Raw genomic sequence first — 72,089 nt, 5'->3', positions numbered from 1 at the left:
GGGCTTCAGGGGAGGGACTTGGGTGTGTGTGTGTGTAAATCATGAGAAGATGACCAGAAAAGTATAAACAAGGGTCATTTAGTATGATTTGTTATGCAGATTTAAGTCATTGCCTTCGTCATGGATGAATTGTTAAGGGTTCTCCTCTTTCTGTTATGGGAGAAGACATATTTACAAATGGAAAATCCCTTTACAAAAAGAAAACTTGTGTCCTGTTTTTAGAGCTTTTCCTGCATCTGCTGATTCTCAATGGCCTTTATCTCAAAATAAATGCCAAAGAGGTGTATTTGGAATAGAATAGCATATTCCAGTACCCCTCAGTATGATATATAAATATGAATATGATTTTATAATTGAATCTGGTTACGTATCTTCATCATCTAAAAGACTCATTATAATTGCATTTATACTTAATTCCCCCCCTTTCTATCAGTAAGTTGCTTAAAAGTTCTACCACATTAAGTCTTTTCATTAAGTTAGGTGAAACAGCACTGGACTCTCAAGTGCTGCATTGTTTAATTATATCTCCTAAAATTCTAAATTAAAACCTGTCTCCTTCTGAAATGTGATTCTATTTTCTCAATACCCTATATGTTATATTCCACTAACATAAGTTTAAATATATATCAGACTAGGGATAATTTTTAGATAACTGCCCTTAACTCAAATTTATCTCCCAGAGAGATATACTAATTTTTTTATTCTATCAATTTGTATCCATTCCATTGTTTGTATATACAAGACCAATTTTATAATGTGTATATACATATATATAGTATATAAATATATATTATGAGACACTTTTTTAGTGTAGAGTTTTATCACATAAACAAGAGTTTTCTATAAGCAGATATCACTTTTCAGTTGTTACTCATCTGAAAAAATTATGAAATAAGTGTTACTTATCCACAAAACATTACCATTTTTTAACAACCCATAGTTTGTAATAGTGAACAAGTATTTACTGAACAATCTCTAGGAATCATCATTTACTAGGAATTTGAGGTGACTTTCTCAAATCAATGTATGGTTTGTGCTGACTAATAACTCAGTTCTCAGCCCTGAAGTAAATGTTTCTGTTTTCTAAATTGATCATTGGCATTTGAAATAACTTTGTTGTTATTAACTTTCTCCCTTAGATTAACATCCCTGTCATTATTTTTCTAAAACAGAACTAAACTAAGTCCTCTTTGAAAGGCCAAAATCTAATGTCTACATGATTAGACTTAAAGTCATATTCAGTTTAACTACTCTATTCTAATTCTAATGAAAGACCTCTTTGGATTTGTTTGTTTGTTTGTTTTTAACCCATGCAGTAACAGCAGGTGGTTAAGTACAAAATAGTTTTAGATCTTCTACCACCAATGTTATTTAATAAGAATTAAGAAAAATTAAGAGACAAATTCCAGAAATATTGTCAATAAGATGTATATAAACACCTAGAAATTTTAAGTCAAATGTTATAACTATCATTTCAAATTAACAGTGAAGCTTATAAGAAAATTAGGGAAATATCCTAGGATTATAAATAGAAAAAAAATGTTGAAAATCACAGCACTAAATCTGGTGGGAAGACTGATGGTCTGTGTCAGTCTGGGTCATCTTTGGACTTCTGCAAGATGGAAGTTTGGAATCAAGATTCCCTACAAAAATTCCAGACTCCCCCTCAATTCTTCTAAGTGCTCACTCTCAGTAAAAACCAAAATTAATAAAAAAGGAAAGAAGGAAGGAAGAAAGAAAGAAAGAAAGAAAAAGAAAGGAAGATGACAAGGAAGTTGTCACTCTTGGCCTGGGTTCATAAAGGAAAAAGAAGTCTCAACTAGGATGCCATAATCAGAGATTCAGCTTAAGAATCAGAATAAGGATTCAGACTTAGAATTTAGGTAATCTACATAGTCAAGAAATTCCCCCAAGACAGTAACACCCCCGCCCCACCGCCGCCAAAAAAAAGTTCCAATCTGGTGATAGCTCAAAGGCACTTAGCAGAAACAAAGACAAAATGCTTTGAAGAAACAGGCCCTCAATGCAAACTTCAAGAATTCCAATAAATAAAGTTCCACTTAAGAAGAGTACACATTCTTTTAGTCCCAGACACTGTGCTTGATATTGGGGATGTACAGTAAACAAAGCAGTCCACAAATCAGTCCTCATGGAATATACTGGCCTTTTATTTTAAAATAATTAATCTAGATTTTGTGTCCAAAATTGATTGGGGAGAATCAAAATAAGAGGATAAATTAATCAGGGTCTGTTGTAATAATCCAAAAAAGAGAAGACAGTGGCAGGACCAGATTAGAGATAGTGAAATTTTAGAAAATATTTTGAATATAGAGACAGTAGGATATCCCTCCTCTGTTGAGCATGGGACACCAGAAAAAGAGAGAAATTCTTTAAAGATGAAGTCAAGATTTTTGACTTGAACAAAAAGTCACAAAGCATTAAGTCACAATTAACTTGAGATTGGAGGAAAGGGAGAAAAGTAGATTTAAGAGGAATAAAACTGAATTTCAGAAATATGTATTACATTTCAGATGCTGAGTGTTATGCAAGTAAATATGTTGAATGAGCATTTGGATATGCGAATTTAGAACTAGGTGAAGAGGTACAGGCTGGAGATGGAAATTTGGAGACATCAGTGTATGAATGATATTTAAAGTCTGAACACGACCATCTGGGAAGTAAATAAAGGTACGTAAAAGACTCAGCCTGATAAGTAGTCAGGAAAGTGGGAAAAAGATCAGATTTTGGAGAATTGTAGGGAAGAGGAATTGATCAACTACAGCTAATCCTGCTGTAAGCCAAATAAAAATGAGGACTGAGAACAAATCATTGGATTTAGCAATGTGAAAGTAATTGATGACCTTCGTAAGAGCTGCTTCTTTAGACTTCTGGGGGAGAAAGCCTTATCATAATATAATCTAAAGAAAATTGAAGACAAAATAAGAAATTAAATGTAGACAAATGTTTAAAAACTTTTACCAAAAAGAGAGAAATGGGACAGTAGTTGAAGAGAATTATGGGTCAAAGAGACCCTTTCTTATAATGAGATAAATTATAGAATACTTCTATGTTGATAGAAATGATTTTATAGTTAAAGAAAAACTGATTAATCCATAGGAAATGGAGCAATTACTAGGGCCATATTCTTAAGTAGGCAGAGAAAATGGGCTCAATTGAACAAGTAGAAAGGTTGGTCTTAGCTAAGAGCATGTACAATGGAACCATATTGTGAGGAGAGAGGGCCAAAGCATGTGGACTCAAACATAGGTAAGTTTCCATATATAATGGGGAAGCTTGTGAAAAATGTCTGATTAATTACATTTTTATAGTGAAATAGAATGCAAAGTCACTAGCTAAACTGAAAATAGATTGGTGGGGGGCAGGGGTTGTTGAAAGTTTGGAAAGAAAAGAGACTATATAAAATAGTTGTCTAGAATTATGAATGGATGTGGGGAAAATGTTGGAAATCTCTCTGGACCCACTTGAGATTAGTGGCCATGCTTTATAGTGAGACCATGTAACACGGTTGTGTGTTTGGGATTTTTTTGTTTGTTTGTTTGGTTTTGTTCTGTTTTGGGGTGTTTTGTTTTAGTTTTAGTTGTTTTTTTTTTTTTTTTTTTTTTTTGCCAGCCATATTTAGCTGTGTGGCATAAGTATGGAATACGTAGACAGTAAACTTAATCAAAACTAGAGGTTTTCTAGGCAAGTGTAACTAAAAAGCAAGAAGAAACAAGATAGATGAGGGTATGTACAAGGGAGTGAAAAGTGGTTATCATATCATGATATACCGTAATTTAAAGCTGGGTAAGCAAAATGAATTTATGAGGGTGATAAAGAAGAGTAAAAAGTTATGAAATCAATTTATTTAGGTCCTGATGACACTGTATGATTTTAGGAATTAGTATAATAAGGCAGTGAGTTGGAAATTCAGAAGGTGATAGATTTAGAACAGGATGATTGAAATTGAGATTATGAAATTCTTGTAGCCACTAGTAATGGTGAAATTTGATGTATAGTCATTAGATGAGGTTGGGTGAAGTATGAAATCAGTGCAGAAGAGGAAGTCAAAAAATAAGAGTACAGAATATTGGAAGAATCATCTATGGGAATAATGAAATCATCAAGAACAGCAACAGGAACAATGATGGAGGGAGTAACAGAGTCACAAAAGTTAAATTTTGTGGAGGAAAGGGAAATTATAGCAGTAGATAACAACAAAAATGAACGTACTGGGTGTACCATTTACAGAAAAATATAGGACACCCAGTTTAATTTTAATTTCAAATAAACAAAATATATTTGGGGGGATATAATTATATTGAAACTATTCATTTATCTGAAATTCAAATTTAACTTGGCATCTTGTATTTAGTCTTCATCTGGCAAACTTAACTGGGTGGTATAATTTTATGTACAATTCAAAGTTTGAGGGTTCTAGGGAAAAGAAAGCACGAATGATATGTAAGCAGCCTTAAGGATCAATGAAGACAATTTCCCCCTTTCTGGACCAATACTACAATGAATTTGTGAGTAAACATTAAGAATCAATTTTCAATTAGAGCAAGACAGTAAAGAGATCCTTCAAAGAAGAATCTGATGATGTAGCATATTTGGGGAATGACAAATCATGAGCTCTAGAGATCAAAGTGGAAGGGTTTAAAGGGTTGAAAGAGACGTAAGATGAGGTTAATAATAAAGGGGTTGGCTTGAGCAAAATGGAGATTTGAATCCAGGGAATGACCTTAGAGTCCTGTGTTTCTTGTGGTGATGGATACAAGCAAGGTTATAGATAACAGTGATATTATTCCTGTGGGTTTCAAAGAGTTAGCGAGAGTTGAGGGGGAGAAGGGGAGAGGGAAAATTCTTCCTGGAGTGTCATCAAATTCTACTGGGTGTCATCTCTTCTCCTCTGGTAATGTGGAAACTGGAGAGAAGGTGGAGTCCTTGAGCTTTAGCTCTTGGTGGAGGAAGGGGTGATCCAAATGAACTCATGGAACGGAAAAGCAAGATGGCCAGCTCTGTCCCCAGGAACCAGCCTACCCTGCATAATAAAAAATTAGGATTGATTCTCCAATAATTTTGGATAATTGAACAGCTTACTAGCAATTCTTAATGACTAATGTGATTGTTGAGATACATTAAATTAATGAGAGGTTAACTGTCTCCTTCCGGACTGGAATGTAAGGTCCATGAGGGCCGTGGTTACATCTGATTTGCTCAACAATTTTTCCTTAATCACTAGAACAATGCCTGGCCCTTAGTTTGTAATGGTTAAATAACTATTTAATGAATTCAGTCAATGAAGGAACCAACTGAACTATCCAAAAAAATGTTTTTTAATTACAAGATATGAGAAGAGATGCAGGTTTTGAGACTGTACCAGAAAGAACAAGTAAAAATGAAAAAAGTAGAGACAAATTTATCAGCAAAAGTTTTAAAAAGAAAATCTAACAGAAAAGACTAAACTGAAGATTAAACACCGTTGAATAAATGAGTTAGTAACTTGGTAGATAAACCTAAAGAAATTAAATAGTATGTAGAACAGAGAGATGAATCATTGGAAAACACAGAGGTGAGATTGAGAGGCAAGAAGTATTAAAATTTCCAAATCACATAAAATAGATACTTCAGAGGAAGAAAATATGAAAAAGAAGCAATATCTAAATACACAATGGTTGACTTTTTTAAAAAATTGGTAAAAGATAAATCTTCAGACTAAGGAAGAAGATGGGATCCTGAGAAATATAGGAGAAATTTATTACACATTATACACATGGTAATAAAACTGCAAAATACTAAAAGAAAAAAAGAATACATTTTAAAAGTAACCAGAAATAAAGAGAATAAGCAAAAAATCATTACCGCCAAAGAAAAGGTAGCAATAATGACCACTGTCAAAGAATCAGGAAAATGCAAATTAAAATGAGATACAATTTACACACACTATACTGGGAAAATTAAAGTGTGACAATTTCAAGTTAAAAATAGAATGTAAAGAAGTTGAATTTTTAAAATATAAATGACTAAAATTTCTTTTGAGAGTAATCTGAGAGTAATTTGATCTTATTTGATCTTATAACTCAGCACATCCACATCTAGGTATACACTAATTAATAACATTTCATGCACATGTACACAAAATTTGTGAACACAAATATTTTTCTTGCAGGACCATTATTCTAAGGCGAAATGGGAAACATCCTAAATGCCCACTAACATGAGAAAGGATAAATTAATATGAAAATATTCATGCAATGGAATTATGTGCAATTACATGCAGTTAAAATGCATGAACTGGAGCTACATTTATAAAAACTTAAAAACTCAAAAACATCATATGCATTTATATATATATTTATAGATGCAGTACTTGCCTATATATATGCAATATTAGATCATTTATATAAAGCATTTAGACATACAAAAAAGATTACTTTTTTTTTCTAAATATGCATGTGGTATGTAGTATAGACATTTGGTATAGTGTAAGAACATCCACAGGAATGATTCAGGATAGTAGTTACCTGAGGAGACAGAGAGGGGAGAAGAGGGAAGGATTCACAGGGAATATCACTCTGTAAGGATTTTTGTGGGAGAAAATCTGAAGCAAGCATGGCAAAATATTGAGTCAGCAAAACAGGCTGGTGAATGATATTGATGATTGTTGTATTATTCCCTATAGTTTCTTAATGCTTGAAAACGGTTATAACTTTGGCTTAAATTCTTCATTATGAAAATAAAAATAATGTCAACCATTTTCATGAATTGTATGCATCAATCTTTTGACTTTTTATTTCTCTTCCATTTACAGTTCCTAGACTATGAGAAAGGCTTTTTAGTCTGTGGACTATCAAGAGTTCAGTTACATTAAATGTTATTAGATGGTAAAAGTTACTCTCCTTTAACATCTCACAAACCATGACCTGTCTCTCCTCCATTTTTTAGAGGGTAATGTAGTTTAATAAACATAGGTAAGCTCATCAGACTATTTTTTGTGTTGACTTAATCAATATATCGTAGAACTTAAAAACCCTGGCAATTCTTAATGCTGGATTCCCCTTTGAAAGTATCTACTTTAAAAATCTAGGTTTGGGTCAGAATACATATTAAGGTTAAGAGGTAATCCAGGTACTGGCCTAAGGGCAAGAGATTACTTTATGGCATGTGACAATTTCGAGCCTATTTTGCACAAAGGTTTGATGGTTCAGACTTCACCCTATGATACACAGCATGCTTTTAATTTAGGATGGTTAGAGTTTAGTGGTGCTAGCAACATGACCTTTGCCTAGTTTCTTGAGAAACAAAACAAAACATAACAGAGAAACAAAGCTGTTTTAAAGAAGTGTTCAAGTTCCAAGCTTATAGATCCCAGACAGATGGGGAATCTCTATGACTGTTTCCAGAGGGTGACTCTTGAGGCAATTAAAGCCGATGACAATGAAGAATGAAATAGAGGGATTACAATAGTGACAGGTAAAACGATCTTCCCAGAGAGACCTGCCATATCTCTAGCACGGAATCACATTATTTAGTTACAAAAAAGCCTTTGTCATCAATAATTCATAAACAAAACAACTTTCCCTCCACTATTCTCTTTTCCTACTTTTTTCTTTTTTCAGTTTCTCCCTGAATAATCTTCATTTATCTCATCATTCTATGTCCTTAAAACAGACTGTTACATAATTTAAACATATTACATAAATTCTTGTAGACACAGACATACTTACTCTAAAATTTATATGGAAAAACACATGCCCTAGAAGAACAGAAACCGTCTTGATAAAGAAGAATAAAGTGAGAGAAATCATTCTATACACCTAATCTCAAGGCCTCCTGTAAGCTACAGTAATCAAGACAGTGTGACACTGGCACAGGGGTAGCCACATAGATCAGTGAAACAAAATAGAGAAACTATAAATAGACTAGCACAAATATGACCAACTGATTTTTGACAAATGGGCAAGAAACAATTCAATGGTGGAAGGACCAATTTTTAACAAATTGTACTGTAATAATTGGATTTCTGTATACGCAGAAAATAATTAGTAACCTTAACATTATAGCTTATACAAAAATTAACTCAATATTAATCACGGACTTAAGTGTAACATGTAAAATATAAAACTTTAGGGGAAAAAAAAGAAAATCTTCAGGATCTAGGGCTAGCCAAAATGTTTAAATGTTTTGAGACTAGAAATACTAGAAAATATTGACAAATCAGATTTTATTAAATTAAATAATTTTGCTCTTAAGAAAAAGAATGACAAAGCAAGCTACAAACAGATAATATCTGCAAGCCACATGTTCAATAAGGGACTAATATATGAAGAACTCTCAAAATTCAACATTAAAAATTAAAAAAAGTAATTCAAGTACAAACTGGGCAAAAGAAAAAGGCACGAACAGACATTTCGCTAGAGAGAATACTGTACACAGATAGCAAATAAGCACATGATAAATGGTTCAAAATCATTAGCCATTACAGAAATACAAATTAAAACCACAATGAAATATCACTAGATACCTCTCAGATGACTATAATGAAAAACAGTGACAACAAAATGCTTATGAAGATGCAGAGAAACTGGATCAACCATACAATCCTGGTGGGAATGTAAAATGGTACAGTCATTCTGGAAAACAGTATGTCAGTTTCTTATAAAACTAAATATGCAATTACTATATGACCCAGCAATTATACTCTTGGGCATTTATCCCAGAGAAATGGAAATTTATGCAAATACAAAAAGCTGTACTGTCTGTAATAGCCAAAAACTAGAAAGATTACATATTTCCTCCAATGGGTGAATGGTTAAAGAAACTGTCATCTATCTAGTCCATGGAATAGTACTCAGCAGTAAAAAGGAACAAATTACTGATACGTGAAACAACTTGGATCTATCTCTGAGGGATTATGCTGAGTGAAAAAAAAAGCCAGTCCCCAGAGTTTACATACTCTAGGAATTCATTTATGTTATAGTTTTGAAATGATAAAATTATAGAATTGTAGAACAGATTAGTGATTGCCAAGGGCTAATCACAAGGGAGAGGGTGGGTGGAGGGGGATGTGTGGTTTTAAAAGAGTTAACAGAAGAGATTCTATTGCGATGGAACTGTTCTGTGTCTTGACTGTGGTGATGGTTACAGAACTTACACGTGAGATAAAACTGCATAGAACTAAATACACACATACAAACACAAATAAATACAAGTAAAACTGGGAAAATCCAAAAAAGACCAGTAGATTTTATCAATGTTAACATTTTTGTTGTGGTATTATACTATAATTCGCAAGATGTATTATTGAAAGAAACTGGGTAAAAGGTATACAGAATCTCTCTATATTATTTATATGTGAGTTTACAGTGATCTCAAAAAGTTAAAAAATAAAAAAGCATGTCTGATGCTATAATTATAAAAAAGTCATTTTTCTTTCATAACTGAAAGTTGCCAACACTGGGACATATTATGGCAACTACTTGAGATGGTTCAAAATATTTCCTTATGTCACTCACTTCTATTGGGGTCAAGTATAGTAACAGTAGAATCATTGTGAATTTGCTCAGTGATAGATAGCTAGGATCTGACTGTGCTGACAACTTTGAAATAAACTTGAGGCAGAATACTGTGGTTCTTTTGAGAAGAAAATCTGTGCAAACCCAAGCAATAGTGTTCAAATTTAGGTGTGCTACCTGCAACTTTTGAGAGTGAAAGGGAGTTGATGAAAGAGAAATTAGAATTGATGAAAGTTGCTAGGGGCTGTCCAAAAGTCAAGACTATTTGATTAGTTATAAACAAGTCACTGAGACTGCTCCTTTCCCACTTCCAATTCAGAAAGGAGCTAAAGTAGCTCCAAAAAACAAAGTTGCTTTTGTGACTACTGCACCAGTGATCACTCCAAAGCTATCGGTCATCTGTCCATAAAATGAGCAGATGTCTTCCACAGGAAGACAAGAATTACATATTTATGTGACGGGAGTCAACTTTCATGTAAAAGGATCCAAAGATCATTGCCCAAATAGATTCTGATGCAAACTGTGAGACTGACAAGGGCACTGCGTTTGGTTTCAATACCCAGTGATGGCTTTCCAGGTACTCCAATACTTCCACTGATTTCAGTGCATTCACAGGAGGATCAAAATGCCTGCTGGTTTCAGTTAAGGTAATGAAGACGCATTTACATGTAGTTTTATATATGACTTCATGTCAGTGTTTTTAGAGCATATACTGTGTATGAGGACTGGAATTTATGGTATGCTTGGACTTACTCTTATAACTATTTCATGATAGAGAGCTGAAGTTCATTTGTAATTGCTACCTTACATTTAAAACAATGTTCTTTGATGAACTTATGTTTACCAGGGGGGAAGGGTAGGGGGAAGGGATAGTTAGGCAGTTTGGGATTGACATGTACACATTGTCATATTTTAAATGGATAACCAGCAAGGACCTACTATATAGCACAGGGAACTCTGCTCAATGTTATGTGGCAGCCTGGATGGGAAGGGAGTTTGGGGGAGAATGGATATATGTATATGTATGGCTGAGTCCCTTTGCTGTGCACCCGAAACTATCACAACATTGTTAATTGCCTATACTCCAATATAAAATAAAAAGTTAAAAAAAAGTAAAAAAGGAACAGTCTCTAGGACCTTATGAAGTAGCCAAAGACCTTGTTCCTCCTCACACATTTCTTAACTATCTTTGACTTCCGGGTGCCTACTAATATTCCTTGATGGCAAAATGGAAAACAAAATTCTCTTAGGATACCAAAAAAGCCAAAATGTTCTTTGTTCTGACTTTATTTATAAAAGAAATGGTTTAGGGTCCTTCTTTAACAAAGAAAATGCCATCACTTTTTAGTTTCTTATAGGATCCTTAAGTAATTGTCCATCAAATAAGTCAGTGATGATCCTTTTTCAGAAAAACCTGTTGTTTCCAGCTTTAGCATGCACATTTGCAAATAATCAATTTCTACTTAAATTTAATTGAATGAGAACTAAACAAGTGGGCTCTATTTTTTAATATATTTGCTATACTTTGGGTATGTCACATGAACTTTTTTTTTAATCTGAAATCATGCAAATGTCTTTCTTTAAAATACCAGAGATTTTACTCTCCTATAAAATTTGCGTTGTTAGGAATATATAGCATAAAAAGAACCAAATGTTATTAAGGTTTTTAAGCTGTCAATTAAATTCTGCACACTACACTTATTCTGTTCCCATTTGCTAACAAGGAAAAGTGCAAAGTCAAACATGTTCTTACAAAAAGCACTATAAGCTGCATGTAAATGAGCCCACTTCTCCTGAGGATCTATCTTCAATTTGATGGTACATTTAAGTGCTTGCTTTCATTTAGAAGAGACTGAAATATACATATAGGAATTGAGAGCAGTGAAAATGCCACTTATCCAAGATTTTCCCCAGGAATAAAAGAATCAAAACAGATTATGCTGTCTCTTTAAAGCAGCTACTTGATTAATTAAACAATTAATTTCTATCAGGATATACAGACAGTAAATGTAGAAGCAAATGCTGCAGGCAGTAACTGACCAGAAAGAAATACTAAATTGGCAATTTTATTGAATAATTTTTCTGTTAAGTGATTCAATGTCTCTCTTTTCTTTCTTTCTTGGTTCACATACAATACTGATAACTGCAGATGAGGTTAGACTCAACAACTATGGCTACTTACCATAAATTTGTAATTTTCCAAATAGTAGGAGCTCTACAGATATGTAATTCAGGCCAAAAAGTTCCACTCATTCTTTCTACTTTAGTTCAGGATTTGTGGACACAACCAAACATTGTAATATTTGTCATTATGGCATGTTTTATCAACATTACCTGTATCATAGCCATCTCTACAGTGGTTTCCCAACTGGAACCCATTTTGGACAAGTGACTTTGACATGCATGGTTACATAGAAGCTAAAAAGCATAATTTCTGCTGTCAAACACACCTAAGTTTAGATCCTAAGTCTCCCCGCTAACTAGCTATACCACAAAGGGTAAGTCACTAAACTACTTTTGTAACAACAGAACCAGCCCAAACTGGCCCTTGTTCTGTTTCTAACAAGACGCTGAGCTGTTTTTCAGAGACAACAGAAACAAAATTGCAAGTCATGCAGGTGAAGCATGAGCAGATGAGAAAATCTTGAATTCATATAACACCTGGAGTCAAAGTTTCTCCACCTGCCCCAAGGAACAAAAGAACTGGGACATGACCAGAACTTGAACACCGGAACCCTTTCAGAAGCAAAGGGTCTGTTGTTCGGGAAGATGCGGTGCTAACACGCCCTTTTACCCTATCTTACCATAACGGCCAAGTTCCAAAGCCCTCCAGTTGAAACCTGCCTCACCAGTGCTTCTGCATACCAACCTTCCTCCCCTAACTCATAAAAATGGATCGAACCCCAGAGGGGGGAGACAGATTTGAGCAGTGCCTCCCGTCTCCTTGGTGGTTGACCTTGAAATAAAGCTTTTTCTTTTCTCAAAACCTGGTGCCATAGTATTGACTTCTGTGCATGTCCTGCAACGAGCCCTCGCTGGGCTCCAAGCTTGTTTCCTTTTCTACACAATAGGTATGATCTTACCTAACTTATCAATAAAATAATATTTATAAATTTCTTTTCGTCCTGAAATTTAAAGAAAAATAATAGATGTCAGCTCTTTTTATTTTAACTTGCCTCAGTTGTGTGTCACATCCAATAAACTCTGAAGAGCAACTCTGTGATGAAAATAATTTTAAGTAACACTAAACAGGGTAGGTGAAACTTAGTTTGTGTATCAGATTGTATATTGCTTGCAAAACATTGGCCCATCTCTTTTCTGTGAGAGAATACATCACCCCATTGAATTTGGGTTAGGTCACTTGACATGCTTAGGCCAGTGAACATGAGTAGAGATGACTAAGCTACTTTCTAGCAGAAGCTTAAACAGGCGTCAAAGCTACCACAGAATCTCTTGATTTTTTCCTTCAGACATGAGAACTGGCATGTCCCTCGTAAGGGGACTCCTTCAGCCTATGTCCTAGAGCAGAGCTGACCAGAGATAAGCAGCAACCAAAGTACAGTAGTCAGTATATAATTAATGTGAATGAGAATAAGTGTTTGTATTGTACGCCACTGAGATTTTGGTATTGTTTGTTATTTCAGGAAAACTGACTAATACAAAAATTGATACTTAAAAGTAGGGGACATGGGCTTCCCTGGTGGCGCAGTGGTTGGGAGTCTGCCTGCCGATGCAGGGGACGCAGGTTCGTGCCCCGATCCGGGAGGATCCCACATGCCGCGGAGCGGCTGGGCCCGTGAGCCATGGCCGCTGAGCCTGCACGTCCGGAGCCTGTGCTCCGCAACAGGAGAGGCCACAGCAGTGAGAGGCCCGCCTACCGCAAGAAAAAAAGAAAAAAAGTAGGGGACTGTATAACAAAACACTGAACTATGTGGCTTTGGCTTTGGGGTCAGGTGTCTGGATTGAGAAAATTGTTATTGCAGTCTGGAAAAATAATATCTCATAATATGCAATGGCAAAACAACTTGGATGGCGAATGATAGGTGTGATAAACCTGGCTTTAGTCAAAGAATTTGCAATTCAATGTTACCAATACCCCTTGGTTGCCAATGGTTGCTTTTCACAAAGCATGACGAAAAAGAGGTGTTCTCAGATCCATCATTTTTCAGGAAACAGTGAAAGGTGAGAAGAGAGAATTTAGGTTATTTTAGGACTTGTTGAAAGATGCAAATATTCATCTTTTGAGCAGTAAACGTTGGTTTAGATTCAGTCTTTGGGCAAAGACCAAATCAAGGGTGAAATCTTCAAACCCCTTTTCAAAGGCTCTGATTGGATTAGGGTGGCCCCTAAGAAATCCTTTCAGTTACACTGAATGGCTGAGCAAAAAGAGACAAAGTATGTGGACCCCGCAATATGTGGCCTATAATTATCTTTAGAAAAAGGACTGTCCCAAAGAGGCTGTGGATTGGCCATTGGCACATGAAGCAGATTGGAATCAAATAGATAAAATGAAACACAAGAAAGACTGGCTGTTTGAAATGTAAAATGACCTTTGGCTTCCAAATTTTCTCAGGCAGGCAGTAGCCTAGACAAGTGCTCAACCTGTAAAGAGAGTGTATTATACTAACCCCTCTTATGATGTAGCCATGAAAAATAATATTAGAAACTACTGTCGGGTGGATCCAAGCAAATGGAGATCAATGGACTCGGAGTCTACTCCCAGCTAAGCGAACCACCACGGCCTATTCAAGAAATATTGCCCATGACCAAGGTAAGTGCTCCAAAGAAGTTTTCCCAGAGGGATTTTTTTTTTTTTAATGGCCATGCATCAGTGACTGCCATGCATCTTCATTTCTTCCTCTGTGAAAGGCAGTAATTGATGTAGTTACCCTCTCTTTGTTTTGCCACTGGATATGAATTGTAGGAAGTAGAACTTTCCACCCTAAAATATGGCTCTTTAGTATATTGTTTGTTTGGCTGCACTACAGGGCATGCGGGGATCTTAGTTTCCTGACCAGGGTAGAACTCATGCCCCCTGCTGTGGAAGCGCGGAGTCTTAACCACTGGACTGCCAGGGAAGTCCCTAGCATATTGTTTTAAGCTGGTTATTTTCTGAGAAACAGAAGACATCAGAAAGGCTCTAAAAACCAAGTAGGAGTTGTTGTTTTGTAAGAAACATTTACATTCCTAAAGGAAATCTCCACTGATAAAGGTGTCTCCCTCTCATAATTAGAGGAGAATGACCAAATCTCTAAAAAACCTTAACAGTGCAGAAGGCATTGGCTTAAAACTGCATCACAATCATCCTTGTTCGTTGTGCTTTTCCTGGTAACCTCCCATAACTGACTCTCCTCTCTCTCAACATCCTCTTTTTTCTTTGTCTAAGAATGCTATAAAAGGTGAGAGTTTTGGCCATTTTGGTGAGTTGCTCAGTTTTTCTAGGTCTCTCCCATGTATACATGCTATTAAACTTTGTTTTATTTCCTCCTGTTAATCTGTCCCATGTCCATTTAATCCTTAGGCCAGGCAGAAGAACCTAGAAGGTTAGAGGAAAATTTCTTCCTCCCCAGCAGGGTGTTGGACTGAGGGGAGGTAAATAATATGTCTTTTCGGGTCATGGGATTCTAGATCATGATACCTGATATAAAGGATGCCATGAGATCCCAGAACTAGAATTTGATGTCATGATTGGATGAACCTTTTGGGTATTCTTTTGGGGGTAAGATCTGGGTGTGTTTTGAGTACAGAAAGGAGAAAAATAAATACTCATAACTGAAAAGACAGCTCACAGTAGACTTCACATACTTAGAGCCTTCCTCCCTGTGGGAGAAGAATGTCTTAACCCTACTGATATGTATGTGGACATGTGATATGCTTTGCCAATGAAATGTGTTGTGCTGTGCTGGGGAAGGAAGAACTTTTCCTCTACCCTTCAAGGTTCCATATGTCTGGTCTAAGTATTAAAGTGACATGAGACAGATTAACAAGAGACTTTGCATTTTACTTGTAATAAAGTTGAAACTTCTTACGTAGCCTAGAGAGTCCTACATTATCTTGCCCTCTCTCTCTCTGATCACAAATCTTTCCATTCTCCCACATTTCTTCCTGGGCAAGATGCACTAGGCTGTATTTATTTATTTATTGTCCTTCAAACTCACTGAATTTATTCCCACATCAGGGATCTTGTACTTCTGGGTATAGTGTTTCTCTCCAAAAATTCACATTGCGCATTCTAGATCAACATTAAGTTCTGAACTCAAACGTCACCTTCTCAGTAAGGCCTTTTCTAACGCCTTCCCCAGACATGCTTTGGTATATTATACTCTTTCATCTTCCTCATAGTACAAAGGTATTTATCTACTGGTTTATTGTTTTTCCTCCATCAACTTGAACTGGAAGTTTTAGGAAGACAGGGTGCTTATCTAATTCACTTTCACAACTTGCAGGGCCTAAAACAGTGCTTGGCATATGATAGACACTCAAATATTTGTGATGGAAATTCCTCCATAACTAATGCATACTGTGTTAAATTTACAAATTCCCTAAGTGCAAATAATGAGGAAACAATTACTCATTCCCTAAACATCTGAGTTTACTAGTCTCTTGACATAGTATTCATAGCACTAGTGGCTGTGAATACACCTGCTGGGAAAGTTAATAGCCAAAATAATAGCGAAACTGCTACATATGTTAATTTCTTTGCTAAAGATATATGTTTAATGACTAGCAAGTCTGTTAATTCTCAATTTCAATTAGTATGCAATAAGTATTCCAAGAGATGAAAATATACTAGCAGTTTTTATTTTATTTAATCCATAAAATAGAATATATATAGCATACTATTTAAATCTTCTTTTAATGGAAGATAAAGGCCGAAAAATTTTCCTAAATGTCAAATTTGTTACTATATATATTTAACAAAAGCTATTCAAATAACTCATCAAAAGGAAATAAGACAACAAATTAGGGGTAGAACAGGTAATTAAAAACTACATAAAATTACATAATTTTCCTGAAACTACAAATTATATATGGCAAAGAAATGATGATGAAAATATTTTATTTAATATAAGACTTTATATAAAAATATTTTTAAATACCATGGCACCATAATTCTATTACGGTTTACTTATTAATCTCTATTCCTAGACAAAAAGAAATTTTTAATGTTCCTTGCACTTGACATCTGAGAAAGGCCCAAGGTTATTTAGTAATTCACATGTGAAAAATTATGATGAAATCAACCCTGACTTTCCCATTGCAAAGTTAGATTTGCACAGCATCAAGCACACACTATTCTTACATGTAGTAGTTGCTCAGTAAATATTTGTTGAATGAAGGTTGATTGAACACTTAATTAACTGTCTAAAAACCTGATTTTAGGAATTCATTTTACCCTCTTTGTCTGTGAAATCTTTGAACTGGTAGCAGAGAGGGCTTTTTTTCCTCTCACAGCAATGCTAAGAAGTGGGAAAATAAATCCAAATGTAGTATAACTCAAAGAGTCAGGTTCAATGTCTCTCACATGAATTTGACACTAAGTAGATCTTTATTTTATTATTCCACCTTTTTTTCCCCCAATGGCTTTGTGCATAAGTCTTTTTTTTTTTTTCTGATTACTTTTTCAGTTGCAATACACAAAACAAAAAAGAAAAATAAAATGTCTTTGGGGTTTAAGCCCTCCATATATACTCTTTCTTAATGCTACTATCAAACAAACTTCCATTCTCTCCTGTTCATTTATTGAAGATTTTGGGGCCAGTTCACAGTCTAGTAGACCTTTTTTTGCTCTCTCTTAAAAAGATTTATATTTCCATGTATACGCAATCTGATAAACTCACCTTGATATTTCTACAACTTCTTAAATTCAGTGGCCTCACATATCTTCTACATCAATCTCCCATCCTCTGGTCCACCTTCCTCTAAGATGTTCTAACACAAAATCTGAAGATCCAGTAGTCCACTCCCTTACCACCATTCATATGTCTTCCTGTTCAACTCCTGAGTTCTTTCCTATCCCCCCCCAACCTCAAGGACCTCATAGGGACCTTTAATACTTTGACCCCTCCATTTTCTTCTTTGTGAGCATTTCATAAGCTCTATGATCTCTCAGTTTTATTTTAGCCTCTATTTCATCCCTATTTAGTTTGGACCTCAATTTTATTATAAGAACAGTAAGCCAAGCTATATAGAAGCATGTCTATTTTTGTTTGTTTGTTTTTACACCTTCCTACATCTCCTTGTTTTCATCCTCCCAGCAAAACTGCAAGGTAGTTAAGTACTGCTAGGAAATCACACAGTTCTAAATAGAAGGATCTCTATACATTCTTGGCTTCCAAACCAACTTCAGTGGGGCTCTAACAGGGTTTTCTAACTGCTAATCCTAGAAACATTGTATGACCCATTTCGAGGATCTCTCTGCTTCCTTTAACTAAACAGATTGTCTCCACTTTCTTCAGATTTTGTATTCTATGGTCTTCTGATATTGCATTGCTCAGATTTTCTTTGTGTCTTCCAACTTTTCTTACCTTCTCTTCTTGGCAGACTTCTATCCATACCTTTAAAGGTAGTATTTCTCTCTTCCTCAGTCCATGCTCTACCCACTATACAGGTTCTCCCTGAGTAAGCTCATTCATTTTTTACATAATGGTAAATTACAGATCTATATTTCCAACTGAGATTTTACCGTGAATTCAGACTTGTATATCCAAAAGCATGCTGAATATCTAGTTCCACCTAGAAGGTCTGCAATACCTCAGACTCATCACACTTTACCTGGTTACTACTCCAATATCCATTCAACATTTTTGGCTGGTACCCTGAAAGGCACTTTTGTCTCTTTCTTCTCCTTCGCCTCCCATATTCAAGAAGTCAGTAAGTCCTGTCAAATTATTCCTATAAATATTTTCCTAATCTTTGTCTTGTCCATTTCTACTGCCTTCACACTGTCTCAGTCTTTCTTCTCCTCTGACTTGGCAACTATTATATGATCATTATTTCTCCTGTCTTCTCTTTCTTCAGAATGGTCAAAATGATATGTGTAAAGAACAGTCTGGCCAAGTCACTTCTGCTCCTAATATATTCCCTATGGGGTAAAGTCTAATACCATATTTGCCCCCTAACTAACTTTCCAGACCTTTTTCTCTCTTGCTCTTACCTTGTACACCATACAGATATATACCAGGAGTGTTATTATATACTATGTAACCACATACCCTCTCCTATATCCAGTCCTTCTTGTAGCAAATTCTGATTCAGCTTTTCTAACTCAGCTCAGAAATCACCTTCTCCAAGAAGACTTCCCTGATTTCTCTATGGTTTTGTCTCAGCCACACGGATTAGGCGCCCAAGTGGTATCCTCAGTGTCCTGAGTATATGTTTATTTTTGTATTTGCCACATTGTGCTATAGTGCCATATATATATATATATATATATATATATATATATATATATATATATATATATATATATATATATATATATATGGGCTGTGCTGGGTGGCTTGCAAGACCTGTGTTCCAGGACCAGGGATTGAACCCAGCCCTCTGGCAGTGAAAGTGCCGAGTCCTAACCACTGGACTGCCAGGTAATTCCCTACATTGTGCTACAAACATATGTTTTATGTCTATAGCTGTAAACAGAAAATTTGTTACTTCAGGGTAAGTACTGTTTCTTATTCTGAGCACTTAACATAAAATGTGACAAAAGTAGAAGATTTAAAAAATATTTATTGAACTATTTAATACTTCAAGCATGCCAATATTTATCTGGACAGTCTGTTCAACTATCCTCTCTCTACGAATATGCTACATTTCGGTGGATTTGGGGCTGTCTGGCATGTTTTTTCCCCATCTTAACTAAAGGTTGAAAGTGATTCAGGCTTGCCTAGTCATGGATTGTTTTGGACACAATGGTTTGCTCAGAGATAGCTGCTTGACTAAACTAAGGCCAACCTGAATTTTTCTCAGACGTGACATATGAAACTAAGGGTGAGGCATTCTTTTCCACATGGGCTGCTAAGTTGGTAGAATGTGAATTTGTAGCTAATGGTAATAGCCATCTCCACCTGCCACAGAGGAATTCTTTTTGCAGAAGGAGACATGAAACCAAAACTTAGAAGGAAGCAGAGCTGAGAAACAATGAGATACAGTCCTGTTGATCTTGTGTGAACCTTAAAAGCAACTGTGTCTGAAATCACATTCTCCCTGATACTTCCCTGTTATATAAGCCAATGACATCCCTTAAGCTAATTGAGTTTGTTATTGATAATTTAAAGTAAGACTGACATCTAGAGCATCATTTAAAGCATGCTTTGATCCCCGAGTCTTCTCTAAACCTCCTAGCCCACAATATATAACTCCCTCTGGGTTCCATGGATCAATTTTCTATTGGCATCTTATATGTAACAATTAAGATTGTCCAAGTAGAGGCAGAGTCAAGAGATGAAGTTATAGAATCATATAATTTCACACACACTTAAATCTATCCATACCAGGAACCAATGTATACACCTTGGTCTTCACCTTAGGTGAGGCAAAATGTGCTTACTTGTTCTATTTTTCTTCTTTCTTAAAATAATTTGAGTTGTATTTCTGCCTTTCACTTACAACTGAAAGAGTCCTGATGAGTATGCATGGACCTCAAAAGCTAGAGCCCCTGCTCTCAAGGAAGTTCTAGACCACTGACCACGGAGGAGAAAGACCTGTACAATGTACTACAGTGTTCTATTCAAAGCAGCATGTAAAATGAATTGAGAGCCTAGAAGAAGAATTGATCATTTAAAATGGAGAAACTATAGATAAAAGCTAGAATAGAGGAACTATGGATAAAAGTTAGAGTTTAGACACAAAGAAACCCTTGTAAATGCATAATTCATAGTTTTTGAATTAGTAAATAAAACCTGGAAAAATTGTTTTAAGAGGATATTATCTGGTTTTCTTTCAAAATCATTAAACTGTTTTCACTGAGAGAAGAGTATATAGAGAAAGCACCTCCTGTCATACAAGTGCTGTTCACAATTTCAGGCAAGGTTGTTTAGGTCAGTGTCTTAGGTGCTAAGGAGATGTGCTACAAAGACATCAAAGTCAAGTAAATATCTCATCATGAGTTATTGTTTTAGCAGAAACCATTCTTGCCCTACATAACGTACTTTTGGGGAAATAAAAGGCATAATGAATAATTTATCTTTGGATGACCTTGCTATATTTCTAAGTTCAAGGAACAGCCAGATTCATAAAATTCACATAACCAGATCACCTCAAGGAACAAAACTCTGGGCATAGAGTGGGTCAAGAGTAGTCCTCCCAAGTGGGCTTCTTTTGCAGTTGTCTCAATATATCTTAAAAGTAACAGTGCCCCTGCAGAAAATATATAGCTCTTAGTATATCCGGTGACAGGAATTGTTATAGCTAAGGGGGAAGACCATGTAAGCCTGTCTATTCTCATAGGTCAAAACTAAACTAACCGCCTTCCCCCTTGCTCTTTCTTCTGTATTTTCAATCTTAGCAAATGACACCATGGTGTATTTGGCACTAGAGCTAGAATATTGTAAGTCATTTTATATCCTCCCATTTCCCTCTTTCCCCACATCTGTTTTCTAACTGTAGTTTGTTCATTTCAATGCATCAGCATGAAAGCAGCAATATCTTCACAACCCGTTTCTTTCCATTCCTATTGCCTTAATTCTGATGTCACCACCTCTCTTCTTTATCTAACTGCATTTCCAGAGAGAAAGGCTTGCAAGAGTAAGCATGGATGTTTGTGAGCTAGACGAAGGGTAAATAACAAAAACCAAACAATACCAGAAACAATTGTTTGGAAAGAAAACACCCAGGTCAAATTGGAAAAAAAAAAATAAGGTGAGGCAATGTTTTGGTTTGGATTTAAGCATGGAGAAGGGGGTAGAGCAATGTAGGATTAAAGATACGGAAGCAACCTAAGTGTCCATCGACAGATGAATGGATAAAGAAGATGTGGCACATATATACAATGGAATATTACTCAGCCATAAAAAGAAATGAAATTGAGTTATTTGTAGTGAGGTGGATGGAGCCAGAGACTGTCATACAGAGTGAAGTAAGTCAGAAAGAGAAAAACAAATACTGTACGCTAACACATATATATGGAATCTAAACAAACAAAAAAAATGATTCTAAAGAACCTAGGGGCAGGACAGGAATAAAGACTCAGATGTAGAGAATGGACTTGAGGACATAGGGAGAGGGAAAGGGTAAGCTGAGACGAAATGAGAGAGTGGCATGGACATATATACACTACCAAATGTAAAATAGATAGCTAGTGGGAAGCAGCCGCATAGCACAGGGAGATCAGCTCAGTGCTTTGTGACCACCTAGCTGGGTGGGATAGGAAGGGTGGGAGGGAAACGCAAGAGGGAGGAGATATGGGGATATATGTATATGTATAGCTGATTCACTTTGTTATACAGCAGAAACTAACACAGTAATGTAAAGCAATTATACTCCAATAAACATGTTAAAAAAATAAAGATATAAGAAAGAAAACAAGCAGTAGTTATTCTCTGAAGAATGCAAATACGAGGTGATCTGGATTAATTCTGAGGCTGGTGGCATTAACTATGGGAACCCATATGCACTTGCATAATTGAGCCACATTCATTAGTGTCTTGGATAAGGTGGACCTGCAGGACCTTTGTTTCAATCCCCCCACCTCCACTGAATTTTCCACATTACTGAGAGTCTTGCCCCTCAGTTACCTGTTCATATTTCTCTCCTATTTAAGACCATTAAGTGGTTTTCTAATGGCCACTCTCAGCATGAAAGCCATGCTAATAACTGTCAACTGATCTTGATCCTTAGTGCCAGTGAAACAGAAAAGAAGGCACTGGCAACATCCAAGACAGGAAGTAGTATCAAGTGTGATCAGTCTGTGCAACACACTATGTGTACAATCACTGTGGCTAGAATAGCCAGGTCTATGGGAGAAACAACTGCACTGAATTGACCATAATCCTCCAGCTCCCTTGCACTGGTCATGCAGGGCTGCTATGTGAACATACTGCATCTCTTATTATGCTTGCTACATTTATGTCCTTAATCAAAACTCTGAGTTTTTTTTCTTCTCCTGAGATTTTATATAATTTCTGTTGGACCACTCAGGAAAAAAACTAAGAAATGGATTGAGGAGCAACGTCTAGGTCCAAATACCCCTTCCTTCAAGAGTGGAGAATCATTATACATTCAGCAGTGGAAGCCACATTAGCACACTAAATAGGGCCAAACGGCCTCACACACAGGTCTCTTCAGCCTCTTTCCCCATCAGTTGAAAGAGGGTGGTCCCTCCCCAGCGCCTGGTAGGATGGTGACTTTGGCACTTGTATCCAACAGAATCATAAAAGTTTGAGTCCCTCCCCTGCTGGAAGTTCCCCAGCATATTCAGATGGGTGATTACTGTCTTTGTCCCTTCTTGGGGACAAAGAGATCTTGGCCTCTTGCCAATCATCTTTCTCCATAAAGCAGCTAAATGTGGATTGGAAAGCAAGGGAGGGAGAAAGTGGCTTTATGCCAGTAAGCACATACTATTGCCAAATATTTGTGCCCTCTCAAAATTCATATGTTGAAATCTTAATGCCCAATGTGAAGGTGTTAGGAGTTATTAAAAGGGATAGGGAGGTGCTTAAGTCACGAAGGTGGTGCTCTCATGAATTGGATTAGTGCTCTTGAGCTCACTAGCCCCTTCCACCATGTGAGTACATGATCCGAAGTCTGGGACCTGGAAGGAAGCCCTACCTTGGCCATGGTGGTACTCTGATCTCAGTCTTCCAGACTCCAGAACTGTGAAAAATAAATTTCTATTTCTTATAAGCCACCCAGTTTGTGGTATTTTGTTAGAGCAGCCTGAACGACTAAGACAGCACGGAACATTTACTTGTGATTTTGAGCTGAACTGGGACTGCTGGTGGTTCAATTAAAGAAAAAAAATATTCAGTACTGTCTGTTCATGCAAAGACTTACATCAGGAGGCAAGGTCATCATTATTATCACAATCTACGTCAGTTTTGGGGACACCTTGACTCAATGACTACGGCCACAATGCTTTCAGCTAGATCTACGGTGTTTTACTCTTTTGGGCTGACTCAAGCTTGACTTACACTTTTTGTCAAGGGGTGCACCTATCTAAGGTCATTTGCTTCCCATTGTCATGATAGCATCTCTTAAATATCACTTGGTTTTAATGTACAGACTGGAGGGGTTTTCCAGGGTAGCAGCCCTGACCATAAGAACTTATCTAGATGTATTTGGGTCATTTTTCATTCTCCAGTGGGTGACCTTCATCAGTATTTTTGATACAATTCTCCCCAGGAGCCTCGGAATACTAAGCAAACTGTCATTTATGGACAAAGCATTATTTACCTTAGAACAATCTCCTTAAGAAGACCAAAGCTCCCTTAGAGCACATAAGACCCCCCTGCCCAAAACCCTGAGACATTATTTCGGATAAAGAGTTCAAGGAAGGCCGCAGTGAGAAGATATTTTAGAAAGATCTGATTAAAGTAGGAAAATGAACCATGTTGGTATTTGGGAGAAGTGTGATCCAGAAAGGAAAAGAGCAAGTTCAAGGATCTTGAGGCAAGAGCTCGCAGGGTATATCAGAGGAACAACAAAGAAAGTGGGACTGGAATGGTGTGAAGGGAGAGCCGTGTGGCAGGCAATTGTTAATTCCAATACAATGTCTAAAGGATGAACTATCAAAATATCAATCATCATGAAGTATGATTCATGATTACACTTCAATATTCATCCATTAGAAAGTCATAACGTTGTATGTTTTTTCATATTTATTCACTCATATCCTCTCACTCTTCCCTGTTTTACCTTCTCTGTCTCCTTCTCTTTTACTTTTCCTCTTTGGTCTTAACCTTTAACCCTAGTAGGGGATTACGCTTTATTAAGTTTAATATTTATGGTGTGTTTGCTCAGAGTGTTAAATGCACTTTGTTCCAATACTAAAAATGGAAAGAATATGCCCACTTCCTTTTGAGAATGTGGAAGAAGATGTCAGGAGATGCAAAGGTTAACACGTATGTGAAATCGAGAATGATTATATTGGCCGCTGAGTAAACAAAGAAAAGGAGACAGCTCTGCTCTCTTATTGTAATTGCAAATTTATTTTTTATAGTTTCTACAGTTTCTATTTTCCTTTAAACTGCCTTAATCTGTCTTCCTGCTGTGACCTATTTCCAGTAATGCATATTCAGTATAAAAATAGTAGATCAAATCATATCAGAATTCAAGCTACTCCTTGTCGTGCAGAAACATGTACTTCTACATAACACTGAAATCACTTTCCCTCATACTAATTATTTAATTTCCATAAAACACTGAGAGTATTCTGCCATTAAGTCTTCACATTTAAAACTTGTTTTGTAATATTTTAATAGTTCTTTTAAACAACATAGTGAGGAAATACACTTACTATTTTATAGATCCAGCAATTGAGCTGTTGGAAAGTTAAAATATTAATCTAAGGCCATACAATGAGGTTATGTTTATGCTTATAACCAGAGTGTCATTTCAGTTCAAATGAGAGTTGACTGAATGAAAAATTCATCAGTCAAACTGACATGACCAAAATGATCAACTGTTAGGATTGACCATTCCAGGCTGCTATTTCTCAAACTGTGGCCCACAAATTGTCTGCATTGAAATCTCTACAATGTTGATTAAAACACAGATTCTGCTTCTTACCACAAATCTACTAATAAAAAGACTTCCAGGGCTAGGGCCCAGGACTCTGCATTTTAAACAAGTATCCCAGATGATTCTTGTAGATGCTAAAGTTTGAAAATTATAGTTGTTAGCAAAGTGCAATTAAGGTACTTCTTGACTTCACTTTTTGGGAAAGTAACATTATAATAAGACCTGGGGGTCTAGTATCCAGTCAGGTGGAAATTACTGATGCTACGTAAGCCGTGGAGGAGTGAAGCAGAGCTTGCCAAAGGTTTAATAATTCTGGATGTTCTTTCAGACATTAAATGCAGCTCTTCAGGCTTCCTGCAGAAATCTGAAAATGTTCTCTTTATTTGGATTTCATATATGTAACAAATTGTCCCCAAGGAGCCAAACTGTGGTGTACATATATGTGTATGGGTAATTAAGGAAAAATAAAGTTCTGCAAACTATTTAATTTTTTGTGTGTTTCAACTATTTAATAAGACCACAAAATGTAAAAAACAGAGATGATTTCACTTTTTCCTTAAGGAACATCCAATGCAATTTCCCCAGTAATTGAAGAATACTTCTGACAACATCTTACCGGTAGTAAGAGCTGATAACAACTGCAACAGTAACACTAACGTGTACCCTGGTCTTACATGAAAAGTGTGTATCATACTTCACAATGCAGCCCATTCCGCTGTTTTACAGTTCAAATTATTAGGAAATGCTTTGTTATATTAACCTAAATTTGATTGCTTATGATTTTCATGGTACTCTGGTGGCAAATAGAAAATGCTAATTTCCTCATCACCTCTCAGCTGCAGTATTTCCACCACAGGCTCACTCCCACCCAATTTTTCAGACAACGCCGACCAAGACAGGAATTATATTAACAGCACAGTCCCCAACAAACGGTCAAACATTATTGCTGCAACTATAGCTGTGAAGTGCAGTAAGTCTGTGATGAGTCCTAGATATCCTAGACCACTTGTTCAAAACCTTTTAGCTCGCATCCTTTTTATCTCCACTGAAGCTTCTTGTCCTCGTTAGGATGTCTGTTGCCTTCATACCTCTCATGCTCTCTCTCTCTCTCTGTTATTCTTCCTCCTAAGTTTACTTCTTCTCTTAGCTAAACTGGACATATTCAGTGCACCAATTCTTTCTCTTACCAGGATATTCACGATTCCCTACCTTGAATCAATACAACAATCTTCTTTTTAACTCAGGTGAGCACTCACTGCCAATTTAGAATTCTACTGCCTGATGCAAAAATCGCTTCAATTACCATATTCACCATAAAAATTCCTTTGTTTACTCATTTGTACACTCATTCAATAAATCTTTACTGACTACCTACTCAGCATCTAACATGCCTGAGGCAGACCTCTGTATATTATCGGATTCTCCTGCCCATCACTTCCTTTTTCAGCAAATGACTTAGACTTCTTTGCAAAGAACACTGATGGTAGCATGAATCCTGCTAATTCTATCCATTCCCCCCAACCTATCACCATAAATTTAAATACAGTGATTTCTGTTTTTAAAATGAGAATTTGTTCCAACACAATTGACACATTAAGAAACAATTTAAGCATAGCAAATTTTATGTTTGCTAATGCATGATTTCATTCATGAGAAACACCAGGTAAGCACAGAAAGCTGCACTAAGTTGAACAGAGCTGCATTGAAATAAATGAACTGCACCCATGAACACGCCTCGAACATCTATCAGCTCAGTCTCCCCATTGTGTTATAAGCCACGCCCATCCACATCTGGCATTGCTACTTTTAGGCCAAAGTTAGCTAAACCTCCTTCCACCACTTCACAATAACTCTCAAGCTGCCACCCTTCCAAAATCTACTTCTACAAGTAAATTTCTTTTTTTTTTTTCAAGGTAAATCTGTCATATTTATCGTAGTGTCTTGTGGGATGGTCAGTTTTATGTGTCAGCTTGGTTAGACCAAGGTAGTTGGTCAAACAGAAGTCTGGACATTGCTATGAGGTATATTTCAGCTAACATTTATATCAGTAGACCTTTAGTAAAGCAGGTTACCCTCCATAATGTGGGTGGGCTTCAACCAATCAACTGAAGGCCTTAAAGGAAAACTGAGGTTCCCGAGCCAGAGAGAATTTGGCCTCCAGACTGTCCTAGAACTTGAGTTGCAACGTCAACTTTTCCCTGGTTCTCTGGACTGCCATCCTGCCCTGCACATTTTAGACTTGCCAGTCTTCTAACAGAGAAAGACAGAGACAGAGAGAAACAGATAGATATATACTACTGGCTCTGTTTCTCTGGAGAATCCTGACTAATATGGCTGGTGACTCTTAGGAACATATATGAAAGATTACATGGACCTGACTGCATCTCTGAACTCATTCTTATTGTTTTCCAGCCATTTCCAAGAACTGGGCACTTCTTTTGTATCAGACAAACTTTTTCTTCTCTGTTCTATATTCCATCTCTTCCTATTTCCACTGGAATCTTGCCATTTCACTTTTTCTTCTTTCCTATCGTGTTTCTCTCTTTCTTTGTAGTTCCTTTCCTTCATAATGTAAGCTCAGACCGCAAGGCCCAGAAGTTGGAGAGGAATGGAGAGCTATTAGGATAGTTTTATCTTAGCTCATAGAAGATAATAATGTTATAAAAGCAAAAATAAACAAATGAGACCTAATCAAAATTACAAGCTTCTGTACATCAAAGGAAACCACAAACATAATGAAAAGACAACCCACAGAATGGGAGAAAATATTTGCAACTGATGCAGCAGACAGGGATTAATTTCCAAAATATACAAACTGTTCATACAATGCAATAGCAAAAAAACAAACAACCCAATTGAAAAATGGGCAGAAGATATAAATAGACATTTCTCCAAAGGAGACTTACAGATGGCCAATGGACACGTGAAAAGATGCTCACTAATTATTAGAGAAATGCAAATCAAAACTACAATGAGGTACCACCTCACACTGGTGAGAATGGCTATCATTAAAAAGTCTACAAATAACAGATACTGGAGAGGTGGGTGGAGAAAAGGGAACCCTCTTACACTGTTGGGGGGAATGTAAACTGGTGCAGCCATATGGAAAACAGTATGGAGGTTCCTCAAAAAACTAAAAATAGATTTGCCATAAGATCCAGAAATCCCACTCCTGGGCACATACCTAGACAAAACTGTAATTCAAAAAGATACACACACCCCTAAATTCATAGCAGCACTTTTTACAATAGCCAAGACATGGAAACAACTTAAGTGTCCATCAACAGATGAATGGATAAAGATGTGGTACATATATACAATGGAATATTACTCAGCCATAAAAAAGAATGAAATGATTCCACTTGCCACAACATGATGGACCTAGAGATTATCATACTAAGTGAAGTAAGTCAGAAAGACAAAGACGAATACCAGACGATATCACTTATATGTGGAATCCAAAATATGACACAAATGAACACATCTACAAAACAGAGACAGACTCACAGGCATAGAGAACAGACTTGTGGTTGCCACAGGGAGCGTCGTGGGGGAGGGATGGATTGGGAGTTTGGGATTAGCAGAGGCAAACTAGTATATATAGGATGCATAAACAACAAGGTCCTACTGTATAGCACAGGGAACTGTATTCAATACCCTGTGATAAACTAGAATGGAAAAGAATATGAAAAAGAGTATATATAGGTATAACTGAATCACTTAGCTGTACAGTAGAAATTAACACAACAGAAATTCTTCAGCTTTAGCTCCTTAATGATCTTTCCTCTGAACATTTAAAAATTTATAAACCTAAAGGTCATAGAGTCAAATGTCTTCCAAACAGTATGATGGAAAGTTCTGCTTTCTCAATGTACTCATCACTTCCACTACAGCAACAACATTTTCAGTGTTGATAAGTGTACCATTCGGCCACAATGTGTAGCACAGCAGACCCTGATGATGCCAATGAACGCTTCATGGTTTCTTAATATAGCCCACTGGGTTTATGTGGAATCAGCAAATTAGAAAATTACTGTAACATTTAGTTGTATTAATTCCCTCCAGGCTGATTCAATGGCATATATAGCAAGATGAGATTTCCATGTGACACAATCAATAGTCACAATGAACTGAAAAAATCAAATTACCCTAAACCGTAAAACTCCTAAAATTGATTACTACCTTCCTCAGCTATGCTATTTTCTGCAATGAAAACAATAAATACTTCTTAGCTACCAAATCCATAAAAACATCTTTCATTTCTCGCTGAGTGAATTTTCTTTCTAACGAACAACTGCATATAATGCTGAACAAAAATAACAAAAACTGGATTTGAACCCTGGCTTTACTGTTTACTAGCTGTGTGACCTTGAACAAGTTACTTAAATGATCTGCGTCTCTTTCTTTATGGATAAAATAGGGAAAAAATACTTATTTTTAGGGTGGATGGAGGATACAAAGCAAATATGTATTTTAAGTACCTAATACAGAGATTGGTATTTATTATGTACAAAATAAAATAGCAGAGTCTTTATAATGTTCAAAATATAAGTACATACTATATTTGTACTGTAAAATCATTTACAAAATCAATGTATGCAATCTGACGTATACGTCAAAGGAAAACATTGTTACTTTCTCTCATAAAATCAACATATGCCTATTTTAAAATTTTCACAGAATTCAGAAGTGAATATGAGAAATAAAAGAAACTCTGTTTATATCATTCTCAAGACGATAATCACTATTAACGATTTGCTAAAAATGCTGTCAGATATTTTTATGAGTACATTTTCTGCTAAAAAGGGAGCCACGTTATAGGTATTATTCTGTAACTGTTTTTCACTTAATTTGTAAGAAAAATTTCCTAGTCACTTAGCCATCTCTAATAGCAACTGAGTACTTATTTGTGTTTATCACATAATTCAGGAAGAACTTCTGTCTTTGTTTGTAACCAGCGCAAGACTCCTAGGAAGAGAGAGAAGGCAGCCTTTGCTAAGAACATGCTACAATAACCCCACTGTAAGATGGAGAGTGGCATCCTGGCTGTCAGGCTGGCAACTGGAAGTCCAGAGGAAGAGGGCATCTCCCCTCCCTGAGGAGGGAGGAGAACATGGATGCCCTGGAGAGGTGAAGAGTGAAAAAGGCCAGATGCACAGAGGGAGGAGTTAGCAGAGCTAAGGGGTGTGTATGTGCGTGCGTGCGTGCGTGCGTGCATGTGTGTGTGTGTGTGTGCGCTGGGAGGGGGGAGTACACAGAGAAGACCTGCCTAGCAATGTGGAGATGTGGCAGAGAAGAAAGGAGAGACATGTCTAATGGAATGTTTCAGTAACTCATAGGCCCTGTGAAGTAAAACTAAAAATAGCATAATGTGCTTTATATGATTATTTTGTTATGGAAACTGGAAAAGGGATTGGTGAAGGGTGGGAAAAATGATAGCCATATGTATATTGGGGAGGGGAGTTGATATCTGGATAATCAATTGAAAGAGTATAATTTATTTAAGTGATGTCAAATAGATGACACATCAGTCAAAAAAAGTCCTTAAGAAGGACACTTTGAATATGTATCTTTGCATTTACTTCTCCCATTGGCTTATCAGGTTTACATAGCTAATTGACACACTTATTGACCTGTAAGTCAGGTTATATACCTTTCCTACTATCCAAGAATTCCCAAAGATGTTCAACCTCTTTCTTCCTATAAGAATTCCATTCTAAATAAAAAGTTCATTCTTTGTTTCCCAAATACATCATGCAATTTTTTATCTTTGAATTTCTTACTCATATTTAACCAAACATTTATGAATATAAATTTTATGAATTTCTATGAATTTAAATTCTATACTTTCTTAAAACTTAAGCTTAAGATTTATTATCTCCATGAGTCCATAATGATTTCTTTCTTCTCAAATTCTTTATCACTTGTCACTTGCTACCCCTTGATTTGGGGTGCTTGTCATATTGTACACATTTCCTGTCTGCAAAACTGGACCATGAAGTTAGAAATGCCATCTCATCGACGGGACTTATTTTAGTACTCATTCAATGAAAGGCTACCATAAACATTTATCTTAAAACACTCATATTTTGAATTTCATATTTAATAATTTCATACGTAAAGGATTTCAAAAAGGAACCATATCCTCAAATTGCTGAAACATTATGATTGCCCCCAGAGGAAAATTTCTGAGTTGAATAATAGTTTGCATTTTGTTCCACACAATTCCTGTTACAAATTCAGGTTCTGAAAATAATGATTAAGAGACAGTTAATAATAACTGTATATTTACTACCAGAGACTATTCTTAAATCCTTATATAATTACTATATCTAATCCTTACAACAGCCAGTGAGATACGCAATACCATTTACTGAAATTTATTGTTGAATATACTAAGGATTAAAATATTGTAAATAACATACCTAAGAATATACAGCTAGTAAGTAGTAGAGTTGGGAATCAAGTTCAAGAGCGTTTGACTCTAGTTTTAAACCAGTATTGCAACTAAGCTTAAATTGAACTACACTTCTTAAAGAGCTTGTGTTGACTCATTCTTCAAATAATTTTTTAGATTAATTTGCCCTAATAAAATAAGAGGCTGAAGTTAGTTTTGCTTTGTGAGTTAATATAATGAAGCAATATCCTCTTGAAAATCCTCTAGGATTTAAAATAAACTCTAGGTAAAAGGCAGACAAATTAGCATAACATTCATATTAATGCCTCCCAAAGTGTGTTACACAAGAAGTCAATTCTTTGGAATCTATGCAGTGCTAGATATATTATTTTCAAAGGGGCTTTGGTTACTCATTATGGTGATGGATGACTGTGATGAAAATATCAACATATGTCTAAGTTTTTCCTTCAGTATTTCTCCCATAAATATAACATAGTGATATAGAATGAAGATTATTTAATGAGACAAGCAATGGGATTATTTGCAGTGGTTGCAAGTAAATCTGATTTTCAAATCGTAAAGTGTGACATTCCTCATGATATTACCTACTGATTTTATTTGACCTTACTATTGTTAGAATTAAGAAATGTCTGAACAGACAACAAGCAGTTCAATAGTTTTCAATAAACTGACCGTGCCTCATTATAAAATGATGTATACACCAAAGGGAGACAATTTTCTTGAGAGACAATTTTTTTAATACATATGACTAATGGATTAGATGTAGCAGACCGTCAGTATACAGCCTAGTAGGTGTATAGAATTTGTCATCAGCTATCAAAGCTATACTTAATTATCTAACACACAGATACCTCAAATATGAGAAAATGAGTACAGAAAAATTCAGTCAATTTAAATATATAAGAAAATATTTTGTAGATATAATTCTTTGTACTGTGCTTTGTACTGTGGTTCAATTGTCCTGAACATCACACATAAGTGGGTTGAACTTGAAGGTGCACAAGAGAATAAGTTGAATTATCCACACTTGCAGTTAGCAAAGTTGAGCACATTTTATATTTTACATAAATAAATACTGTATTTCTAAGTAATACATAATATTAAGTTCCAAGGGAGGTTAGGCAAGAGCTAGAAAGTGGCACATCCAGCATATGCAGTATGGCTTCAAGTTCCATACTTGTAAATGCTCTGACGATGCCCCTCCTGAATAAATTTAACCAATTACTGTTCACAGCTCTAGGCCATCCTATATGCTCAAATTATTCAGCCCTCAATTCATTAGAGTCAGAATTCCGCCCCTCTGAACTGTTAGTAAATTCCTAATTGAAAATCCTATGTCTAAGCTCCTGTCTTTGCGCAGCAAATACTCTGGAATATTGGATTTTGAGGAAAGGCAAATCATCTCTAAATGAGTTTCTTCACCATAACCTTGGTCAGATAGGAGACTGGTCAGAGACTCCTTCGAAATGCCAAGTTCATCTTGGAGTAATCAGTTAGAATGTGAGGCGTGGTAGGAAGAGCTATCTAGTGCTTGGGCTGCAATTGACGACTTTCCCACTTTCTAACTGTGTGATCTCAAAGAACTTAACATTTCCTACCTTGGCAACAGTCATAAGTGAAGGGTATGGTCCAATATCTGATAGGCATTAAAACGGCAGCTTCTGTCTCTCAAAGAGTCTCTGTGTTAACAGGGCTGACCTAGGACCAAATTAAGATTAACCCTGAGTCTTTATCATATTCAAATGTCTAATGATTTGAGGATGGATTGATACATATATTTTTCATCTTTCTTATAAAAAGAAAAATTATTCCCTAAAGAATTGATTCTATGATATTAATTTTTGAACAAAGGAATTTATAAGAGGAATGCTTGTTCCTTTAAGCACAAGGAAAACTATAATATAATATAAATCTGTGAAACGTACAAGTTTGTTGAAAAATCATTATTGAGAGCATTTCTCTTTGGCGTTTTGAATCCATGTTAAGTGTACTTTCTTTCTTTTTAAAAATAAATTTATTTATTTATTTATATTTATTTTTGGCTGCATTGGGTCTTCTTGCTGCACACGGGCTTTCTCTAGTTGTGGCGAGCAGGGGCTACTCTTCGTTGTGGTGCGTGGGCTTCTCACTGCGGTGGCTTCTCTTGTTGTGGAGCATGGGCTCTAGGACTGCGGGCTTCAGTAGTTGTGGCACACGGGCTCAGTAGTTGTGGCTCGTGGGCTCTAGAGTGCAGGCTCAGTAGCTGTGGTGCACTGGCTTAGTTGCTCCGTGGCATGTGGGATCTTCCCCGACCAGGGCTCGAACCCGTGTCCCCTGCACTGACAGGCAGATTCTTAACCACTGCGCCACCAGGGAATCCCTTAAGTGTACTTTCTATCTCCAAACAGGAAGCAGTTGTTTAGCCAGGTTTTTCACAACATATATATTCACAAAATGCTGCAGAGTTAGAAACAGTCTCTTCCTTGTGAAAGGAAATGTTAAATATAGTTACTAAGATGAGCCCTGGATCAAAATACATCAGTATAGTTCAGGTTTCCTGATTTCCAGAAAGATGTGAAGCCTGATGTGAACTAATACATAATTGAAGTTATAAAGAGAAGCCATTGTTACTTAGGGGCATTTTCCTCAGAAAAGTATTGTTTCCTCTCCCACAAATCATGCCTACTATGTAGTTCTGAAAAGTAGCTTTTGCCAGAATATCCTAATGATCAATTTAATCTCTAAAGACCCTTCTTCACCTTTCATTCCTGTTAGTTAAAGTGATTTTATGTGTCAATTTGACCAGGTCACAGGGTCCCCAGATAGTTTATCAAACATTATTCTGGGTGTGTCTGTGAGGGTGTTATGGATGAGATTAACATCTGAATTAGTAGCCTGAGAATAGCAGATGACTCTTCTCCAGTGTGGGTGGTACCCATCGAATCAGCTGAAGGCCTGAATAGAACAAAAAGGTTGACCCTCCTGCAAGTGAGGGAAGTCCTCCAGCCAGATTACATGAGCTGAGACACTGGTCTCTTCCTATCTTCAGATTTGAACTGAAATGTCGCCTCTCCTGGGTCTTGAGCCTGTCAGCTTTCAGACTAGAACATCAGCTTCCCTGGTTCTCAAGATTTTGGACTCAAACTGGAACCACACCATCAGTTGTCTTGGGTCTCCAGCTTGCTAAGTGCAGAGCTTGGGACTTCTCAGCTTCCATAATCATGTGAACTACCTTATAATATTTTTTTTTAATTTTATAATGTATATCTATTTCCTCATATAATTTAAAGAAATAATATAATAATAATATAATCCTTATAATTTATATTTATACAATATATATTTCTCCATACATATTATCACCTATTGGTTCTCTTTCTCTGGAGAAGCCTAATACAGTAAGTTATAGATGCATTTAAGTAAACATGGCTACATAACAGAAGAATTTCCTTTCATCAGATAACTTGAGATAAAACAGCTCCTTGTTCCCAAATATGAGTTTAATTAATTTGTATTTTTGTCCAATAATGTGATCTTTATTTGGGAAAAATGTTCCAGTTTAGAAAACATTACAATTTATTTATTTATCTCTATGTAGAAATTTATCGAAAGATTGGATTCTTCTTGCCACTCCACTTCAATCAGTTTTTCTCCCTCTTCCCTATCAAACTCAAGGGTTGTCAGGAGTTGCAAAAATGGTTTTTACTATTAACCCAAGAAAAACAGAGAGTTTTGCTCAAATGTACTTAAGAGCTTTTGGAGCTATTGGCTATTTATTAATTCTATGCCCTACCTAAATTATTATAGATCGATAACTACAGTTTAATAAATAGTTACTGAGCCCTCCTTACTTACATATTATGGTCTATAGTAGAAAATAAAGAGAAATTAGACAGAGTGCCCACATTCAGAGGCTGCATTAATCACGGTTCTCTAGAGAAACAGAACCAATAGGTTTTTACTTATTTATTTACTTTTTATGAGGAATAGCTCATGCAATTATAGAGGCTGAGAAGTTGCACCATCTGCCATTTGCAGTTGAAGACCCCAGTGGTGTAATTCAGTCAAAGTCTGAAGATCTGAGAACTAGGGGAGCCAACGGTGTAAATCCCAGTCTAAGGGCAGGAGAAGATAAGATGAGATGTCTTAGCTCAAACAGTGAGGCAGGGGAAAAGGACACGAATTCCTTCTTTCCCTGCCTTTGGTGTCTTTCAGGCCCTCAATAGATTTAATGATGCCAACCTACACTGAAAAGGGCAATCTACTTTACTGAGCTAAAATCTCATCTGGAAGCACCCTCACAAACATACCCAGAAATAATGTTTAATCTGAACACCCGGAGGCCAGTCAAGTTGATACATAAAATTAACCATCGTAGGAGGCTGAAATAACTTATTACCTAGTCTCTCCTCACTCTCATTTTTATTCAGTAATTTGACTGCTTGATTGTAGTAAGTGTAATAAGTGAATTCACTAAATTCGCAACACATAGAAAGAACCCTCCTTGACACCAAATCCCTAAAGACCAGTTGATGAATATGGGCAAAGGAGGAGGGTCAAGATTTTGTTGCTGAATTGACCTGGGCACCTGCCAATTGTAGAATATACCTGCAATTACCTGGGGAAAATGTGTGCACGATGACTTTCCCACAGGGGCCAGTGGCAGCAAGACTTTCTCTTAGTAAGTTTTTCATCAGTAGACATGAACAAATGGGAAAGAAAAAACTAAGCTGAAATTGTCTTTAAACCATAAGGATTTTTATTTTATCCTTTTTCTTTTATAACCTTGTTTTTGTTTCTTTACTCTTGGCTCTTTATATTGTCTTGGTACCTGTTACAAAATTTATGTGTTACATCTAAAAGTGTTACGAGTCAGAATCCAGGTTCTAAAGGATGACTGTGGTCTGCATAGCAGAGTGGTGAAGTACAAGGGCTTTCTAGTCAAATGAACATGTATTTGAAAGACGATTCTACTTTTTTTTACAGGTAAACCTATACTTAGGTTTCTAAATTAAGATTGGAATAAAAATATTACTAACCTCAGGACTGGGCAAAAACTACATTCAATGATACAAAAGGCGATGGGGTCATTCTACATACCAGTTATTCTCTGATTGTAGGAGGGGTGAGATATTATCCCCTAGTAGAGTGTTCAGAAGGTGCAGAGAGGGGATGAGTGACTTATGTAACTTCAGTTGCCTTCTCCCTTTGAAATTTCATGCCTTAGATTCTCATTTCTACATTATACCAACACAAATATAGGGCTTCAGATAAACACCATAACTAAATAATATTTAGTTACTTATTCATTTTCTGGATAAGACTGATTGAAAGAGAACAAAATTCATTTAATCCTTAAAAACACAGTTAATGTCACTGTTTGCAGATGACATGATACTATACATAGAGAATCCTAAAGATGCTACTAGAAAATGACTAGAGCTAACCAATGAATTTGGTAGAGTAGCAGGATACAAAATTAATGTACAGAAATCTCTTGCATTTTTATAAACTAATGATGAAAAATCTAAAAGAGAAATTAAGAAAATACTCCCATTTACCACTGTAACAAAAAGAATAAAATACTTAGGAATAAACCTACCTAGGGAGAAAACTCTAAGACACTGATGAAAAAAATTAAAGATGATACCAAGAGATGGGGAGATATATCATGTTCTTGGATTGGAAGAATCAATATTGTGAAAATGACTATACTACCCAAAGCAATCTACAGATTCAATGCAATCCCTATCAAACTACCAATGTCATTTTTCACAGAACTAGAACAAAAAATTTCATAATTTATATGGAAAGACAAAAGACCCTGAATAGCCAAAACAACCTTGAGAAAGAAAAATGGAGCTGGAGGAATAAAGCTCCCTGACTTCAGAGTATACTACAAAGCTACAGTAATCAAGACAGTATAGTACTGGCACAAAACCAGAAATATAGATCAATGGAACAGGATAGAAAGCCCAGAGATAAACCCATGCACATATGGTCACCTTATCTTTGATAAAGGAGGCAAGAATATACAAAGGAGAAAAGACAGCCTCTTCAATAAGTGGTGCTGGTAAAACTGGACAGCTACATGTAAAAGAATGAAATTAGAGCGCTCCCTAACACCATACACAAAAATAAACTCAAAATGGATTAAAGACCTAAATGTAAGGCCAGACACTCTCAAACTATTACAGGAAAACAGAGGCAGAACACTCTATGACATAAATCACAGCAAGATCCTTTTTGGCCCACCTCCTAGAGAAATGGAAATAAAAACAAAAATAAACAAATGGGACCTAATGAAAAAGGCTTTTGCACAACAGAGGAAAACATAAACAAGACGAAAAGACAACCCTCAGAATGGGAGAAAATATTTGCAAATGAAGCAACTGACAAAGGATTAATCTCCAAAATTTACAAGCAGCTCATGCAGCTCCATATCAAAAAAACAAACAACCCAATCCAAAAATGGGCGAAGACTGAAACAGACATTTCCCCAAAGAAGATATACAGATTGCCAGCAAATACATGAAAGGATGCTCAACATCACTAATCATTAGAGAAATACAGATCAAAACTACAGTGAAGTATCACTTCACACTGGTGAGAATGGCCATCATCAAAAAAATCTACAAACAATACATGCTGGAGAAGGTGTGGAGAAAAGGGAACCCTCTTGCACTATTGGTGGGAATGTAAATTGATACAGCCACTATGGAGAACAGTATGGAGGTTCCTTATAAAACTACAAATAGAACTACCATATGACCCAGCAATACCACTACTGGGCATATACCCTGAGAAAACCATAATTCAAAAAGAGTCATGTGTCACAATATTCATTGCAGCTCTACTTACAATAGCCAGGACATGGAAGCAACCTAAGTGTTCATTGACAGATGAATGGATAAAGAAGATGTGGCACATATGTACAATGGAATATTACTCAGCCATAAAAAGAAACAAAATTAAATTATTTGTAGTGAGGTGGATGGACCTAGAGCCTGTCAGAAAGAGAAAAATAAATACCGTATGCTAACACATATATACGGAATCTATAAAAAAGGTTCTGATGAACCTAGGGGCAGGACAGGAATAAAAACACAGACATAGAGAATGGACTTGAGGACATGGGGAGGCGGAAGGGTAAACTGGGATGAAGTGAGAGAGTAGCATTGACATATACACACTACGAAATGTAAAATAGATAGCTAGTGGGAAGCAGCCGCAGGGAGATCAGCTCGGTGCTTTGTGACCACCTAGAGGGGAGGGATAGGGAGGGTGGGTGGGAGGGAGATGCAAGAGGGAGGAGATATGGGAGTATATGTTTATGTATAGCTGATTCACTTTGTTACACAGCAGAAACTAACACAACATTGTAAAGCAATTATAGTCCAATAAAGATGTTTAAAAAAAAACCCAACACAGTCAAACAAGTTTTCTACCTTCATTAAATACACTATCCTAAAACAATCTCAGAGGTAAGTTAGCATACATAAAACCACAATTTTAAAAAAAACCTATTCTAATCAAATGTAATAATAATCCAAGATATCTTCATCTAGTTCAACAATATACAGGAGGACTAAAATCAACTACCAAAAAGAGCAAAAAGACAGCTCTGAATAAGGGCTTCTGCCATATCTACCTACATCATAGATATCCTTAAGGTGAAGGGATCAGGGGGTGGGGGGAATCTGGCGAGAAGCCAAGAAAGGGAAGGAATGCCAGTGTTTTTACTCATATATCAAATCTGACTCTCAGAGTGTAATGGAGAATAAATAATTCACTTGTCATCTGATTGACAGTTGACAACACCACGGTAAGATCTGTCAGCTCAGGGCTGGGAATGAGAGTGTCTGGCATTGGGGAGAATGGGGGGAAATCCCTTAAGACGAAAGCTTTTGTTTTTGGAGCAGACGACACTGAGTTTTCTAAATGTTGCACTGCAGTTATAGCAAAGGTTTTAGCCTACATGGTCTGATACTACAGTTGGGTGAGATGGGTGAAATCTGGGGGGACATCCTATAGAGAAACTATGGAAAAGAGTAAAAGGAAGGCATGGGGCATATGGCAGATAAAGTGGCCAAATGAAGACCAGACAAGATGGATACATGCAAAGACAAACATTATTTTAAAAGTTTTGCATACCTGGCTTTTTTCAGGTGCAATTATTATATAAGTGTAACTAAAATAATCTAACATGGAATTATTATTTTTCCTTCTTGCTATACATTCATTCATACCATTTCTATGACTGTTTAATCATAAGAGGTGGAATACCAACTGCATGGATACAAATGCCACTCTGAACAAACTGAACCTGTGCTGAGAAAATATCTACCCCTGGACTTTTCAGGTGTGTCCTTCCCTCTAAAAGAAATTAAGTAGCAAATCAGAGCAAGACTTACATGACTGAAGATCCCACTGACCTTTTAAATCCTGACAATTTGATCTTTTCTGGGTATTTCCAATGGCACTATCACTATTAGTAACCTATTAGAGTCATGTTTTATACTTTGTTCTTAGACTCTTGTCTGACATTTTTCTCTTTAATTTCTAACCAACAGAAGGCCCATAAAGAATGTTAGGAGAAAGGTAGCTCTCCTCTGAGACTTGGCATTAGAAGAAAAGGTCTGTTTTCGGGTCAGCCACTTGGGTAGAATTACTCTCCCAGGGCAGCACTAATTCTCTGAGGGAAGGTGCATCTTCCCCTGTTGCCCTTCCCGGGAGTAATGAGATACACAGGTCTGCAGCGCCAGCCACCTTTTGGGCTCACCACCTAGTTTATCCAGGGGAAGTTTACTATGGGAGGAACTACAACTACAAAAAGGGAGCTACTCTGATTTAGATGGTGCTGAAACAAAGGCGAGGGCTTCTCCCTCCTGTCTCATTTGATCATTTTTCATGCTTTACCTCTGCTTCTAGGCGCCAATTTATCTTTTTTTTCCCCCTACAGGCTGTGCTTTAAGTGTTTTCAGTTCTAACTGTAACGTGTCTTTGAACCAAGAAGATTTACTTCTCTCCTGGTTCGTTTCTTCCTCTCATTTCTGTTTATTTTCTCCCTGGCTCTTACAGCTTTCCCCTTGATAATGTGAGTGCTGCCTCTATATTTTCATCTATCCTCATCTCCTGCCTGTGAACTCCTTTAATAAGAAGTGTCTAGTGTAGTAGAGACGGGGATTTGGCTGAAAGGTCAGGCTGTGTGACCTTTGGCATGCCAATTAGCTCCTTTAAACAGCAGATTTCTCTCTCTAAAATGAGGATGTTAGATTCAATTATCTCAGTGATCATCCCACCTCTAATTTACCGGGATTTCGTGTGTTCTCACTGTGCTCAGTCTATCATGCAAGCTCAGTTCATGTGAATTTGTTTCCTATTGCTGCCGTAACAAATCACCACAAATGCAATGGCTAAAACAAGACAAAAATTCATCATCTCATAGTTCTGTAGAGCAGAAATCCAACATGGTCTCACTGTACTAGTATCAAGGTGTTGCCTGGGCTATGCTTCTCCCTGGAGACCCTAGGGGAGTAGCTTTCAAGAATTCAAGTGACCAGATTGGGCACATTTTGGCAATTCAAGATAATCTCCTGATTTCAATGTCAGGAGACATTAACCTTAATCACTCCTGCAATGCCCCTTTTGCCACGTAAGGTGACATATTTACAGGGTGTGGGCACCTTGGGGGGGCCATTATCCTGCCTACTACAGCATGTCACTTGCTAACAGAAGCATTTTATGTCTGGTAGCACCAAATGAAGCCAAAGCAATCAGATACCTCTTCCCTTTTCTGCTTTTCTTGTTTCAGAAGGCATCCTGGAATGACCCAACTCATCCTCAAACTATCAGTGTCTAGAGTATCTACCTCTGAAGCCGTCCCACACTGTCTTTCAGATTAGCTCTTCCAAGAATCCCCATTCCTGCCTAGAGCTGTCCTGAATCTCCATGGTCCCTGCTCAGACTCACAGTGCGCTGCTAAATATATTCCAAGGACTGCCTCTTCTGTACCATCTTGTCAATATTCCAAACTAGCTTTCCATTATTGGTTTCTGCTCCTTTTGATCTTTGGTCACTCTAAGTGGCTGCTGCTTTCTGATGATATACTCTATGTCCCTAACGGGGACAAACCTTGACACTCAAATTTTGGTTTCCTGATGGGCTTCTAAACCCTTGAATAAAAACACCAATTCTTACCTAGCCCTCTAAACTTTCTCTTTTGAGATTCCTGCACCAGCCATGCACTCTTTAATCCTTTCCAGTTGTCATTATCGGTTTCTGGGCCAACTTCATGGGTGATGGACCAAAGCAATCACACAGGGTCTCCCATTCAGAAGAGGCCTGCATGCTAAGGATATAAAGCTGTTTGTTCGCCATCTTACAATTTTTAATAACTCCATTTTGGATTTATATTTTGTTAGTAAAGTCTGATGGTGCAACTGAAGCATGTACTGGGGGCTTAGAGCCTTGGCTCCCTGATATGCTGATTCCTGCTGCTTCTCTACCTCCCTGGGATGGGTTCTCTGCCACCTGCTCCCCCATCTCTGACCAGTCACTTGTACCATCCTTCTCCCCTGGCAGAGCCTGGATGTGGGCAAAGAGAGAGTTGACATCAGAGCCCAGTTGTAGGGTGGAACCCTGGACATCAATGAGGACCTGCAGTGGCCCAGCCACTAATCCTGCCCAAGGAAAGGTGACTTTCCTTAGCAAATAAAAAACCACCATGACAGGTAAAGTAAGAGACAGCAAAAAAAAAAAAAAAAAAAAGGAAAAAACATTTTTTCCTGCTTTTTGGACATGGTACCCTGCATTTTCATCTTGTACCAGGCTCCACAAATTATGTAATTTGCCCTAATATTTTAGCTCAAGATTTCTGAATTTGAGCACTTTTGACATTCTGGACAAGACAATTATCTGTTGAAAGTTACTGTCCTCTAAGTTGCAGAGTATATAGAAGTATCCCTAGCCTCTACCCACTAAATGCCAATAGTACCCCGTCTGAGTTGTGGCAACCCAAATGCTCCCTGGGAGGAGAGTAAAACTGTCCCAGTTGAAAATCACTGGTTTGGTTTCTGGAAACTTAATTCTCACTTTTGAGCTTCCTGTTTGATGAAGGTGCTGATATCTATGCTCTAAACTTTAAGTCAAACTATTCTTATTATCAAATATTGAGTAACATCACAGGTTCTAGAATCCAGCCTGGATTTGAAACCTAGTTTTGACCTTGATTAGTAGTATTACTGTGAGCAAGTTACTTAATCTCTGCAACCTAGTTTTCTGACCATTAATTAAAAACAATAGTAATAACAGTAACTACAACAAAAGTTTGTTGTGAGAATTAAATGACATAATGTATGTAAAATTCTTAGCACAGTGCTTGGATTGGCACATAGTGAGTAATCAATAAGTGATATTATTATTATTGTTATTACTATTAGAATCAACTCCATCAGTCCTAGAAAACTTGACACTGCTGGTTCCTTGGAAGTAAAAACTTCTTCCTTTCACTGATTTTCATTGACCTGTTCATTGTTCAGCACAATCACTAGTAGTTTTGTCCTTAGATAACGTGGGTCTTCTTTGTTTATTGTTCTAAGCTAATTTTAGAAGCTTTCTTAGAGGTCATGGGGTCCTGATAGCAGAAGCCAACATAGTTGTGTGATTTCTTTCCTGCAGGGCAGTCCAAATGCCATCTCATCACGTTTTATTCCATTTGAATCTCCTGCAGAATTGCTGTTTACATTGTGAGGGCTGACTGGAATTCTCAGGTCATTTACAGAGCAGAAACTGGCTGAGACCAGTCTAGTGAGAGTCTTTCCACTTCATCCATCAGTCTCCTCTGATTCTCTCATAGGGCTTCTTCAAAAGCCTCCAATCCCAAGAAAGGCCACTTTCGTAAGATAGTAATTCAAATCATAGGAAAGCAATTGGCTGTTACTTTCAAAAGGAGAAAATGTTGATTTCCTCACATGCATAATAATTACCAATAAAAATCATGTTGACAAAGCCTATGTGATGGCTTAAGGAAGAACCTGCGAGGATACAGCACAAGAAAAATCCTCTTACAAATTACACCACTTACAGATATGCAGAAAGTTAAAACTAATAGTGACTTAAAGTAACATTCCTCAGATAAAGCTGCAATAACATATCATTCCTATAAAAGTAAATATTTGGATTAAATATAGACATCATCATCTTTACACATGCATACACACAATGTAATCTCGAATCTTTTGCATAAAGCATCATTATTTAGAGCAATAAAAGCTTCAGCTCCTTCTTTCTGGCTTTTTTAGGCCAAATAATAGGCTGGAAGTTATTCAGACTGACCGAAGCACTAAGTCATTTAAGGAAGTACCTTGAATCAATTGCTCATGTTCAAGTTCCTTGAACATTTTTTCCCAACAAATTGAGGTTTTTAAAAAAAGGAAAACTTTCAACTCAATAAAACAAACTGATTTAGCCAATCGCTTAATCTCCTGAATGGTTTACTACTATATTCATAGAAGGAGCAGAGGTTTTGTTAAACATGTTGGCAGGTGGATTCAGCTGAGATTTGTGTGTCCATAGCTCTCTGCACATGACCCACTACGGCACTCACCAGTTTGTACTCTAATTATGTGATCAATGTCCATCTGCTGCACTGGACTGTCATCTCCTTATGCCAAGGTGCCTGGCATAGGTTAGACCTCAAAACATATTCACTAATTTGTGAATTGTCTATGCTTCAACAATTCCCACCTGGTTGAATATTAAAAAAAAAAAAACAATATTAATGTAAATAGTAAAAAAATGGAAAAAATCAAAGGACTATAATGAAAAAAATCAAAGGGCCGTAGATAAGTCATATACCTCTTATTTTGAAAACTGCTTATAAACTCACTTGAAATGAGGATATCCAGTTCAGATTTTTTTAAAAGCACTAATACAGAAACACAGAAATCATTTTTCCTTTTGAAACATAAGAAGAAATTTGATCATGAACCAAAATGCTTGAATGGAACTGAAATATGCTTTTTACCTGCTGTTAAAGAATGAGCCTATATCTTAAAAATTAGAATGTAAAATTAGAAACCTCTTATTATTAAAAAAATTATACTCATCTTGGTTGTATTTTGGGTAAGAACTTTTTCAAAACAGATGATGTTCCCTTCATAACCTAAAATGTTTCATGCATACTCATTTAGATTCCTAAGAGGATCTCATTATCTCATCCAAAAAAGAATTAATGATCCTTAATGGTTTCCAATGACACTTTGTCTTTGTCCCTTTCTCAACTGTGCAGATGACTTTAAGCATACAAATGTTCCTGCTCATGCTTTGACCTCTAAAGTCTCTTGCATGATCACAGGATTAAAAAGAAATCATTTTTCCTACACTGACATGAATTTTGCATTCTTCTTTTACTCGTGTTTAAAAAAATGTACCTGGGCTTACTTTATACATTTGTACCTTATTTTTAGAATTAAAAAACAGCAAAATAAGAAAGGGATACTTGTTTGGTCATAGAGAAAAACAGGGTACTGATTATAAAGGACCCTCTAAGCCCTTATGGGGATTTGAGATCTGTTTCTAAGAGAAAAGGGAAATCACAGAAGAGTTACCAGAAATGAGCAAATCAAACAGACCTGGGTTTAAATACAGCTTCAAGTCCATACAGTTTCCTCAACTCTTCAATGGGCATACAAATAGTAACTCGCTCAATAGATTATAAGAATGAAGTGAATATAAATGATTTATATTTATATGACACCTAATATGCATGTACACATATTAATATATCCAGTTCAACAGTTTATTTAGAAGTTCATACTATGTGTAAAAATCAACCATTGATGATCGAAAATGATCTGGAGTGGGGAGAAGGCATGATCTGATTTCATTCTTCCTCTCACTCCACTACGTTACACTAGAGACTCTATCCTGGTCTGATTCTGAAACGAAAACAATGTCTCTCTCTCCAAGTCCTAAATCTTCTGTTGTTGGGTGGTTAAGGGGAGGGAAGACAGGAGACAGCTGTCTGCTTGCATTCCTGGGCATCTGCCTGGATTGAGACGCATTTCTGGTCTCACACTAGCTGTTTTTATCTACACCTGGCATGTAGTTTCATGGTAGTCTCAGAATGTGTGTGGTTTTCTTTGAGCAGATACATTTTCACTTCACTCCCATTCAAACTGAGTACTCCCTCAGAGAATGGCAGCTACACCTCTGTATGGCCTGACAATGGTCCAACCCCCAAGCCCTCCATGGATGCTGTGTTGCTTTGTTCAGCTGTCACCAAGAAAGTTCAAAAGCTTTTGCTTTTTCCTTTATCCACTGTGCACCTTCCTGTAGAAACATGTCAGCTGCTAAGGTCTTTTTAAGAAACCTGGTGTGAGAAAGGCACTCTTTTCTTCCCAGGCATTCTACACCAAGTTACAAATGACCGGGGAAAAATTTCCCTCCAACTCTCCCAGCTTTGAAATCTTTGGGTAAGAAGCATGAACCGTACTCTAAATTCATACACATCCCTAAAGGGAAGCTACCAAGCTCGCTCAAGAACTTCTTCATCTTGTTCCTCCCTGTTATTATTTGAGTAGGCTTGCAGACTGCAACACAGAAAGCATCCAGCCTAGGGCCAAGAATCCAGTCTTCCCTTCTTTCTGGGATCTCTAATCTCTCTTGATGATTCTCCCTGAGCATAAGTTCCACTGACTAGTGAAAGTGTAGGGGTAGGAGAGGTTAGATATTTTCTCATTGAATAGTTCACTTCCTTGAAAGCAGATGATACCAGATTCTGATTCTCCTCTCCTCTTCCCCACCTGCAGGTACCTCCTTATATGATATAGGAGGGTTAGATGGTAAGGAGAGCAGGGCCTGTTCTGCCTTGTTTTGATGAAAATATGGAGGAGTTTTCCACCTAGTCATTTTTGGAGTAATTGAGCTACTTCTTCACCTGCAAATGGAATAATCTAGTATGCAGAACAAATATAAAGAAGCAGCTATAATTTGGGTACTGGAAGAGAACAGAAAGGAGTAGGTTGAATTTTTTTAGCTAAAGCAATGGCTCACATCAGAATTAGGATAAAACACCAACCAAGCAAAGGGGAAGACAGGAGCATGCCACCTTAATAATCTGTATTTACTCATTTGGGCTTGTGAACAACTAATTTTTCCAAGGCTGCTTCATTATGTATACAATATAGCCAAGACATTTTAGAGTTAAGGAGTATCATCAAAATCCATATGCAACATTTATTCCCTTTTGCATCATGAAGACATGGATTCCATGTCACAGATGAGACCTTCTTCATCACTTCATTGGCTTTGTTTTGGGAATCCTGCTGCTTACTCATTTAATTGTTGGCATGGCTCCTGCTGAATGCTAGAGCTGTGAGGGTGACAGAGTCACGCAAGTCATACATTTTTCTGTTAGAATTGCTTTGTTTTCCTAACAGGAATGAAAGCCAAATCATATATTTTTAAAATATACTTATACAATCATATTTCAATTTCTCTTTTTCTTCATCCTTATTTGGGGCTTTTATTATTTAATTTCTTAATATCTCAATTTGATGACTTGAAACCGTCACTCGCAAACCATGTATTTACAGTTGCAAGTAGTCAGGGAAAGTTACATTTTGTATTATCCTTAGGCATTATAAATTCCTGAGTGTATGCAACGCATTACTAGAATGATTTGCACAACGGGGGGTTCCATTTTTAATAAAAGTGACTCTTATTTTTAATTATAGCAATTAAGATCTTCTTATTGGCAGGAAGAATACCACTCTGCAGTCTTAAGGCTTTGTTTCTGCGATTCCACTGCGCTTAGGATATATCCTACTCTTTTGTGTATGGTTATTTCCAAGTCTCAAGATTATTGAACCTAGATTAGTAATATGTAGAAGGCAAATTCTTCAAAATATGTCTGAGGAACAGTTTTTATCTAAATAGGCTCAGTTTCTCATCATATCTTATGAAAAGAAAAGAAAAAGCAGCAATGCCTGAGGAATGAATACGTATCTTTGTGGAAACCTTGGTTGAAAATATTTTGTCACTATAACGTATTGTGAATGGATATTACACTTCAGGTTGGGTACATACTTAAACAATATGTTTTAAACAAACGACATTCATTTTTTTCACTCTCTCTGTGTGGCCCTCTTAAAGGAGAAAACTCATACAGGAATTAAAACTGCCAACATGCCAAGTCTGTGACAGTTCTATTTCTGCGGTAGACCTAATTAAACCTGAAATTTTCCAATATTTTCACTGACATCATTTATGTTGTAATTAACAATTTTTACTGATAAAGACGGTTGTTTTCAGATGAAGTCTTTTAGCTTGTTGCGTTTAAAACTACAAAACTGAAATAATAAATCTATAATTACGAAAATTTCCTAGCCACTAGTTTGTACATGAGACTGCTCTACATCTGAGCAAAAACAAAAGGTAATTAAACGCAGATGGGAATAAGATTGCAGAATCCTAGAGCACTGCCTAGTGTTTCTATCTTTCTGGTATATTTTAACAATATTTGCAATTTGGCAAGTTATTTAGATGATAGCATTATTCCAAACCTATAAAAAATGCATCTTTTTGAGCAGGTGGCACAGCAAACTACAACAGTGTATATGATGAGGAATCAGAGAACTATATATAAATATATGATGACACCTGGAAGTCTGTAAAATTTATATAAAGTAGCATAACAGTTGGGAACATGAATCTGTAGTCTGACATACACACACACACACACACACACACACACGCACACACACACACACACACACACACCTTCTTAGATATAAAGTGTTGGGCTAGGTAATATACATATTTGATGGATAAGTAATTAAATATTTCTTAACATTACAATACTTGCAATGTATTTTTTTAACTTCCATGTTTTACCTAAATTCATTTCAATAAGAAATATTATGAGGAAATAGAGCCCCATTTATAGTAGTTTTCTTTTAAGTGGAACAAGGTTGGAATAAATGGGAAAAAAATTGACATTTCATCTTATCGGTCATCGTAAAAAATGAGAGAAAAAGACATGGCTGCTACAGAATGATCTGATCTGTTGTATTGATGGGTGGAGATAAAAGTGCTGAGAACCATACCTCAGGTTGGCACAGCTCACTGAAAGCAAATTTGCTGTGAATGATGATAATCTGTACTGAAAGAAATTAGTGCCAATTTGATTAGGAATTGCCCTTCTGTTCAGACTGCAGTGGCTCATATATCCTGTCGCAGTTACAGCTTTATCTAGGATTTAGGAGTACAACAAAAAGAGAGGAAAGAGAATGATTACAGAGAGCATTCTACTCCTTTGATTTGTAATTTTGGGGGGAGCCAAGAGGAGGAACAGAAAATTGATGATATTTACATTTCATGAAAAACTATACATTTTTTCCACCTGCAGGGCATTATGATAATTTATCTTAGGCTCAATGCATGAAATGAAAATGTTTCTAGCTCTTGTTTTCCCTTCATCTTACAAGTAAGAATAATTCATCAATTAAAAAAACACTAATACAGAACATACTATAATTTGTAAAGTGCTTTCACAACTTTTATTTTACTTAATTTTTACAACAACTCCAAGTTATAGGAACATTGACTCACAGAATCCAAGTCCTCATGACAAGTACACTTTACTAAACTGTTATGCATGTCCCTCCTAGGGGAATGAATCACCATTCCAGCTCTAATTTGCTCTACTTCCATCAATAAGTCTGCATAGTTCTAAGTTGCTGAAGAGATTGTGTAAACAGATCTCACTCAATACATTCTTAACCATTATATTTCTGTGATAACAAGAAAGTGTTGACCTTCCCTTTATTAATAGATGACAAAGTTCTTATCCCTCTCCCTTGAATTTTCAAATATAATTTATGCATATTTGATTGAAGCCTATCCAATTTTATTCAATTTGTGATATAAATCAACTAAGAAATCAATCGATCATCAATCTTTTCTTAAAAATTGTGCAAGGTGGGCAAGGATTAGGTGGTGGAGAAGAGGAAGTAAAAGAATAGCCTTACCTGGGCATTTATAAGTCTTACTTTCTCCATTTATGTCTCTCTCAAATATCATCTTTCCAGAGAGGCCTTCAGTTGCCACTCTAAATAGCCTAGAGCCATACCTTCACCCTAACCCCTGCCAATAATACGCACACCATATACTCAGTCTTTTTAAATTTTTGTTTAGAGCAATTATCACAACCTACATTTCACTAGTACTTATTTATTTGCTTATTGTGTCTCTATTAGAATGCTTTCTCCATGGGGTTAACCATTTTGTCCTACATCTAAATAATGCCTGGTACATGTTACTACTAATAACTAACACTCAAAGAGTGCTCACAACATCATTCATTTACTTAATTTAGAATGAAATAGGTACTACTAGCCTCTCCATTTCAGATATGAGAAACCTAAGGCACAGAGTGGTTAAGTAATTTGTTCAAGGTCATACAACTAGACCTGGTAGAGCTGGGATCTGCACCTAAAAAGCATGGCTCCAGAGTCTGTACCTTAACCACTATGTTGCAGACTCTGAAAATATATGCTTGATTAATAAACTGATAAATACAATTTTATTACTAGTGAAGTTTTGAGTATATAACACACTTTGTTTAAAAATTACGAGTATCTTTCACCTATGACCTTAGCCAAAGAACCTATTAATTTGGAACCTGAAAGGAGACGAGAGTTTATTCAGATAATTTGTTTAAATTTTCCCTACGCCACATGGTCAAGAAACTTTATAGTTGGTGTGCATTTGTGTGTGTGTATTTTCCTTTATAGACTTAACTAATCTCCTATAAAATGAGAACCGTTGTTAGCAACTTGTTAATTAGGGTCATGTTTACCTTGCTAGAAAAAAAGGAAACACCCATTTGATTATTTAGAGTTATTATTTCCCATGGTAAAAGTCCAAGAACTTGAATTTCAAAACTGGCAAATTATCTTGTAGGTCTCTGTCAGCATTCTACTAGCAGTCACGATGGAAATTGAGAAATTTAGTGGACATTATCAATTTTCACAATAGAATTGCCGTCAGGATCCAAAGACTTGATGATGAGTTTTTCTCTTTGCCTGGAGTTCACAGTTTAGTAATAGCAGGTGTATGATATATGTGTTAACTATGTACAGGTTTAAAATCAAAAATACATTGTTTTAAGTGCTTATAAAAAATGTGATGACCATTGCTTTCTCCTGTAACCAGATGCAGTTTTAAAACATATTCAGCTTTACTTATCAACAACTAAACTTTAAGGGGAGTCTAAGCTTCCAGGTGAGTCTCATTTATGAAAGTTGCTTATCTTTTGTTGTTCTGCCTTATTCCTCTGAAGCTGGAGTCTGGGTGATGTACTTTTCTGGGCTTCAGCCGTTGATCTGCTCTGCTGCTCTGAACAAGATGAAAAATGAACTGCAAAATCTTTGAGAGTAAGGGCTACCTGGAGTTGTATTTATTCAACTTACAGCTCTAATCCAAAGGAAGGCCTTAAGGATTGGAGAAATAAATAAATTTAAAAAATAAATAAATAGAATATGCCGGTTCCTTCCACCATAAGTCTTATTCACTATTATCTCAATAACAAGGGTTTCTACTGTTGATGTTTTACTATTTGGAGTATTCGGTCTATAAAAGCTCTGATACATTAAAAAAGTAAAAATGATGGTTTAATATTTAATATGGGATTATTTATTTATTTTATAACAAAGTGCCCACTGCCCATGTCTTTAGATAGAGGGTAAATAATACATTTTATTTTCAGTATAAATAAATCATATGGACTCAATTAATACTACATTTTACCAGTAACAATATGACTACATTTTAAGCTACATACAAGGCAGAAAAGCTAACATTTGCCAAGTTACTCGTTACATCCAAAACAGTTCTTTAATATAGTACTTAGTAAAAAGGCTTAAAAGCATCTGGTTCAGAGCGTGACATTTCATAGGACCTAAACATACAATTTTGAATTGGATTGGCTGAAAACACTAAACACAGAGAGATTTTTTGAATGATAATTTATTTCTTGTCACTGAAGGAACACTTAATCTCGAGCGAACTTCCAATGCATTCTTCTTTCTATTTACACAAATTAGCTGTAGTGTAAACACACACAACACACTTTAAAAGAAAAAGTAAGAATGGAGTAAAAAGTGAATCTGCTAAAAATATTTTAAATACCTTTAAGCTGTTTCATTTCTTTTTTTTTAAGCACAGCACTCAGTCAGTTAAAGTAAGTTAGTATTGAGTGTAATTCATTCTTGAGCTTATCCCAGGTTTAATAAATAGGGCACTGCTGGGATGGTAGGCTTCAGAAATATAAATTGCCGTCTTGAAACAAAGCCACATTGATTGTTCTGACTCCAGTAAAAGATGTCATAAAGGTGATGGGTGTGGATTCAGAAATCTCATCTCCAGCAATAAAAGCTTAGACCAGAAACCCATAAGCTTCCAGCTACCATCTGTAAAGTCAAGTCTACCAGCAAGTAAAGAATTATAGTCCCTGGGACTTCCCTGGTGGCGCAGTGGTTAAGACTCTGCGCTCCCAATGCAGGGGGCCTGGGTTCGATCCCTGGTCAGGAAACTAGTTCCCACATGCATGCCACAATTAAGAGTTCGCATCCCACAACAAAGGAGCTGATGAGTTGCAACTAAGGAGCCCATGTGCTGCAACTAAGGAGCACACCTGCCACAACCAAGATCTGGTGCAACCAAACAAATATAATTAATTAAATAATTTTAAAAAAGAAGAATTATAGTCCTGTAAGAAATTATTAAACTTCTATATTTTTTTATGTTATTTGTGATTTTCTGTTTTCTCACAGTAATCAATAGAAAACTCTTAATAAGTAATAATGGTTAACATTTTTGAGCATTTATTACATGCTGGACACTCTTCTAAGACACATTAGGTTCAGTTCTTATAAAAACCTTATGAGAACATTTAACATACCACAGGCTAATTTTCAAAGAGGATGGATTAGGGAAAAAATCACCAGCTCCTATTCAACGCTGGCTATCCTTCCTTGGGTCACTTCTGACTCCATGACCCTGCATATTCCTCCTTCAGTTTTGTTAATATACTCCTGACCCCCACACATTGGTTCCTGGCAAGAAGTAAACACACAGCAGGCTTGTAGAAAGAGTGAACGAACGTACCTTTCTACTTTATGTTACATCTGGCATCAGGCAGGCTCTATCTAATCCCACCTAATCCAAAAGCTGGATCACCAGCTCCCTCTCATCTTTGGTTCCCATGCAAGTCCTTTCCCACTTTGCCGGGCACATGCAGACCAGTTTTCTCCTGGCTTTTTTCTGGCTCTCCTTTCCCTCATCCCTGGTGCTATCTCCAGGCATCTGCTCTGCCAAGAGAGAAGCAGAGTGTTGCCTGAGAAAGAAAACTGAGAGAAAGAAATGAAAGTTGCCAGAGAGCCCTCTCCAAAGGGCAGAGCAGCTTTAGTGAAGGCAGAAGAAACCAGAGTTGCAGAGTGGTCACCTGTCATGTTAGATGCCACCCCTGTTGCACTAGCCGCAGCCCCAGCTCCAACCCCCAACCTTGGCCCCCACCAGGTCATCCAGTGTGACTGACCCTGCTTCTACTAAGCCCTCTGCAAGAGGACACAAAGTTTCTAGCTAAGAGGGGAGCAGCCAAGAAGGAAAGAGAGAGGAGGAGAAGGAGGGAAGAACTTACAAGACAAAAGGGAGAGAAATTGGCTCAAAGATGGTTGAAGAGTGGACTCACAGTGAGGAAGAATTCTGGCATTGAGAAGCTAAGGAAGCCAAGAGAAGGAAGAGCAACTGCAAAGGCAAGCAGAAGAGAGAGAAAGAAGCAGCAGGGAGATGGAACACATTCAGAAACAGAAAGAAGCAGCTTGTGTTCCAGAGGAAGAGAAGATCCCACTGGAATGACAGAAGCATTTCTAGAGAGAATAGGATGGTATGAAGACAAAGAAACAACTTGAGCAGGTTATGAAAAGGACTAGAAGGAGGGAAGCTGAAGATAAAGCTGTCAATCTAAGAAATGGACATATAGGCAAGGGAGCTAGCAATGGAGGAACAACATCTCCGCTTCCATGTGAGACAAACTCCAGGGAATGGAGAAACAGCAGCCATCTTAGAGTCACTGTGTTCCAGGTACTCCCCAGGCTATAATCATAATCAAATGCAACCAAAATTTTTCATGAGGTTTGCCTGGTGGACAAAAAATATCTTTCAGATATTGTTAAATTTAAGATCAAGCCAAATCAGCAGGAAATTATCCAATGGGAATCTTACAAAAGCAGTTTCAGCAGAATTAAGAGACAGAAACAGGATAGGAGCTAGCTGGGGGTTCATCTAATGGTAAGGGAACCTGTGACAAGATTATTACTTTGAAAAATGTGAATGAGAGAGGAGGAGGTAGATACTAGACTGAGGATGTAAACTCAAAGGAGAGTTGTGTTTCTTTGGTTTGGCTTGGTTTTTAGAAAAAGAAGAGGTTTAGCATATGTGTATAGGCTAAAGGCAAGAAGACAGTAGACAAGGAAAGACAGAAGCTACAAGAGAAGCAAGAGATAACTGAATGAGGAAGATTCAGGAAAAAGTAGAAGATGGGTACATGGGGAGACTGTCTTTGAAAAGAAAGAAAAAGAACTCACTCTGTGAATGATTCTATGAACCATTCTATGGTTCTGGACAAAAAGGGCTGTTAGAAAATCTGAGGTAGGTGATGGACATGAATTTAATGGAAGGCATGCTTATGACTGAGTTTTCTCTGTGTGCTAGAAGGCAAGGTCATCAGCTAAAGGAGGGGTGGGTGGGAGTCAGGAAAGGTGGAAATGTTGGGAATACATGCTAAGAGAAACTAGATAGGGAGATGGCAAAAGACAAGTAACAATGACAAGCAGTATTAAAGTTTTAATAAATATTATTGGATACAACAATTCATAATTTATACATATATATTACCCTGTGTTATTAGATATTAGGTAATATATTTCAGAATATTTGGTAAGACATTGACTTGGATTTGATACAAATATGTAGACTACGAGGTTACTTCTTTGACATGATAAAACTGTCTGTAGGGCTTTACACCAAAAATGCCTTTCTTACTACCCCAATTTCCTGCATTAATAATTCACTCATTTGTTATGAAAAGCTTTTCAATTCAAACAATTTCCCCCTAAAATTCCCCTAAAACCTTGAGCATTATTAGCTGAGGACAAAGTCCTGGAGTAATGGAAGACTACTGTCTTCAACAAAGAGCTCGTCCCTAGGGAGAGAAACCAGGTGGGCTTTGAAACAGGATTTGGAGAGATAGACCCTGAAATTGGACAAATAGCACTGTATTTTGATGGGGGCTACTTTGCTTTTCAAATCTTTTACTTCTGTGAAAATCTGAGGTTCTTACCTAAGAACAATTTGATAAACAGTTAACACACTGAGAATTTTTTTTTTTTTAACGTCAGAATTATTTTTCCCAGAGCTTATCCACCTCTGTTGAAGTCATGGATATATTTGTCTTTGGATTTCTTCTATTGTGTAGACGCTACTAAGTGTCATCCGTGTGTGTGTGTGTGTGTGTGTGTGTGTGTGTGTGTGTGTGTGGAGTGTGTTTCTCTTCACTGAATCTACAATACAGGAAACATTGATTTTGTTGTCTAAAAGAATACTATATCCTCAACAGAAATGATAACTTGCCATTCATTACGAAATCTGACCTCTATGTTACAGCAATGAAACTGCTGAAGATCAATGTGATATCTTGGGGAAAAAAAAAAAAAAACCTTAAAAATCAAAGTTGATGAAGGTCACTCTATCTTATAATTCTCTTTTGTACTATTTCCAGTCACCAGGAGAAATTAAGAAAGGAAAGACTAACATTTTTATTCCTTCTCTGAGAAACAATGACACTAGAACAGACTTCCTGTTTTAGCAGAATAAAACGGTGAATCTATGGCTATACACAGCAGGAGAGCTAAAACACTTTGCACAGTTAAATTGGGATGCATCCCAGAGAACAGGCTTGGGAGATTTAAGGATGAGGCCAAGTACTTGGGCAGAATCAATGCAAAGGTAATCACATTTGCCTTAATGCAGAGCAAAAAAGTGAGAGCAGCCTGAAGGATGAGATAGAAGTAAAATGGAGTGAATTAGAAGTTGAAACATGGAATAAGAGGGGGCCTTGTGACTATAAACCTCTAAAAATCACATATATTGGGGGATGGCCTTCCCACAGTACCGGGGTAGTGGACCCAGCCCATTTTATTCCAGTGTCATAGGGCAAGATGACTTCAAGTGATATCTAGGTTACTTCTCTAAGTTATAAGCTTCATGAAGTTTTAAATCACTAAAAAATTTTAACTTAGTTGGGATATCAGTGCCTTATTGGTATCATATGTTACACATTTTATGTTACTTTCTAGTAGCCCCCTTTTTTTGTGGGGGGGAGTCACTATTACACATTAAAAATGCAAATGAGTATGTATGTGGCTCATCTCCACTTAAGGAATGTAACTCCTCAACTCAGCTTCAGCTCACATGTTCTGTATCTTGGATCTCATTGCAATGACTAGTGAGTGAACTGAAGAATTTTCTGGAATGTGGTTAGTTTAAATACAAATATCTAAATACTATGTCTAATATAGACTTCGGTAAATGTTGCCCACTAATGAACATCATTATGCCTCATGAGAAGTGTGTGATATAAATGGATCCCAAACTAGTTCATATTATACCTTATTTTTTTTCAGTGTTTATTACATTGTTCAGCAGGTATTTTAAAAGTGAATATTACATGTGAATTTCAACAGATTTGGTATTGGCATCTGTATTTCTTAGAGAAGAAGACAGAATAAAATTTTTAGGTAATTCAAACAAAACATACACAAAACAATAAGCTAATACATTTATTAAAAGTAGCTTGTTTAACAGTGAAGAAAGGGAGATTTAAAAATTATCTAATCAACTTTATAAAATGACAAACATGACAGATGAGTTTCTTACTACTCTCCTTCATATTTTTCTACAGACTCCTCCCTCCACACACCCCCGCAAATTATGACTCTTTGAAAGAACACACATGCATTTATCTTCAGTCAAGAGCCTGAGTCAAGTCTGGAAACATAGACTTGGTGGTTGTGAGGTTAAAAAAAAAATAAAATTAGTTTTTAAAACAAAATAATAATTTGCTGTGTTTCCTTGATCTAATTTCTCTTAGGGTTCATACCTCATATTACCTCACAGATAAATTAGGAAACAAACGCCGTCTCCTATTTTACAAAATTGTACGCTTAAAATGAAAACACTGCTCAGAATCTCTCAGTGAATAGCTCTACTCCCCATAACTAAACTAAGCATTTGAGATAATGCATCAACTCTTCAAGATCATAGTTTTGTTTAACATACCTAACAACAATGCAGAGAGTGATACCTTGGGGATTCCCCATTTATCTGAAGCACATGCATTTATATCAGAGTATATGAAAAAGGGTTAAAGTAAAACTATCACATAAATATTTATTTAGGAGAATTTATTTTTGAAGGTGGTAAAAATGAAGTCTTATGCTGATGAAAGGGGTGAAAAGCATTAAGTCAACTGAGTCAATATTTGAAGAGGGAGGGTGAATACCAACTGCCAATTTGCTAATCAGCTTTCATAAATGTCCAAGATGACTGTCTTTCATTGAGAATGCATTTCAGTCTTTGTTTATTAAATTTCAGATGGTTTACTAAAACTGCCAACAAGAGGACTAATTGATACCAATTATAGCGTCTTTCTCAGAGGAATTGGAATGAGTCCACACATTCATTTCACACACATGACTCATCTGCCCTTAATTTAATAATGATGATTAGCCACCTTGATACCATTATAGATAAAAATACAATCCCTGATTTGTCTTGTATAATATCTCATCTGACATTAGATCCAGATATTAGTCATACTGATATAACAGATTTCCCAGAATTTGGATTTAATTTTCAGTTTTCCCAGTATTACCATCTCTGTAGGAATGCAAAATTCAATTTCATAAGAAACAAGAATCTAATTTTAAAATATTATCGAAATGCTACTGTTAAAAAAGTCTTTTTATAGAAAATTCAAAAATAACACAAGCTGTGCTACTATAGTGCACGTCTGAATTGACAATGCAAAAAGCATGATTTTAGTCTAATTCTGAATGACAGTTGCTATTTATGATGCTGCTTTTTTAATGTAAATAACTGATCATATCCCCAGAAGTTAACGTTCTACTTCACCAAGCCCTATTGAAATACTCACTCCTATATATGAACGTCCTGCTTCTTCAAGCCTTATTGAAATACCCACTTCTATTTAAAAGCTACTACACATCTCTACAACATCACAATGTTTTTATTCTTATAGGCAAAGAATGAAATTCTTAGACTGCAAAAAGAAAGTCTCTCCCTCATATATTCTTAATAAAAATTGGTAGGGTTATTCCTTAAAATGAAGTAAGAGAACAGAGGATAAAATCTACCATTTATCATATTCTACTATATGCCAGGCATTACACTAAGTATTTTATATGCATTGTCTAATTTAATCCTTAGAGCAAATTTATGTTGAAGATATGGTGATCTCTTCTCAAAGATGAGTAAATGGAAACTAATTCTCTGGTGACATCATTATGCAATGGAGAATAGAGCATAGAAATGAAAGGAGGCCTGGGAGGATGACTTGTAGCAACTACAGAATTTAAATGGTGGATGACTTTGCTTCGAGTGTAAAGGTTTTCATACGAGTTCAAGTAATTATATACATGCTCAAGCAAATGTAATGTCAATTGGGTTTCTTGTTTTTTACTTGAAAACGTGAAGAAATTTAATTTATTTATTTTGGTTCTACATACAGTGTATGATTTTGGTACAAAGGGTAGGCAGATTTTCTCAGCTAAGTAAAATTATATGTTTTAAATCCATTATCCCACTATCACCCAAATGCCTTCTTGGGAACACAATGTACACAAGCAAAGTCTAGTAAAAAAGGAGCCAGAGTCTAAATTTCTAAACATTTAGAAGAGGAGAAGATCCTGGGGATCAAAAGTGGTCAATGCTACCTGAATAACAGGGAGACTACCAAAAATCATAGTCAAAATTGGTGCTTGCACGTTACAACCATCGCATCTCCTACGTTAAGGTTATTTACACCTTCTCTTTTTCATGGGATTTGCAATAAATTTGGAATATTGAAATGCCTTGTCTCGCTTTGGACTAATATTTATACTTTATCCTATAGAATAAACTCTTCCTAATAATAACATTGTATGAACTCTCTTGTGACGCAAACCATCATATTATCTAAAATTTTTGTATTAGTAGACTTTAATCCATCATTTGAAAGGGTGCACTAATGGGTTATGGCTAAATTTATTTTAAAAAATAATTCACTTCAAATAATCATTGCATATTAATAAACTCCCTAATAGTTATTACCCTTTTACATGTCTCCAAAATAGGTTTTAAAATTTTAATTGAGAGCGTTGAGAATGTCCTTGCAGAGTTCAATGGGTTTGTTAGTGAGTGATTCAAGTAAATTTCAGTTTATATCTTTCTGCATGCCTCATCTTTTTAAAAGTAGATCAAAAATATCTTAATAATAAAACAGATATGCCCATAGTATCTGCATGGTTTCTAAAAGAAAGGTAGTGGATAAGCAAAATGAGTAAAAGTCCCTAAGCAGGATAAGTGCTCACCTTATATAGTTCCCAGACATTACAAAATCAAATTGAGTTAAAAAAGATGAACTATGCTTTTGAAAACTTAAATCAGCCATTGTTTTATTTAAGAATTTGCCTGCTGGATCAGTCTTGCAAATTCAAATTTGTCACAACAAGAGCAACAAAATCAAAACAACAAAATACACAAGTGCATGTCTTTGACTTTAATTCTAATTTTACTAATTTCACTCAGAGCAACAGTTCACCTACTCTGCTCTTTGCCTGTTATTGGCAGGTGATGGTACCATTTGTGTCCATCTTTCTATTAATTTCCAGCTTAAGTAGGAGAAATCCCTTTGTCCTGAGAACCCTGGCATAAGTTACTGAATGAAGAGTACAGACATACAAAAGGATTTACTTCAGGGTCTAATGAAATCTGACAAGCTTTTCTAGGAATTTCAGGATAATTTTTTTCATTAATTAAGATCAAATATGGAAACATTTGCCAAGTGATTTCAAGAGTTATGTTAATGAAGCCATGAAAACGTTTGATGTCTCCATAGATAAGGAAAATAATGCTATGATACAGAGGAGGGATTTTTTTTTTTTAATGCCATCACACAACTTTGGACAAATGAATCAAGTGAATAAATGAATGAATATACAAAGAATTGAACGAAGGTTAAGCTTAGCATGGGAAAAGAGAGTTTAATTATAGTAAAGGCCTTTTAAAATATCAAATATCATAGCAGAGCTGAATAAAATGATTTTCTCCTAAGCTTATTTTTTCAAAGACAATATGTATCGGACATTGTACATTGTATCCTGAAAGCCTTTTTTTTTTTTTAATATTACAAAATGTCTGTAGAGAATGAAGCCCCAACATATTGGAGATGTTATTTTTAACTGTGTAGTTTATACACTGGGAATTTGACATAAAGAAAAAGATTTCACTGTTGTAGTAGAACATCATTTTGAATGTCCAAAAATCCTCAAAGGACTTGGTAACAAGAGCCACTCAGTATAAAATATTCCATGTACTGTGATATACTGGGAACTGTTCACTAATGAGAAGCAGAAAATAATAAGAAATAAATGTAGGTGCTTAGAACATTTGCCGGAATTGCCAGAGGGATAAAGGGAAACTCTGATCCATATGTTATGGGAAAGAATAACAAGATGTTTGTCTAAAAGCGACTTTTATCAGAAGTGACTTAAAATATCCACCTATTTTACATCTAGTTTCAACAGACTGTTTCACTTTTAAACTTCAACATGAGATCAACATTTATGACAACAAATATCTAAGGCCTGAAATAATCAGTTAGCTGGCTAAATCAATAAACAGCAATATTAGTTTAAACAAGGAAAGGAAATATAGTGATTGTATGATATGCTCTACAAATTTGCAAGTCATTAACAATTTAAATATCACTAATAAGGATGAATTTAGTGATTATTGAACACATTTACTACAAAATGGGCAGTTTATTTCTAGGAAATACTTCCATCATCAATAATCAGCATATGTCAATCTTCTAATTTATAAATATATTTTAACTTATTTATTTAATTTATAATCTAATTTATATATATGCAGTATAAATACATTTTTCTTCTAATTTCTGTGAAACCTCACATACCTTTCCCATAAAATATTCATTAAAATACTTTTTATGTACTTGATATAACTGGTAATATTTATGTAGAAGTAACTGTAACTTTGCTTTTCTTATAATTTAGAGAAGAAATTTAGAATTCAAAGGAGAATTTTTTGATTGAATAAAAATAAAGAAAGGTTATATATGGAATAATGAAACTTTAGAACAAAAACTCAGTAGTTAAGCTACAATAAAAGATAATAGGAAATTCTTACTGAACAATTTTACTAGCCTCTTTGCATCATTATGATAATATACAAGATATATTTAATGCATTTTACACTGATGTTTTATACCAGACATAATGGTGACTACAATAGTATCCAATAACGAATATAGAGGCACTAGGCTAAGGACTGTAAATGCACATTAATCCTCACAACTTAACACATCTACAGTTAAGCCCATTTTACAGACATGGACACCAAGTTGTAGACATGATAAAAGAATATGATGTTAGTTAATTAGAGGCACTAAAGCAGGGATTTTTAACCAATGCTGTCTGAAGCCAAACCCTCTGTTCTTTCCCTACCACACTGCTTCCTGCAATTACTTATTCCACAAATGTTTATGGTTTGTCTAGTATGAATCAGGCATCATATTAGGTGCCAGGTACTATGCTAGGTGCTAACAGCTAAGGAGGTAGAATGTATGCAAAAGGGTATGCACTTTGCCACTAGACAAACTTGAATTTAAATTCCAGTTCACTCACTGTAAGACCATGGACTGATTATGTAACTTGCTAGGGTTGTGGTTCCTCCTTTATAAACTGGAAATGACAATGGAATCTTCTTCATAGTGTTGCTATGAAGATTAATTGTTATGAGTGTTAGGTACTTAGCACAGTGCCAAGACATGATATATGCACACACAATAGTATATGTTATCATTGGCACGTCAGAGTCATTATGAAGGTTAAATGAATTGGCATTATCAAATTTTTGGCACATCAAAAATATTGGTTTTAAACTTTCCCATTCTACTAGAGAAAGATATAATACATACTTATTGGATCAAATAATTATCATTTTCTACAACACTAAAACCATGGATGATAAACAGGAAATTATAGACATAGCTTATTGAAAACATAATTATTATAGACTAAACTGCTTATGAATCCAACCTGTTTTATAGATTATATGAAAATAAGTGAATAGAAAATTATTATCTAGAAGAGGCTTTTCTGCACATTAAAAAAAATGTCTTGCATTTTTTGTCTCATATTTAAGTTAAGTCCAGAAAGATTGAGCTTATCTTATTTGGATTCAATAAACAATATTTATTGAATGGGCATATGATTCTCTTTTCAAGATAGAGCGTGCATGTGTATGTGACTTTCCAAATTAGGCTAATTCAAGAAGAATACATATAAGAAGAAGAGAGTCAAAGAGAGAATAGAATAGGCAAAAAAAAAATTAATAATTTTGGTTTTGGGAAAATTTTTTTTATCTTGACATTAAAATTAATAAAATTGTTTGGTTCTAGATGTTTTTGGCCCTGGAGTAATGGGATGTCTCGGGCAAAAACGTTAGAAGACCTGGGTCTGATTCTGCCTTTGACGCTAAATCAGTGAGAGCAAAGCTCCTCATTTCTTTGGGATCCTTTGTGTGGATAGTAGTGTTGTCTAAAATGTATTGAGCACTTACCATTAAGTCATTTATTCTTCCAAGTAATATTATTCCATATTACAGATTAGGGACTTTTGGCACTGGGAAATTTTTTAAATGTCCTGAGTCCAAAACTATTTTGTACTGCAGTCTGGATTCAAATCCAGACAGTTTACTTCCAGGGTTGTACTTTCAACCAATACTCTGTGTAAAAATTCTGAGTTTCCAGAAACATACAGTCTGCCAAAACTGAATCAAGAAGAAACAGAAAATTTTAATGGACCGAACACTAGGAGTGAAATAGAATCTGTAATTTTAAAATTCCCTGCAAATAAAAGTCCAGGGTAGGATGGCTTCACTGGGGAATTGTATCAAACACACAAAGAAGAATTTATGTACATCCTTATCAAACTATTCCAAACGACTGAAAAGGAGGAAATACTCCCAAATTCATTCTATGAAGCCACCATCACCCTGATACCAAAGTCAGACAAGGACACTACAAAAAAAGAAAACTACAGACCAATATATTTGATGAATATAGATGCAAAACTCCTCAACAAAACATTAGCAAACCAAATCCAACAATATATAAAAAGGATCATACACCATGATCAAGTTGGATTCATTCCAGGATCACAAGCACAGCTCAACATATGCAAATCAATCAGTGTAATACATCACATTTAGAAAAGACAAAAACCACAGGATCATCTCAATAGACTCAGAAAAAGCATTTGATAAAATTCAACATCCATTCATGATAAAAACTCTTGCCAAAGTAGGTGTAGAGGGAACATATCACAACATAATAAAAATCATTTATGACAAGCCCACAGCCAACATAATACTCAATGGTGAAAAGCTGAAAGACTTACCTTGAAATTCAGGAACAAGACAAGGATGTCCACTCTCACCACTTCTATTCAACATAGTACTGGAAGTCCTAGCCACAGAAATCAGACAAAAATAATAAATAAAATTTATCCAAATTGGAAAGGAACAGGTGAAATAATCACTCTTTGCAGATGACATGATACTCTATATATAGAGAATCCTAAAGACTCCACACAAAAACTATTAGTACTGATAAACTAATTCAGCAAGGTAGCAGGATACAAGATTAATTACAGAAATCTGCTGCATTTCTTTATACTAACAATAAAATATCAGAAAGAGAAAGTAAAAAAAAAAACAATCCTGTTTAAATTGCATTAAAAAAAAACTTGTAATAAACTTAACCAAGAAGGTTAAAGACATGTATGCTGAAAACTCTAAAACACTGATAAAGGATACTGAAGATTATTCAAATAAATGGAAAGATATCTTGTGCTCTTGAATTGCAATAATTAATATTGTGAAAATGGGCACACTACCCAAAGCAATCTATAGATTTAATGTGATTCCTATCAAAATGGCCATGACATTTTTCACAGTACTAGAACAAATAATCCTAAAATTCATATGAAAATATAAAAGACCCAGAATTGCCAAAGCAATCCTGAGGGAAAAGAACAAAGCTGGAGGTATTAACACTTCTACACTTCAGACGATACCAGAAAGTTATAGTAGTCAAAACAGCATGGTATTGGCACAAAAACAGATATGTTGAACAATGGACCAGAATAGAGAGGCCAGAAATAAACCTGCACACCTATGGTCAATTAATCTACAATAAAGGAGGCAAAAATATACAATGGTAAAAGTGGTGTTGGAAAGCTAGACAGCTAAATGTTAATCAATGAAATTAGAACAATTTCTCACACCATATACAAAATAACTCAAAATGGTTTAAATAACTAAATATAAGACATGATACCATAAAACTAGAAAACAACATAGGCAAAACATTCTCTGACATAAACTGTAGCAACATGTTCTTAAATCTGTCTCCCAAGGCAAAAGAAATAAAAGCAAAAATAAACAAATGGGACCTAATCAAGCTTAAAAGATTTTGCACAGCAAAAGAAACCATTAACAAAACAAAAAAGACAACCTATGGACTGGGAGAAAATATTTGCAAACAATACAACTGACAAGGTCATAATTTCCAAAATATACAAAAAGCTTATACAACTCAATATCAAAAAAAACAAACAACCCAATCAAAAAACGGGCAGAAGACCTAAATAGACATCTGTCTAAAAAAGACATACAAATGGCCAACAGGCACATGAAAAGATGCTCAACATCGCTAATTATTAGAGAAATGCAAATCAAAACTACAATGAGGTATCACCTCACACCGATCAGTCATCAAAAATCTACAAACAATAAATGCTGGAGAGGATGTGGAGAAAAGCGAACCCTCCTACACTGTTGGTAAGAATGTAAATTGATAAAGCCACTATGGAGAACAGTATGGAGGTTCCTTAAAAAACTAAAAATAGAACTACCATATGACCCAGCAATCAGACTACTGGGCATATACCCTGAGAAAACCATAATTCAAAAAGAGTCATGTAGGAGAGATCATCAAGACGGCGGAGGAGGAAGATGTGGAGATCACCTTCCTCCCCACAGATACATCAGAAATACATCTACCTGTGGAACAACTCCTACAGAACACCTACTGAACACTGGCAGAAGACCTCAGACTTCCCAAAAGGCAAGAAACTCCCCACGTACCTGGGTAGGGCAAAAGAAAAAAGGAAAAACAGAGACAAAAGAATAGGGAAAGGACCTACACCTCTGGGAGGGAGCTGGGAAGGAGGAAAGGTTTCCACACACTAGGAAGCCCCTTCACTGGTGAAGACGGGTGGTGGCGAGGGGGAAGCTTCGGAGCCACGGAGGAGAGCACAGCAACAGGGGTGCAGAGGGCAAAGCGGAGAGATTCCCGCACAGAGGATCGGTGCCAACCAGCACTCACCAGCGCAAGAGGCTTGTCTGCTCACCAGCCGGGGCAGGTGGGAGCTGAGAGCTGAGGCTCCACATTCAGCTTCAGAGTTCAGATCCCAGGAATAGGACTGGGGTTGGATGCGTGAACACAGCCTGAAGGGAGGCTAGTGTGCCACAGCTAGCCGGGAGGGAGTCCGGAAAACAGTCTGGAGCTGCCGAAGAGGCAAGAGACCACTGTTTAGGAGTGCGCGAGGAGAGGGGATTCAGAGCACCACCTAAACGAATTCCAAAGATGAGCGTGAGTCACGACTATCAGCACGGACCCCAGACACAGCATGAAATGCTAAGGCTGCTGCTGCAGCCACCAAGAAGCCTGTGTGCGAGCACAGGTCACTATCCACACCTCCCCTCCCGGGAGACTGTGCAGCCCGCCACTGCCAGGGTCCTGTGATCCAGGGACAACTTCCCTGGGAGAGCAACTGGCGCACCTCAGGCTGTTGCAACATCACGTAGAACTCTGCAACCACAGGCTCATCCCGCATTCCGTACCCCTCCCTATCCCCAGCCTGAGTGAGCCAGAGCCCCCTAATCAGCTGCTACTTTAACCCCGTCCTGTCTGGGCGGGGAACAGATGCCCTCAGGTGATTTAGAGTCAGAGACGGGCCCAAATCTAAAGCTGAAACCCAGGAGCTGCGCAAACAAAGAAAAGAAAGGGAAATTGCTCCCAGCAGCCTCAGGAGCAGCAGATTAAATCTCCACAATCAATTTGATGTACCCTGCATCTCTGGAATACCAGAATAGACAACGAACTATCCCAAAATTGAGGCAGTGGATTTTGGGAGCAACTGTAGACTTCGGGTTTGCTTTCTGCATCTAACTTTTTCTGGTTTTATGTTTATCTTAGTTTAGTATTTAGCGTTTATTATCATTGGTCAATTTGTTTATTGATATGGTTGCTCTCTTCCTTTTTTTTATATATAGATATATATATATTTTTCCTTTTACTCTTTTTGTGAGTGTGTATGTGTATGCTTCTTTAGGTGATTTTGTCTGTATAGCTTTGCTTTTACCATTTGTCCTAGGGTGCTGTCTGTCCATTTTTGGGGTTTTTCTTAGTATAGTTTTTAGCGCGTATTATTGGTGGATTTGTTTTTTGGTTTGGATGCTCCCTTCTTTCTTTCTTTCATTCTTTTTTTCCTCCCTTTTCTTCTGAGCTGTGTGACTGACAGGGTCTTGGTGCTCCACCCAGGTGTCAGGCCTGTGTCTCTGAGGTGGGAGAGCAAAGTTCACGACACTGGTCCACCAGAGAAATCCAGGCTCCATATAATATCAAATGGCGAAACCTCATCCAGAGATCTCCATCTCAATGCTAAGACCCTAATACATTCAATGACCAGCAAGCTAGGGTGCTGGACACCCTATGCTAAACAACTAGCAAGACAGGAGCACAACCCCACCCATTAGCAGAGATGCTGTCTAAAATCATAATAAGGTCACAGACACCCCAAAACACACCACCAGATGCAGTCCTGCCCACCAGAAAGACAAGATCAAGCCTCATCCACCAGAACACAGGCACCAGATCCCTCCACCAGGAAGCCTACACAACCCACTGAACCAACCTTAGCCACTGGGTGCAGACAACAAAAACAATGGGAACTACAAACCTGTAGCCTTCAAAAAGGAGACCCCAAACACAGTAAGTTAAGGAAAATGAGAAGACAGAGAAACACATGGCAGATGAAGGAGCAAGGTAAAAACACACCAGACCAAACAAATGAAGACGAAATAGGCAGTCTACCCAAAAAAGAATTCAGAGTAATGATAGTAAAGATGAACCAAAATGTTGGAAATAGAATGGAGAAAATACAAGAAATGTTTAACAAGGACCTAGAAGAACTAAAGAGCAAACAAACAATGATGACCAACACAATAAATGAAATTAAAAATTCTCTAGAAGGAATCAATAGCAGAATAACTCAAGCAGCAGAATAGATAAGTGCCCTGGAAGATAAAATAGTGGAAATAACTACCACAGAGCAGAATAAAGTAAAAAGAAAGAAAAGAATTGAGGACAGTCTCAGAGACCTCTGGGACAACATAAAGTGCACCAACATTCGAATTAGAGGGGTCCCAGAAGAAGAAGATAAAAAGAAATGGTCTGAGAAAATATTTGAAGAGATTATAGTTGAAAACTTCCCTAATATGTGAAAGGAAATAGTCAATCAACTCCAGGAAGCACAGAGTTCCACACAGAATAAATCCAAGTAGAAACACGCCAAGACACATATTAATCAAACTATCCAAATTAAATACAAAGAAAAACTATTAAAAGCAGCAAGGGAACCCAGAAAATAACATACAAGGGAATCCCCATAAGGTTAACGGCTGATCTTTCAGCAGAAACTCTGCAAGCCAGAAGGGAGTGGGAGGACAAATTTAAAGTGATAAAAGGGGAAAACCTACAACCAAGATTACTCTAGCCAGCAAGGAACTCATTCACATTTGATGGAGAAATTAAAATCTTTACAGACAAGCAAAAGCTAAGAGAATTCAGCACCACCAAACCAGCTTATAACAAATGCTAAAGGACCTTCTCTAGGCAGGAAACAAAAGAGAAGGAAAAGACCTACAATAACAAATGTAAAACAATTAAGAAAATGGTAATAGGAGCATACATATTGATAATTACCTTAAATGTAAATGGATTAAATGCTGCAACCAAAAGACATAGACTGGCTGAATGGATAAAAAACAAGACCCGTCTATATACTGTCTACAAGAGACCCACTTCAGACCTAGGGACACATACAGACTGAAAGTGAGGGGATGGAAAAAAATATTCCATGTAAATGCAAATCAAAATAATCCTGGAGTAGCAATTCTCATATCAGACAAAATAGACTTTAAAATAAAGACTATTACAAGAGACAAAGAAGGACGCTACATAATGATCAAGGGATCAATCCAAGAAGAAGATATAACAACTGTAAATATTTATGTACCCAACATAGGAGCACCTCAATACATCAGGCAAATGCTAACAGCCATGAAAGGGGAAATCGACAGTAACACAATCATACTAGGGGACATTAACACCCCATTTTCACCAATGGACAGATCATCCAAAATGAAAATAAATAAGGAAACACAAGCTTTAAATTTTACATTAAACAAGATGGATTTAATTGATATTTATAGGACATTCCATCCAAAAATAACAGAATACACTTTCTTCTCAAGTGCTCATGGAACATTCTCTAGGATAGATCATATCTTGGGTTACAAATAAAGCCTTTGTAAATTTCAGAAAATTGAAATCATATCAAGTATCTTTTCGGACCACAATGCTATGAGACTAGATATAAATTACAGGAAAAAAAACTGTAAAAAATACAAACACATGGAGGCTAAACAATACACTACTAAATAACCAAGATATCACTGAAAAATCAAAGAGGAAATCAAAAAATACCTAGAAACAAATGACAATGAAAACACGATGACCCAAAACCTATGAGATGCAGAAAAGCAGTTCTAAGCAGGGAGTTTATAGCAATACAATCCTACCTCAAGAAACAAGAAACATCTCAAATAAACAACTTAACCTTACACCTAAGGCAATTAGAAAAAGAAGAACAAAAATACCCCCCAAAGTTAGCAGAAGGAAAGAAATCATAAAGATCAGATCAGAAATAGATGAAAAAGAAATGAAGGAAACAGCAAAGATTAATAAAACTAAAAGCTGGTTCTTTGAGAAGATATACAAAATTGAAAAATCATTAGCCAGATTCATCAAGAAGAAAACTCAAATCAATAGAATTAGAAATGAAAAAGGAGAAGTAACAACTGACACTGAAGAAGTACAAAAGATCATGAGAGATTACTACAAGCAACGATATGCCAATAAAATGGGCAACCTGGAAGAAATGGACAAATTCTTAGAAAACCACAACCTTCCAAGAGTGAACCAGGAAGAAATAGGAAATATAAACAGAACAATCGCAAACACTGAAATTGAGACTGTGATCAAAAATCTTCCAACAAACAAAAGCCCAGGACCAGATGGCTTCACAGGCGAATTCTATGAAACACTTAGAAAAGAGCTAACACCTATACGTCTCAAACTCTTCCAAAATATAACAGAATGAGGAACACTCCCAAACTCAATCTACGAGGCCACCATTGCCCTGATACCAAAACCAGACAAGGATGTCACAAAGAAAGAAAACTACAGGCCAATGTCACTGATGAACACAAATGCAAAAATCCTCAACAAAATACAAGCAAACAGGATCCAACAGCACATTAAAAGGATCATACACCAAGGATCATACACCAAGGATCATTCTTGGGTTTATCCCAAGAATGCAAGGATTCTTCAAAATATGCAAATCAATCAATGTGATACACCATATTAACAAATTGAAGGAGAAAACCATATGATCAACTCAATTGATGCAGAAAAAACTTTTGACAGAATTCAACACCAACTGATGATAAAAACCCTCCAGAAAGTAGGCATAGAGGGAACTTACCTCAACATGATAAAGGCCATATATGACAAACCCACAGCCAACATCATTCTCAATGATGAAAAACTGAAACCATTTCCTCTAAGATCAGGAACAAGACAAGGTTGTCCACTCTTACCACTATTATTCAACATAATTTTGGAAGTTTTAGCCACAGCAATCAGAGAAGAAAAAGAAATAAAATGAATCTGAATCGGAAAAGAAGTAAAGCTGTCACTCTTTGCAGATGACATGATACTATACATAGAGGATCCTAAAGATGCCACCAGAAAACTACTAGAGCTAATCAATGAATTTGGTAAAGCAGTAGGATGCAGAATTAATGCACAGAAATCTCTTGCATTCCTATACACTAATGATGAAAAATCTGAAAGTGTAATTAAAGAAACACTCTCATTTACCATTGCAACAAAAATAATAAAATACCTAGGAATAAACTTACCTAAGGTGACAAAAGATCTGTATGCAGAAAACTATAAGACACTGATGAAAGAAATTAAAGATGATTAAAACAGATGGAGATATATACCATGTTCTTGGACTGGAAGAATCAACATTGTGAAAATCACTTTACTACCCAAAGCAACCTACACATTCAGTGCAATCCCTATCAAACTGGCATTTTTCACAGAACTAGAACAAAAAATTTCACAATTTGTATGGAAACACAAAAGAACTGAATAGCCAAAGCAATCTTGAGAAAGAAAAATGGAGCTGGAGAAATCAGGCTCCCTGACTTCAAACTATATTACAAAGCTACAGTAATCACAACAGTATGGTACTGGCACAAAAACAGAAATATAGATCAATGGAACAGGATAGAAAGCCCAGAGATAAACCCAGGCACATATGGTCACCTTATTTTTGATAAAGGAGGCAAGAATATACAATGGAGAAAAGACAGCCTCTTCAATAAGTGGTGCTGGGAAAACTGGACAGCTACATGTAAAAGAATGAAATTAGAGCACTCCCTAACACCATACACAAAAATAAACTCAAAATGGATTAAAGACCTAAACATAAGGCCAGACACTGAAAAACTCTTAGAGGAAAACATAGGCAGAATACTCTATGACATAAATCACAGCAAGATCCTTTTTGACCCACCTCCTAGAGATATGGAAATAAAAACAAAAATAAACAAATGGGACCTAATGAAAAAGGCTTTTGCACAACAGAGGAAAACATAAACAAGAGGAAAAGACAACCCTCAGAATGGGAGAAAATATTTGCAAATGAAGCAACTGACAAAGGATTAATCTCCAAAATTTACAAGCAGCTCATGCAGCTCGATATCAAAAAAACAAACAACCCAATCCAAAAATGGGCAGAAGACCTAAACAGACATTTCTCCAAAGAAGAAATACAGATTGCCAGCAAATACATGAAAGGATGCTCAACATCACTAATCATTAGAGAAATGCAAATCAAAACTAAAATGAGGCATCACCTCACACTGGTGAGAATGGCCATCACCAAAAAATCTACAAAAAATAAATGCTGGAGAGGGTGTGGAGAAAAGGGAACCCTCTTGCATTGTTGGTGGGAATGTAAATTGATACAGCCACTATGGAGAACAGTATGGAGGTTCCTTAAAAAACTACAAATAGAACTACCGTATGACCCAGCAATCCCACTACTGGGCATATGCCCTGAGAAAACCATAATTCAAAAAGAGTCACGTGTCACAATGTTCATTGCAGCACTATTTACAATAGCCAGGACATGGAAGCAACCTAGGTGTCCATTGACAGATGAATGGATAAAGAAGATGTGGCACATATATACAATGGAATATTACTGAGCCATAAAAAGATATGAAATTGCGTTATTTGTAGTGAGGTGGATGGACCTAGAGTCTGTTATATAGAGTGAAGTAAGTCAGAGAGAGAGAAACAAATACCATATTCTAACACACATATATATATATATGGGATCTAAAGAAGAGAGAATATGGTTCTGAAGAACCTAGGGGCAGGATAGGAATAAAGATGCAGACGTAGAGAATGGACTTGAGGACACAGGTAAGGGGATGGGTAAGCTAGGACGAAGTCAGGGAGTGGCATGGACATATATACACTTCCAAGTGTAAAATAGATAGCTAGTGGGAAGCAGTCGCATAGCACAGAGAGATCAGCTCGGTGCTTTGTGACCACCTAGAGGGGTGGGATATGG

The sequence above is a fragment of the Lagenorhynchus albirostris genome, chromosome 5 (assembly GCF_949774975.1).
Source record: "Lagenorhynchus albirostris chromosome 5, mLagAlb1.1, whole genome shotgun sequence".
Classification (NCBI taxonomy): Eukaryota; Metazoa; Chordata; class Mammalia; order Artiodactyla; family Delphinidae; genus Lagenorhynchus; species Lagenorhynchus albirostris.
This window is presented reverse-complemented; position numbering follows the sequence as displayed.